Here is a 55,320-nt window from a genome sequence, read left to right on the forward strand (position 1 = left end):
TCCAGTGCTTGTGCACTCCAGTTCCTGCCTTGTTTGCCTGTGCACTCCCTCCCAGGAGGAGTTGAGAATGGCAGGCTGAGTAAACAAGGCACCCCTGTCTTGAGTCCTGTGAAGGGGTCAGGGAAATATCCTGCTTCAAATGTACCATCATTTAACTGAATGAGTGCTCAAAATACCATCTGAACACATTTCGTTTAAAAACAAAAATCAAATATACAAAAAAATCAAGTTTTTATTTCAAATATTTGAATCTAATAGATTATTTAGGTTTATACTCTGTGAATATATATATGATATTGTATTTAATTAATATCTGAGTAATCTCAATTACCATTTTCTAGGAAGGATAGAGTGTAAGAGCTAAACATTTCATGTAGCAATATTAACTTTCAAAAGTTATAATACCAGAGTTTTAGAGTGAAGGAGTATTTAAAATGTGTCTTTCTTTGGGAGAGAATCATTTTGTTCTTTACTAACAATAATTTGAAAATTGGTAATTTAATATCTTGTGAATATGAAAATATTATGGTATAGATTAGCTTCTAGGAGAAGTTAAGTGTAGCATGATTTCTTGAAGATTAAAAAAAATTTAACTTTTTAAAGATAATATGCATATTGAATATTATTTGAACATAATAGTAAAGAAAATTATCTTTGAGCTTTTTTGAATATATGGCATTTGCAAAATAACATTAGCTCTTATGCATGAAATAAATTGTAACTAGATTTAATAGGACAAGATATAATTTATATAAAAATTAATAAGGCCTTAGTTAATATTTGGTAGTAAAATGGACAATGAATCAGAGATCATAATTCAAAGCAGTTTTTCAAAGGAAGTTTCATTAATAAATGCAAAAACTCATATGTCCTTTTTCTCAAATTGACAATGAGTATTAAAAAATGTACAAAAACCTTTATAAATCAGTTATACAGAAGATAAACTATAATTTGAAAAGCAAAAGTATACAACCAGAGCTACAGGCCTTACAGCTTAATTCATACAGGTATGAGTTTAGATAGTCTCAATCAATATACAGACTTCAGATTTCCTGAGGAGACTTTCACTAATCCACTACCACACTCCTGATTTTTGTTCCTGGCTGCCAGTGCTTTCAAAAAACATGAAGTCCTAGATAAAAACAAAAGTATACAAATGAATTTTCAACAACAAAACAGAGATCAATTATCAGATGCAGAAATACTAAGGGATCTAGTGAAACACAGTAACATATCTGTTAAAAAAATTAAATGTAATAAGTAAATATACAAAAGCTCTATAATTATATAAGTTCTACCTTTGGCTTTCCATTTTAATAATAAATTCTATAATTCTATTCATTTATTGATACCTGTATGAATTTAATTAATCTTCCAGTCATTTTCTCTAAATGTTACTTTTTCTCTATCCCCATAATTCTCATCTTTGGCTGCATACTGGAATCACCTGGAACACTATATGAACTTTGAAGTTTCTGATTTAGTTGAACTGAGGTATGGACTAGTCCTTGGGGTTTTTAAAGGTCCCTAGGTGGTTCTAATGTGAAGGCAATTTCAGAATCACTGGTATATCCAATTATTTCCTGTAATTTGGTAGTTAGGTCTACACACTTGAGTGAATGTACACTCTTATTGTACTTCATACTCCTATATTAGATGGTTTAATTTAATTACTATGAGTCATGGTAAAGTTTCCTTGTTTCACTAAATTTTTTCCACATATGCCTACTTTCAACTTCTTCCTCAAAGCATCTAGGAGATGCCTGATTTAAGGGGAGACTAAAATCTCTCCTTAGTACATCTCCTTAGTCCCCCTCTTGCCATGTGAATATTCATAGACTCTTAAGGTAGAAACTAGTCACCTGTGACCCCAGAGTGTCAGGATCAAATAGAATTTCAGAGCTAGGATTAAATGGGAATCCTGATTTAAAATCTATAAATTTTAAAATGTCATTTTGAAATATACACTTTACTGAATCATTTCAGAATGAACCTAGAGAAAGCATCTATAATCAAGATTAATAAGAACAGACTTACAATGAGGAAACAGGCACCAATCATTACAGCTTTCATTTTAACATCAAGGTCTAAAGGGAACTGGATTCCAAAGTTATCAGCGTCTGTAAATGCCTCTCTCAACATTCCAGTCCAGTGCTTGGAAATTTTGCCAACCACACACTGTTCATCAAGAGATTTAATCTAAATTGAAAAAAAAAGTATTAAATACTTTTAGGAAACTTATAGCAAAAGTACTTTCAAATTTGAAGTAAGATGAAACAAATATGGTATTAAAATTATGCACCATATGTAACCCTCATTAGATAACTGGAGGCTCCTGTATCTACTTATAGATATATAAAAAAACTGTTTCATTGTATGGAGAAATTATATGTCAGAAAGTTTTTCTGAAATATTTAACAATTTCTATTTTATATTAATATAGACATTAATAAATTATTTGAATTGACCCAAAAGAAAATTTAAGCAAAAAAGGATATAAATATGAAATGTTTCTTTGATGACATTTCTAGAAGCCATCAGGAAGTTAATGAACAAGACTTAGACTTCTGCTTTAGGAGAAGCACAGTTTACACAGACTGAAAGATTAAATATGATGAAAAGGCTTATTACCACCCACTGTGAGTTGCCAAACATGAAATGCTAAGCACCTAGAAAAGATTAGCAGTTTGGAGTAAAGGCAAATACCAATAAGTAACTTGATGAAATGCCCCACGCCAAGGGTTGAGGTTAAGAGTGGATAACTAGCGGGGTGTGAATAATAAAAGATGAAGAGTGTATGGACAGATGAGCTCCAAAGTAGAAGTTTCCTAATTTTACAATTATGCCTGAGGAAAGCCCAGGGCCATTATATAGGGTTGAATGGACTTTGCTCAGACTAAGGCAACTCCTCTAGGAGGGCAGGTGGGGACTGAATGTAGCTGAAATTCACAAAACTATGTACACATATAGTTGTATTAACAGAGGAGTGTCCTTTTCAGCTAAATAAATGTGGGGAATCTAAAAATACTTGACTCATTTTATTTGAGTACAAGTGGATAGTTTGTAAAATACTAGAAATAAACATCTAATATGAAACTGATAGCATAATACTGTTCATCAAATATTCATTTCATTCCCTCTCCTTCTGTAGGGCCAGTATACTTCCTGTTCCTTCATAATTAGGCTTGGCCATGTTACTTGTTTGAACAATGGGTGTTAGCAGATATGACATGAGTAGTGTCCTTAAACTTGGCTAAGTGCTTTGGCCTGGCTTATGATCTTCAGTGACAAGCCACTAGAAAAGCATGACTCAGGTAGCTGCTGCTGCTACAGCCATAGAACAAATCTACCTGGAGCAGATTGAGGTTAACATGCAGCCTAAGTCAGTGCTTAAATACATCCACTGAAACACAGTTGACCTACACACCCATAAGCATGAGCATAAACACTTACTGCAAGCTGCTGAGTTTTAGGGATTATGTGTAATGAAATACTACTGTGGTGAAATAAACTAATACAAATCCTTTCTTGTACATGTTAGTATTTTTCTGCTAATAGCTGTCATTGAAGCCTTTGAAGCTAGTAATGAAAACTCTTATGTTTTATTTTTTAATTCTGAAATTTAAAAAAATGAAAAATGCAGCTGACAACTTACTAGCCACCGTAAACTCAACACTATACAGATAAAGATATTAACATTTGCCCTTTTTGATTACTACAGCAAGAAATTTAACAAAGTAGAGAATACATTTTTTATGGCAAGGATAAGAAATGCAAATAATAATCTTCAACCAATAAATTAGCAGGACTAGATAATTTTTAGCTGAATTGTAGACATTTTGGAATAGAAAATCACTATAATAAAATGTCAACATTTGGAAATAATAAATTGGTATTGTATAATGTTAAACTTTTAAATCCATGAGTGTAATACTAATTGGTAAAAGCATTCTAAAAAGAAACCATAGATTCATCTCAGAATGCAAATATAAATGCAAAATACTGAAATATAACGACAGCATATAGGATCTAGGTATGTAGCAAAGAAATATAAAAAGTGTATCATGATTATATTAATAGTTGCTGGTAAGCTATTTTATTTACTTACTAATGATTTATTTATTTACTGTTATTACACCCAATTTTCATGTAAAAAAACTAAAGCAAAGAGAAGAGAAAGAATTTGTTAAAGTCACACAGATAAGTGTTGTGAAGATGGGTTTCAAACCTGGGCATCTGGCTCCAGTGTCTATACTCTTGACCATTAGGATTGTCTGCTTTTAAAAAACATATTTATTGAATACTAACGAAAATCTAGTTGAGAGGGCAGGAAAAAAATCTGTGGGCTATAGTTGACCATATAAAATTTATCGTTACTCAGGATCAATTTCTGTGTTTTGAGGTTCCTGAAACACAACAGTGGCAGGAATTCAGATTTCAAGCTCATAGACAGAACTGACTTGGTATGTCAGTTTCATGTGGCCATATTTTTCCCCCTACCAAGAGTCCTTGAAGGAGACAGACTCTCTTATCATCTATATCGGATAAAAGGTCTACTAGGCTCTCTCTTACTCACCATTAAGATAACCTTCTTAGAGATTCAATTACCATCTGTTTGCTGAAAACTCTCCATTCTTTTCCTCTACATAACTAAAATCCAACATGACCTTAATTCAAGTCATTAACTTCCCATATATATTTTATATAATCAACTACAGCTCATTGATTATATTTTGCTGATCCCTGACCTAGATGTGTATTAGTATTTGATACCTTACTTTTTAAAAAGCAGACTATCATAATGGTCAAGAGGACACAAATTAAGTGTTTTTCCTTCAAGATTCTTAACTTGGCCAATGTAATATCAGAACAATAACACATCAAGTTTATCTCCAAAATTTTTTTCATCCTCAATTGATATCAAATCCATGAATTAGTTCCACATAGTACACCTATGAAATGCCTCTTGAGTTATTCTCTGTTTTAGAATGACTCCTGCCCCTGCTGTGGAACAGGCTTTTATCTCTTTTATTACTTCAAGTTTCCATGCCCAGTGACACCCTGGTGGATTTCATGATCCTTAGTGGTCCCTCATACTGATAATTTCTGTTTTGAGGTGTCAAAGTTTCCATTGTCAACTCTATGGAAAATTCTTCAAGTGACTATTTCTCAGTTCTTTCCATGAGAGTACCTTGATATCATCATTCTGGATAAATAGAAGAAAAGTTAATTTATTACATGGAATGGATGCTTTAAGGTATCCATCAAGAAAGGCTGCCAGATGAAACATAAATTCTTTAGTATCAAATACAAGGATTACACAATGTTTTTCCAGTGTTTTCATTTATTTACTAAAAATAAAATATATGCCAGCCAAACTTCTGTTAATATTGTTCCTTGAATAAGAAATTACTTTTCACTTCTCTGGATGTAGGACAGAGATTCCATCCCTTACATGAAGAACTGCTATTATGCATACCCCTATATAAAATTTTTATACATGCATATTATGCACACATATACATACACACATTATATAATCCCCTTATAAGAGCCTTTTTAAAGTTTCTATATCACATCCTCCTTAGAACTGCAAATCTCAGTCATTAGATTATGAAGTCAATGGGGGAAAGGATTCATCTTTATATAGCTAAGGTCTGATGGAGGAATAAAATACCATGTGATTAAAGAAGGCAGGCAGATCACATAAATGAATGACACTGGATATTGAAAAACCTCAGTAAGGGGTGGAGACAGTGGTAGAGTTCCCATGTCATTATTACAAGGGGCAGCCCCACACATCTTTAGTAGATTTTTACCCTTTTGTTGGAAAGGTGCGCCCAGTTAACCCAATTTTCTGATTTTCCAAGAGAAATAAGAAATCAAGATTAAGTTATAAAACCTTCTGATTTTTAAACATTTGCAATGAAAAAATTTGGATTGTAAAAGTAGACCATCTGTTGTTGAAGAGCTACTCTAATGAAATTCTACAATGTATTACAGTAAATATACAAATATTAATATGTTGCAGCTTCTAGTGACCTAATTTAATATAGGGAAAAGGAGAGACCACAGAGAAGCATAATTGGGTAGTACATATTATACTAATTTTCTCAAAACTATCTTTGCATAATTAGGCTTCTTGTAGGAATTCAAAGATGTCAGACATTCTGAACATGGCCTTGAGCATTGGCAGATGATATTTCAGATTTAAGAAGGATCCATATGCTTTGGCAATCAGACTTAGATGGCAAGGTTAACGTTCTGTTTAAAATGGATAATATACAGTGTCATCACATAGAAACCACCACGTTTAAGTGAGGGATGATTTGCTTATTTTTATTTGACTACATAGGTCTGCTGCTTTTTTTTCCATTTCTCATGACCAACAGTGACCTTTAAGCAGAGTGATAACTACCACTCTGCCCAAAGTTAAATAAATGAGAAAATCATCTTGCTATTGAGACATTGGCACACAATACTTATTTAATGCATTTATAACGTCCTGCAAAATTACATTCTTCTTATATTAGGAAAGCAAATCTTATAAACATTATGACATCTCTTACCTCAAAATCAACATCTCCACAACAGCTGCACACAACGCATGGACCACTTATTTTTAGTACATCCTCTCTTTTCTCATTTTGAATTGTAAACTTTGGTAGACATGGGTGCCAAGTCTGAATAACATAACCTATTGGTACACCAGGAGGAGCTTGGATTTCTATCTACAAAGGCAAAATAATATATGTAAATGTAATAATCATAATGCCTAGGTTCGATGAAAGGTTCAATGACAGGGCAGAAATTCTTGCTGAACTATTTTACAAAGTGCCCTGGTAATTGATCACAGACCTCCTGAAGGCAGCAGGGACAACAACAGCTGCTACATCTTAGTGGTCTCTCCAGAGTTATGACTTCTTGACCCATATTATCAATAATCCTCAAGGTAAAAGGTCTAGATGGCCCACAGCAATTTCGGGTACAGCAATCAGTATCTTCCGCTGCAAAGTAAACCCTCTGTCCAAAGCTGTTCTTAATTTCATATTTGTTATTAGTTTCAAAACCTGTTAAAACTAAAAACATAAAAGACGAAATCATAATCACCTCTATGTTAAAAATATTGAATTTATCCAGATATTATAATATCTAGCTATGCCAGTTTTTGATGATACCCCAAGTGGCATAAGGAGGAGAAGAAATGATGTTTAGAGATGATCCAGACAGAGAAAAATGGCAAAAAAAAGGAGAGATTACCAATGTATAGAGAAATTAAGTCCTTATGCCGTGGGGAAAAGAGAGATCAGATTGTTACCATGTCTGTGTAGAAAGAAGTAGACATAAGAGACTCCATTTTGTTCTGTACTAAGAAAAATTTTTCTGCCTTGAGATGCTGTTAATCTGTAACCGTACCCCCCACCCTGTGCTCCCTGAAACATGTGCTGTGTCAATTTAGGGTTAAATGGATTAAGGGCTGTGCAGGATGTGCTTTGTTAAACAAATGCTTGAAGGCAGCATGCTTGTTAAGAGTCATCACCACTCCCTAATCTCAAGTACCCAGGGACACAAAACACTGCGGAAGGCCACAGGGACCTCTGCCTAGGAAAGCCAGGTATCGTCCAAGGTTTCTCCCCATGTGATAGTCTGAAATATGGCCTCCTGGGAAGGGAAAGACCTGACCGTCCACCAGTCCGACACCCGTAAAGGGTCTGCGCTGAGGGGGATTAGTAAAAGAGGAAGGAACGCGTCTTTGCAGTTGAGATAAGAGGAAGGTATCTGTCTCCTGCTCGTCCCTGGGCAATGGAACGTCTAGGTGTAAAGCCCAATTGTATATTCCATCTACTGAGATAGGGGAAAACCGCCTTAGGGCTGGAGGTGGGACGTGCTGGCAGCAATACTGCTCTTTAAGGCATTGAGATGTTTATCTATATGCACATCAAAAGCACAGCACTTTTTTCTTTACCTTGTTTATGATGCAGAGACATTTGTTCACGTGTTTACATGCTGACCTTCTCCCCACTATTATCCTATTGTCCTGCCACATCCCCCTCTCCGGGAAACGCCCGATAATGATCAATAAATACTAAGGGAACTCAGAGGCCGGTGCTGGCGCGGGTCCTCCGTGTGCTGAATGCCAGTCCCCTGGGCCCATTTTTCTTTCTCTATACTTTGTCTCTGTGTCTCTTTCTTTTCCAAGTCTCTAGTTCCGCCTAACAAGAAACACCCACAAGTGTGGAGGGGCAACCCATCCCTTCATTATGTGAGACACTGGAAACAAGTTATATTTTCCTAATTCCATAAATGTCTGTCAGAAGAGATACTTTTCTGCTGAGAGTTGGGGCAATGCTGTGGGTGGGCACGGTGGTGCTAGGTGTATAGATAAAATGTCCACTAATGCAGGATAGTTTATGTGTAATGTGGAGGGGAATATAAGAGGATTGCTGTTTATGTGCTATGAAATTTTATATTAAATCAATTGGTTTGAGACTGTCTTATAAACCTTACTTATGTCTTATTTTTTTGCAATGCTTTTGAAAGAAGGCAATGTACACACATAAAAACCGAGGGAGTAAAAATGAAAGATGAATTAGAATGTCACATTGGACCCAAGGCATCCTTATTCAACTCAACAGTAGTTGTTCAGAAGTGGGAGGTGGGTATTAGACAAAGGTGTTCGGCAACCAAGGCTTCAACTCACAGAATATCTAGACCATGGGAATCCTAAGTGAACTCTGCACCTTTGCTGGGCTAATCTATCTTCATGAGGGAAACAGATGGCTGCAAAATGCTGACACTCACATGCTTTGTATCAAGGGCTTTCCATATCTAACCATACATTGGAAACCTCTCCATATTTAAAGCCAGAAAGGAGCAATAACTGTCCCATTTGTACATAGTCCTCAGTAACTGGGGTCATAGATGTCAGAAGCCTGGCTAAAATAATGAGTGATTAAAATAAATATATGGAGGAAAAGTCACTCTATAATGCCTATGTGGAAAGACTTCACAAGTCTTACCACCATGAACTCCTTTAAGTGTCCTTGGTGGGACACAGACAGACAGACCCTGTACTCTGCATTTATAGGAACAACGTCTGATTTCAACATCTGAAATAGTCAAATGTTTGATGAGAAAAAAGTTAAGCTGATTTTGAGAGGACATTCATTATCTAATTAATTGTTACATTAAGTAGCTTAATCTCAAAAATCTCCAGCTTATTTGTAAAACAACATTGGTTTACATAACCTTTAAGTTTCTTTTCATTTACTTTAAAAATGTAAACAAATTGTTTATATTTTTATTGTCTTCTGTGTTTTGAATTGAGAAAAAAAAGTAAGTGCCTAGTTTATGCTCAGATTCTAAAAAACTGAGTAATCTTCATCTTTTTTATACCACTCATGAAAAAATAACATAGACTTTCAATTTTGGAGAAAAAGAAACAAAAAAAAAACTGGAGACATTTCTTTTTTGAAAAATAAGCATAATTAAAAACTGTTAGATTTGGAACTTTCTATTTCATAATTAACACATATTTAACAAATATTTATAAAGCCTATAAATCTACAAAAAAAGATAAATAGTGTGCTGTGTAATGTTTGGTTATACGTCTGTTTGGATTTTATAGCCTTACTAATATATACTATAAAACATTAAAAAATTCAGAATACAAAGCTCTCTTCCAGAGAAAGCTTTGTTTAGATACACTAAAAAAAAAAATCAAGTAAATTATAAATAATAATGTGCTTTACAAATAACTTCAATGTAATAGATGACAATTGTATATTTTAGCCAAATCCATTATTCTGCTTATACAATTCATCTTCTAATTTTTACCAGTGGAAAGAAATTTTGGAGACAGGTGAAAATGAATTTAGCAGACATATTCCTAAAAACTGGAGAGTTTTATTTTTTATTAAACCTTTTTTATCTAGAAGGAAAACACTATGGTTCATAAATCTATCCAGGGTCTTCTTCCCCTGGCAGCCATTATAAAACATTAATTGGCTTCCTAGGTTTATTTTTGCACCTAAGGAGCCCTGGACCCAAGGAAATGTCAGGCCATTCAGCAGGAGCAGGAGTGCTCTTCTATGAAGCCAAGCCTGCAGGCTAGTTGGTCAGCATCCTCCAACACTGCAGTGGCCTGCATCTGACCTCGTATACAAAGGTTTTATAGGGTTCATCTTAACTCCCAAGAGAAACTGTGGGCACAAATGATAATTTTCCCAAACTTCCTCATCCAAATAAAAAAGATAACTTACTTTGGAATGTGGCTCTGTGCCATTCTTAAGCTGATCACAATTACGGAGAAAATAGCTTAAGTGGTAGAAGTCAGAAAAAAAGTGATGTATGAAGAGAGGAGCAAAATAAGGGTTTTGATTATTTTCCTTCTAAGTTAGTGTCAATATCCCGAGGGCAGGTGCCCAACATAACAGCATTTTACCTTTTGATTCCTAAATTTTAGAAATGAATTGCTGATAACGTTTATTATTGTAAATAACTGGTTTAACTGTCCTATATAAGTGAGAGTGTTATATTTGTGGAGGTCAATGTGCCTTTATCTGCATAAACTTCTACTCTTTATAGAAACAGGATTAAAACAATGAATACATACCTTCCAGAAGTTCAATTTGCTGATGAATCAGTATCTGATCTATCTATAGCAGGAAAAAAAAAATAAGTGGTATGTATATGTCAAATGAAGGTTTTTATAAGCTAACCAAATTAAAATTCATATATTTATATTTTTTAAAGTACATGTAATCAATTATCAATATTTAACAGCTTATATTACTTTTTAGTGTAAAACTGAAGTTAATATTTTTAATTAATAAAATATTTATTGTGTTCATTAATGTGGAAAAATTTAGGTCAAATAAAATTGATTTATACTGGAGTACCTTTAAAAATTAGAAAATTGAGGTGGCTCATGCCTGTAATCACAGCACTTTGGGAGGCCAAAGTGGGCAGATCACGAGGTCAGGAGATCGAGACCATCCTGGCTGACATGGTGAAACCCTGTCTCTACTAAAAATACAAAAAATGAGCTGGGTGTGGTGGCAGGTGCCTGTAGTCCCAGCTACTTGGGAGGCTCAGGCAGGAGAATCGCCTGAACCCAGGAGGCAGATGTTGCAGTGAGCCGAGATCGCACTACTGCACTCCAGCCTGGGCAACAAGCGTGAGACTCCATCTCAAAAAAAAAAAAAAAAAAAAAAAAGAAAGAAAAAAAAAAGAAAAGAAAATTGATACAAAATGGCCAGTAAGTTTATGAAAAAATGCTCAACATCACTAATCACCAGGGAAATGAAATCCAAACCACAATGAGATATTATCTTTGTACAGTTAAGAATTTTTATCAAAAAGACAAAAAATAACAAATAACGGTAAAAATGTGGAGAAGGGGAAATCTGTTGGTGGGAAAGTAAATTAGAGCAGCCATTATGGAGAACAGTGTAGCGGTTCCTCAAAAATTAAAATTACAGCCACCATATGATTCAGCAATCCCACTACTGTTTTTTTTGAAACAGTATTTTTTCAAAATTTTCAAAATTTTCAAAACAAAAATTTTAAAGGAAAGGAAATCAATATGTCAGAGGTATCTGCAATCTCATGCTTATTGCAGCACTAACAGTCAATATATAGAATCAACCTAAGTATTCATCAATAGATAAATGAATAAAGAAAAATTCATTCTTAATACACACAATGGAATAAAAATCAGCCATAAAAATGAATGAAATCCTGTCATTGGCAGCAACATGGATGAGCCTAAGGGACATTATGTTAAGTGAAATAAGCCAGGCACAGAAAGAAAAATACTGAATGTTCTCACTCATACGTGGAAGCTTTAAAAAATTGATTTCTTAGAAGTAGAGAGTAGAGGCCAGGCACAGTGGTTCACGACTGTAATCCCAGCATTTTGGGAGGCCAAGGCAGGCGGATCACAAGTTCAGGAGTTCAAGACCAGCCTGGCCAGTATGGTGAAACCGTCTCTACTAAAAATACAAAAATGAGCTGGGTGTGGTGGCAGGAGTCTGTAGCCCAGCTACTTGGGAGGCTGAGGCAAGAGAATAGCTTGAACCCGGGAGGCGGAGGTGCAGTGAGCCGAGATCGTGCCACTGCACTCCAGCCTGGGTGACAGGATGAGACTCCATCTAAAAAAAAAAGTAGATACTAGAATAGTGGTTACTAGAAACTGTGAAGGGTAGGGAGGAGAGGTATAAAGAGAAGTTGGTTAATGAATACAAAATTACAGCTAGATAGGAGGAATAAATTCTAGTGTTCTATAGCTATGTAGGCTGACTATAATTAACAATAATTTATTGTATATTTTCAAATAGCTAGAAGAGAGGATTTGGAATGTTCTCAACACTAAGAAATGATAAATATTAAAAGTGACAGATATGCTAATTATCCTTATTTTTCATTACACATAGTACATGTGCATTAAAATGCCAGACTGTACTCCATAAATATGCACAATTATTATGTGTCAAAAACAATTCAAAAGGTAGAAAACAATCTTCCTTCTAGAACAGGCTGAAGAAATATTGGTAACTTTTTTAGCCATCAAAGAGATTTTTTTTTACAAGTTTCAGATTTGTATTAAGCATACTTAATATCAACCTTTGTCATATGTGATAACATCCTTTATGTATTTTATGAGACTCTGATTTTTAAAATATCTATTTCTATGTATTTCTTGCATAATATAATAATGACCAAAAATTCCTATGATTGTGCCACTTAAGCGCATTGTGGGAAATTAAGTTACTAAAGAGAGTGCAAGAAAGAAATGATTTATGCAATGAAAACTGGTTGAATATCACAAGAATATTTGTATGTGTATAGACTGGACACACAGAGTTTCTTATTTCCATTTGACCTACCTGATTTCTAACACCAATTAAATGTTAAACCTCTTATTGCTGAGATTAATTATAATTTAGTGCAACAAAATCCAGGACTTTTTACTCCTTTATTAATGGCATTTATAAAATTAGGTCTTCCAAAGAACAAAAGCAGCATCATAAAAATGCAGTTTTATTAGTTACAATAAAAAGGTGAGTCATATTACACATAAAATATTAACCCCTTGTTTGGGCCACTTATTGAAACTCAACAATAAACTTTATTTAAATTTTCTTCCAAATTATAAGGCAATTATTCAGTATTGAGACTAAAGAGCACTTCGCTCAGTACCAAAGTTTCGGGATTAAAAAAACAGTCTTGACTCTTTAGGTTCTCACCCCAGAGTGAGCTATATAACCTCTCTGGACCTCAGTTTCTTCTTTTGAAAAATGTAGCACCTATACATCACAGACTTTCAATAAGGATTAAATGAGTTAATACATGTATCAGGCATACAACAAAGGCAGGAAACAGTGCTAATTAAATGTTTGCTATTGGCCATTATCATAGATTGTATTTAAGATAATAGAAAATACAATTTTCTAAGGCATTTGTATTTTGCTTTAAAATTGAACCAGACCTAGAAGAATTAGAGTAATCTGTTAGCAGGAAATATAGTTTTGCTATTTCAGACTTTGGTGAATTATTCATTTGCTAATCTGGTTAAGCAAGCTGGAAGCACAGTTCTGTTTTTTATGAGTATTTTGTGTCTTTGAAATTACCTGACTTAAATATTCTAATCCAGGTGGACAGTTTAATGGAGGCTGTGGCGCTGGCATCCACGGTACCCCTGCAGCTCCAACTGGCTGATTATATACTGGCTGATTATACACTGGCTGATTTGGGACAGGAAAGCCAGCTGGGCCAGGACCTGAATGGCCGGCTGGTGGGGGTGGGTAGCTGACCTGGGGCCCAGGGTAGCCACTATATCCTGGAGGTCCTGAAATACAAACAAGTGAAATGATTTATAACTGCACCAAAAATGGAATCGTCAACCTTTTTAGGGTTATGCCATCTATCTATAAGTTGACATTTCAGCGTAGACATCTGTATCTGTGATGTTTAATATGCTTTTCTCTTTCTGAGATTTTTCAATGAAATATCTGTGGTTGCACATCCACTTCTATTTGGATGATAGTATGCGGTGAATAGCCTCACCCTTACCATTCAAAACTCAGAAGGAAAATACGCTTTAATATCTGAGAAAATGAAAGTAAATAACCATGATCTAGAGTCACCTACATAAAGATTCTGGCAAGCCTTCAAGGGAAACAAACACGTCATTGGTAGAAGGCCCAAAATAATGGCTTTGAGTCAGCATTTCTAGGGCCAAAGTATCTTGTGAAAAATGATAATTCTGAAATTCTAGCAAATGACTTATAATATATGTATAGAACTGGGGGTAGTTTTGCCCCCTCTCTGCCAGGGATATTTGACAAGATCTGCAGACTTTTTTTGGTCACAACTGGAGGGGAAGATAATACTGCCTCTGGTGGGTAGAGGCCAGGGCTGCTGCTACACATCTTAAAAGAGCCAGAACAGCTCCCTAAAAATGAAGAATTGTCCAGCCCAAAATATTATAGTGCCACTGTTGAAGGTGAAAGCACATCATTTCTTTCTTTCCATTTTTTTTTTTTTTTTGAGACAGAGTCTCGCTCTGTCGCCCAGGCTGGAGTGCGGTGGCATCATCTCTGCTCACTGCAAGCTCCACCTCCTGGGTTCACGCCATTCTCCTGCCTCAGCCTCCTAAGTAGCTGGAACTACAGGCACCCACCACCACGCCCAGCTAATTTTTTGTATTTTTTAGTAGAGACGGGGTTTCAGTGTGTTAGCCAGGATGGTCTCGATCTCCTGACCTCGTGATCTGCCCACCTCAGCTTCCCAAAGTGCTGGGATTACAGGCGTGAGCCACCGTGCCCATTCGTTTAGTACACGTCATTTCTTTTAGTACATTCCAGATGCCTGCTTGGGTTAATCCTTTGCCTTATGTTTTAATCCATAATGTATTGCTTTCCTAAGTCCTTCTTCATTAAAATAAAATTCTATTATAATATTTAGGTTAGAAATTTAAATTTCACACTTTAACATCCTTTGGTCTCTGGAAAATATAATTTGAGAAACAAGGATGGCAAAAAATTGTAAGAGGCAGAAATTTAATAACAGTAAATGTACTTCATATTCTCTGCGAATGTGTGATTACAATGAAGATTTATATACCTGTTTGTATGGTCCACAGCGTAGCAATTCCATAGCAGTGGAATACAATTTCAAAGGACTGTGTTTCTCAATATTTTAACATTAAAGCCTATGCAAAATGTAATACTTAGAATAGGAAATTTACAAATTCTTTTAAATGGATCATTTATGATAAAATTCATTTGCCCTTCAAAAATAAGGCTTAGAAAAACAGAATAAACCTCACAATAATGCATCATAAATATAGCTTTTATAATTTATTCCTTTATGATGAATGAATATTTACAAATGATCATAATGTGACTGGCTGTGTTGTAGAATATGAGGATACAATGCTCAAGGAGGCAGCCTGCTGTCAGAGAGCTTACAGTCACCTTCTGGGAGAAAGAAAACACATTTAAAACAAAAAAAATTCATATGGATGTGATGGAGACAATGTATGCGGGCGAGGGCAGGGTATGAGGCAGTTACTTTGTGTAAATATTATATCAAGGTCTAAAAGATGAGAAGAGAAAAGCTTTATATGAAGATTAGTGATAAATGCTTCAGGAGGAAAGAAAGGCAAATAGAATACCTCTGACTTTGTTATGAATTTGACAGGCATAGAAGAGAGAGGAATGTCATAAGAAAGAAGACGACTAGGAAAGGCTGTTAGCAAAGCAACAGGAAGCTGTTCATCAAAGGAGGCCTTAGTAAGGAGTCTGGATTTGGTTCCAATTATGATTGGCAAGTACTGGAGGAATTTAAGCAGAAGAATGAGTTCCATGGTCTTATCTATATCTTACAAAATTTTCAGGAGTGGAAAAGCATTAGAATTTACAATGGAAAACACAGATGCAATCCCTGCCCATCATTGTTTAATGAGAGAGACAACTTTATATCCCCACTTATTCTAGGGAGCTATAATACCAGTGTAATTAATTGATTAATTAGAATTGGAGATAAATGCTTTCAAGTAAGAGACCACGGTTTTATGACTAGAGATGCCAAAGGTCGCTATTGAGATGGGAAGAGAAAAAGGGAAGGAGCAGGAACAGCTGCCCTGAGGGGTCACCTTTATGCTGAGATCTGAAGGATGCACAGGAGTTCAGGAGGCCAGAGTCACAGAAAGAACATTTCAGAGCAACGTCCTGGGACAGTAACTAACATAGGCCTTTAAAAATCTGAAAAATAGCCAGTCTAGCTGAATAACAGCAAGCCAGGCTCAAGAGGAAGTTAAAGAGAGAGCATGGAAAAGGCCATCCTGAGTTTAGTGTTAGCCTTTATCCTAAAAGTAATAGGCCACTAATAAAATAGGGGCTATACACTCTCTGTAATATGAGCAGATTTACATTTTTAAAGATCACTGGGGTCAGCACAGAAACCAGACCATAGGCAGACCAGTGGGGATATGGAGATGTGAGTTAATTTCTTACATTTTTAACATCATCATAATTTTCCCCAGACTCTGAAAGTATGATTGATTACTCCTCAAATCAATGAATTAAGCATAAAGAATTACCTGAAATTTGAATACTAGTATCATTTATGTAAAGACTAATTGATTTAAAATATTTTAAATATGTTAGCAAATACTTGTCATTTATTATTTGCAAGCATCGTGCTCAGTGTTTTACATATACTCTCATTTACTCTACAAAGCAACCTACATTGAAAATATCACCCTTATTTATAGATAGGAACTCTGAGGCTTTGAGGTACTGCAACTTGTTTAAACTACCACATAACTATTAGTACAGAAGGCAGAACCTGGTTTACCAGCACATTTACCTATACGAATTTTTTTTAAAAGTAGGCAGAACTTGAAGCCTGATACAAACTTCCTATGCCTCAGCTTTCCCACATACATAATGGGGATAACTGACAGTATTTACCTCATAAGAGTATTCTAAGAATTAAAAGTGTTAGTCCACATTAACTCCACATTTAAAACAATGACTAAAGCATGGTAAGATCTCAATTTTAAATTATCCTTACTCTTAGCATCGTTATCTTAAGACTTGTGCTATATGTAATCTTGGACTTGAGAAACAAAATCAAGCTGTAGAGCCATATATATCTATATATATAAACAAACTCTCAAGTCTGATTATATCTGAACTGTATTATTTATGTATATCTACTTTTAATTAGTGATAGGGTGGATTAAATCATTCTCTTAAGTGCCTTGGATGAATATTATAGACTTACTAATGATTTTTCAAACACCAACCCTATAAGAATTTAGAGCAGATGTTCTCAACCCTGGCTTCACCTTAGAATCACTTGGGGTGTTAAAAGATTACTATTCCTTGAGTCCCACCACTGGAAGCTATGATTTCATTTTTCTGGAATAGTGCCTTTGCACTACTATTTTTAAGTGCTTCTGGGTGATGATACTTCAGTGCAGACAAGGTTGCCATGAGTCACCACTTGAGAGTCTGAGCTTATCTAGCTCATATTCTTTCAGTTGCAAACATCTGGATGAGATCTGGGACCCGCAGGGAGGTTTCTTGCTAGGCAATTAAACATGACATTCAGCTCCTAAGCACATTTGTTTACTCAGAGAAGAAAACACAGTGGGTACATCCTTCTATCCAAACCACATTCCCTTTGATCCTAAATCCTCAGGATGCTCTTTCAAGACGTGGGTAGCCTATCTGCTTGTAAATCTGGACATGCCATGGACTTTGCTATTTTTAAAGTTCTAGTAGTTTTGATAACTGCATTTGCCTAAATGAAAATCTCTGAATTCTTTCAGGCATTGGTTGAAAAGAAAAAATGTACTCAATTATGTATGTAGTCAAATGACTCAATTACTTTTCTTAGAAATACAGGGTGGAATCAGCATATATATAAAAATAAAGCTTTCATATACATTATAAAATTAAAATGAGAATTATTCCCAGGTAACTGAATTTCTATTACTTTCAGTTTTAAGCAGTCTTACTATTTTGATGTGACTCTCACTGAACACATGCCAAGCTACTACATGACTCAGTTTATCAGAAATAAATTTCCTAAATGTGATTAAATGATCATAATTTTCAGAACAGATGGAGGATCAATAAAATATTTTACTTAACATTTGTATTTTAGGATGTACAGTCTCGTATTTCATTTGCTAAATGTAAACCTAATGTTGTTTTTACTAGCTTTCTTTATACCTTTACTGTCCTCTATAAATAAAAATTACTTCTGTGGAAAATGATAGCCAAATAAAAATAATCAAGAACAACTAGGCTGCCAAAATTTCATTAATATAATTTTTAAAAAAGAACTACTAAAATAAAAACAAATGCAAAATTCTCTCTCTCTCTTACTCTCTCTCTCTCACTCTCACTCTCTCTCTCTGTCTCTCAATTAATTTTACTTTTTCTTCTTTCAGCAACTACTTTACCTTGGAATGCTGTCGGTGGATACTGAGGAGGATACCCAACTGGCAAGTTTGTTTCCGGGTGAGAAGCATTCATCTGTGGGTCTGCAGTTCAAGGAGAGGTAAATAGATGTCTGATTAAATAAAATATATATTAGAAAGAAACAATGTATTGTACTTAGATAATTGTCACTTGTGTGGTCTTATGCTGTATTGAAATAGGGAAAGCAAAATTTTCACTTAACATAAGCTGTGCCTGTTATCAGAGCTAATTTGCAACTAGCAAATTTGTTTCAAACAAATTCTCCTTTAGATAAAATGAGACAGTTAAGTTACTGGGGCTGAATTACCAGTTTTTGAAACATCCCTGATGAATGTTCAGTTCCATGTTTTGTTGATAATAAAACAAAGATAGCTTTAAAATTACATACAGACTACGAAGAAAGAGATAAATGAAATTAATGGGATGTGAAGATGGTAGAATTATGGATGATTTTAAAGATATCTATCATCATTGCTGTAAGAATTATTATTTTAAATATTTAAAATAATGAACATACTTCAGTATTTATATATGTTATGCTTACTCTGGAACTACACCAATGAAGTTGAACCACATGAAATTCCCCAAATATGACTGTTTTTGACCCACAAAAGCCATGTTTAATTACAATACACTAGCATATTAAACTTTGTTATTTGCTAGTAAGGCTTGAGTAACCTTAATATATGCACAAATGGTTCAACCTCCTAAATATTAATATTCATGTCTATCTAGTCATTCGGTTACCTACCGCAGCCAGTCTCTAAATATTTACTGAGCATGTCCTGTGTCACCCTTGAATTAGGCTCTGTGGCTACAATGGCTCTTCTTTCATACAGCTTAAGGTGTAGTAGACACTACACCTATCTCCTTATCTGTTTCCTTATGAATTACTAACTGTAAATTCAAAGTCTTTTATTTTAGAATCATGGAGACATGGCATCAATATAGAAGAACATATAGGTCAAACTTTCACTGTAACACATTTTTCTGTATGTGTCTCTATTATGAACTTTCAAACACCACTCAACTTGTGAATCGTGTGGTTTTATCAGGAAGATTGGATTGTTTCCCCCGCCCCCTGCCCCGGCCTTTCTCCTTCATAAATAGCTTCATCATGACTTCAGCGGAATCCAGTCCATGGTGATTGTGTAAAATCAGGCAAAAAAACTGCTCTCCTACTCGTTCAAGACTAGCCTGGCCAACAAAATGAAACCCCATCTCTACTAAAAATACAAAAATTAGCCAGGCATGGTGGCACGCGCCTGTAGTCCCAGCAACTCAGGAGGCTGAGGCAGGAGAATCACTTAAACCCGGGAGGCGGAGGTTGCAGTGAGCCGAGATCGTGCCACTGCACTCCAGCCTGGGCGACAGAGCGAGACTCCATCTCAAATAAATAAATAAATAAATAAATAACACAAAACAACAACAAAAAACAAATGAGGACTTTTCCTTGGACAAACATTGCAACATACCCTGTGATTTCTGAATCATCACAAATCTCTGAAACTCCCCATCATTCTTTCCCATCCATTGTCTTCTATTTCTCAGCATCAAGTGACTGACCTAACTCCCTAGTTCTCTAGCTAATAAGGCCCTGCCTGCAGCCCCTACTCCCAAATTAAGTTGGAAACACAGCATCAGACTCAGAATAGATTTCAAGAAAATATTTTGCAAGTCTGAAGTAAAGATCTACCCTTGACAGGTATGTCACATTGTGATACCTCTTAATAAGCAACATTGTTTGAATACTATAACATAGAACACACACACACACACACATATACAGGAACAGACAGACTCAAGAAATCACGAGCTCATAATCTCTGGGCTTTTGGTACCAAAGCAATGATTCTGATTTCAGGCATTCCAGGGGGAATTCATACAAGGAGAATGAGTGAATGGGCAGGTGTTCAAGCAGAACAAAGAGCATGTTAATTATGGTTTGATTACTGCGTTTTTGAAATGCAACTTAAAATGGCTTATAAGAAGTACAAGTCTATCACATTGTCTTAAAGGTACTTTTTTATGTCTACATGTATGTATATATACATATTTACACATTTATTCACACACATATACACATTTTATTTCTATTTATGCAAATACATTCATACATACATACAATTATATATACAAAACTGAAGAGTTAAAAGTTGCCTATGACCGTCACCAGATACATTTTTGTAAATTGAGTGGAATCAACTTAAAGCCTGTGGCAAATAAACCAGTATAATTCTATATAAATTTACATTTAAAAAGCTTTGAGTTTTGTAAGTAAAAAGAAAATCATAAAACTTCACATGGGAAAAGCAAGGAGTCTAGTCCTGGAGATTATTTCATATATCTAATAAGGGTGACACTGTAGTGACAGATAAATATTTTTTTGTTACCTCAACAAAGATGAAAGAGAGAATAAAGAAAAGCATTTCAGAAAAACAGGATTTAATTTTTGAATTTAATTTTCCCTATGTAGTGGGAATTTTGAACATAATTTTCCCTCCGTTCTTCAGAACCTTGATATCTTAATAAGACAGTCTTTTATTACTTGCTTGATAAATATCCATCTTACTTAGAATTTTCTTGAGAGAAAAAAAGCCAGAACATAATGACTGGTATTTACTTAAAATACAAACATGTGTCTGTGATGAAATATACATTGAGGTGTATCTGAGGAGTTTATTACAATGAACTCAAATCTTATTATCTGTTAATTAGTATGACTTGAATAATCTTTATACATATAAAATACACAAAGAGAATATTGTTGTGGTTTAAATATATGTTACAGAACATATTTCCCAATAAATCTAGCATTTCTTAGCTTTCCAAAAGGCTTTCTTATTTTTAATGAAGAACCTAGTGGTAGTGCTATTTTTGTACATCTTCTCTATAGTCAAAATACTGAACTAGACATTGTATTCTGGAGCATAAACAACAGAAAGCAAATTATACACTTTCAGACACTGAATAAAACATTATGACAAATAACAAGTTACCAACAGATTAACATTATAAGGAGGAAAGTAAACATTTAAAATAAATTACTTACTTTGTTTGTCCATGATTAAAACAGTTCTGAAAAAGAAGATCTGACATTAACACACTGTCTACAAGGCCACAAGTCAAATATAACAGTTGAATCGGGATACTCTGAAACTACACAGTCACATTCATAGGATATTCCTCTTTATTCATCCAGCCCAGCCTTATCTGGTCATTTAAGCCCTTTGTGCTTGACTGCATTCCCCTTGCTGTGTTTCTGAGTAGGAATTTAGAAATTGTTGGTCAGCTCATGATGGTGAACACATTCTAAAGCCTTTTGGGAAGAGGGTCCAGTGAGGCAGAAAGCCATAAAGACACACTATGAGCTAAGACTCCAAGTAGTAACCAAGCTAATAACATCAACCTTCACAACTTGAACAATCTAAAGGAAATGCTTGGTTCAGTTCCCAGTCTTTGGACTGGAAATGCTTGGCCCAGTCTCTGGGCCCCAGGAATGTTCCAGCAGGAAAGCAAAAAATGTTAATTATCAGGTCACACTACTGCAATTATCTTGGGAAATGTAGGTCTTGTGGACCTGTTCATTGCAAATTTGAGAAGGCCTGAGACGACTCCGTGCATTCAGAGATTTTTTTTTTTTTACCAGAAAACCCACTCTCAGGAGTTGTCACAGCCATAGCACCTTGACCACCCAAGTGAAACTTTGTACTCGGTATTTATACAGAAACATAAATTGCAGCAAACATTCTACTCAATATTTCTGCCTTCCAGTGCCTTGATCCGATCCTAGTTTTTCCCACTACTATCCTGTCACTACTTTTTCCATCTCCTGTAGATCCCGATGCCCTTCATCCCTTTTAGCGACAATGCATTAGGCAAAACTCTGCTACCCAACATTTTTATCCTGGACCCACGCACACTAACACAAACTGCCCTTCCCCTTCCCAGGCCCACTCCAGTGCTGGCTACCCTTTAAATTATCTTACTGCGCAATCCTAAGTGGTTAATAAGTCAAGTGATCCCTCTACATGCTCAACTAAAATCTAGACTTCCCAAGAAGAAACCGCCTTCCTCCTTGCTGTTTCAGAATTATTTTTTGGCCAGGGATGGTGGCTTATGCCTATAATGCCAGTATTTTGGGAAGCTGAGGCAGGAGGATCACTTGAGTCCAGAAGTTTGAGACCAGCCTGGGCAACATGGACAGACACTGTCTCTACTAAAAAAAAATTAGCCAAGCATGGTGGCATGCGCTTGTAGTCCCAACTACTCGGGAGGTTGAGGTGGGAGGATTGCTTGAGCCTGGAATATTGACGCTCTAATGAAGTATGATGTCATCACTGCATTCCAGCCTGGGTGACAGAGCAAGACTGTGTTTCAAAATAAAGGTTTTTTTTATTTGTTTGTTTTGTTTTGATTATTGCCAACTTTAAGCACAAAATTTTATAATCAACTTAAAGTCTTAAGAACATTCCAATTATAGTCAGCTCTTAATTATACATACTCAAGAAGTTCAGCAATGGTTGAATAATTCAAAATGGGTTTATGTGGTCCTGAAATAAATCAAAAGATGTGTTTGTGTTACTAACTTCCCAGATTTTCTTAGGACAATAGGAATCTCAGTTTGCATTAACTGGTCAGAAATTAATGCTGTAGACCTCATCAAGCCACAAAGGTAGAAATATTAAAATTTATACTTTTCTGCTGTTAATCTATAAGGTGAGCAATAATAAACACATGTAACCAAAGTAGACTAAAAGTTTTCAAGACTACATTTGTTTTAGATTCCATCATATGAAGAACTGTGTAAGACTAAATTCATACATAAGAGGACATGATTTTTGTCAATCTCACATTTCTACCATCAAAGACTATACTTTAAAATGCCAATTTTCTTAAAATATGCGAAGAGTACTTTAACAGATATATCAGAAAAGATTAATACATACCGAATTAGAAGTAGGTAGTATCCTTTAATTAACACACTGGACTATACATCTCTAAAGTCTTTACCTGCCCCTTGCTTCTTATAGGATACCTCTCTATAACATGCTTAGCTTAAAAAAAAAATTCTATGGCCTTTAACCAATTTTAACAGAAATTTTAAGAAACTAGTGTTTCAATTATTCTCACCTTCCCTACAGGGTCAGAAAAGCACTAAATAATGTCTAAGGGCAAATCCTAAATAAAATGTAAGAGAAGAAACTTAGGCAAGTTTTTATTTATTTTTTTTTTTTATTTTTTGGCAAACAGACTACTCAACTGAAAAAAATTCATAGTTTCTGGATTGCAGATCTGTACATCTGAAATAGAAAATATTTTTGTCATAATTTTAAAAATAATTTTTCTTAGCATTTAGTTGTTTTAGGCTTTCAAGTCCCATGCAAGCCAGAAATAAAGGATGTGCTGCAAAGATAGGGAATTCATAAACCCAAGCTATGCATCCTGGTAAACAGTGGTCTCCAACCTTTTTGGCACCAGGGACCGGTTTTGTGGAAGACATGGACCAGTGAAGCAGGGGATGGTTTTGGGATGATTCAAGTGCATTACATTTATTGTGCACTTTATTTCTATTATTATTACATTGTAATATATAACAAAAGAATTATACAATTCATTATAAGGTAGAATCAGTGGGAGCCCTGAGCTTGTTTTCCCGCAACTAGACAGTCCCATGTGGGGGTGATGGGAGACAGTGACCGATCATCAGGCATTAGATTCTCATAAGGAGTGCGCAACCTAGATCCCTCACACATGCAGTTCACAATAGGGTTCTTGCTCCTATGAGAATCTAATGCCACTGCTGATCTGACAGGAGGTTGAGCTCAGGTGGTAATGTATGTGAGCGATGGGGAGCAGCTGTCAATACAGATGACACTTTGCTCACTCTCCAGCTGCTCAGCTCCTGCTGTACAAGCCCAATTCCTAACAGGCCACAGACTGGTACCGGTTGGTGATCCAGGAGCTGGGGAGCCTAGCTGTTAAGAATAGGTGGAGGATCTTCAGCAGGGAGTGTCATGAGTTTCAAGTCCTTGCCAAATGAATAACAACCATGAATACACATGGTATTTGCCTTTCACAAGGTCAGAGATCATTCTCTCCTTGCACAGAAATACCGGAAAGGAAAAGAAGCAGATTCTAAAACAATGACAATTTGTTCATATTTGCTCTTTTTCTTCCCACTTGGTTACATTATTTTTAATCTTAAAAGATAAGTTAGTGAGGATGAGACTTACTGGCAAAACTACTGCAGTATAAAATCTGGGTCTTTGCTTTACTATAGGTTTTAGAATTTTAGCATTTATATAATATCTCAAGCATTGAAAATGGTATGTAATAAGCTCTGGTGCAAAATGTTAAGTGTTCCTCGTACCTGTACATGTGCCAAGTAGATAAGGCACTGTGTGCCAGGTCACTAAAGTCATCCACTATGTGGATGCCTACATTCCTGTTTGCTGTTATAATGATCCTTTGGGTTTTCTCAAGCTTAATAAGTCTATTCCCAGAAATATATCACTCAGTTTGGGGAATAACTGGGTGTGCCCTGAATGAATTAATGAGTTAATTAATTTAGCATGATAATTCATAAATAATGGCTTCTACCACACTTATTTCATTTTTAATTTCAGAAATACTCAGAGAAAGGGAAAATCATCTTTATGCTGTACCAAACAATGTAATAAAGTTATGTTGTATATTGTACCATTGGAATAATAATTACTCCGGTATGAACACAGAACTTCAAATATAATCTGATTTTTTCTAACTCTGTTAACTAAGACTTTGGAGGAAACTGAGGCATCATATATTATTTGCATACAAGTACATCTCTGTTAAAATTTTTCTATCAGAAATCATAAGTTCCCATTGCTTCTCTGGACTATTTGATAACTGTAACCTCTACTACCACGAAGAGGAAGACACAGCACAGGGGATTTCCAGTTCTGGCTTCAAAATTCATATTACAGTGAAACTCTTTTGACCCATCTCTTGAGGTCCTGAAATTTTTATCTTACTGCTTTCAAAAAGTATTACTGTAAAATCTGGAACCCAAAGGGGAAGCATACTTAATTTTGAAAGTTCCTAAAACTAAAATTTGTTTACCCACACCAGATTTGGATTATTTATTTAAATTTACTTGTTAATTGCCTAAGAACAAGCTCCTTCCCTCATTCCCTCAAAACAGAGGATAAAGCATTTCACATTCTCTTCAAGCACCAAGATAGGGATAAATGTTTTGAATTATGTTAGCAAAATTCTACTGCTCTGAAAACAAGAATTCTAGGTCCCTAACTTCCTCCAAATAACTGAGAGTAAGATACTAGACTAGAGGGAAGGTAGGAATTTCAAGTAGGCCAGGGGAACATTACAGAGGTAAGTCACAAATCAAGTAACTTCCATGTCATTTGGGTTACGTTTGTACGTAAATTTTGTACCTTTAAAAATGTTTAGTTAACATCTAAGAAGGAAAAATATTCACCTGTTGAACTCCAGTTTTGGTAAAAGTTAAGCTTAGAAAAAATTGATACATTTAAGCAAATGGGTGGGGCAAGCAGGTGGTGAGGCTTTGAGTATACAGCACATCATACTTGTAAGATACGGGATGAAACTGAGGTGACTGTGGCTGATTATAAATGCAAAGTACCTTGTAACAAGGAGTCATTCCATAAAAATCCTCTTGTGTATTTTATGCTGAACAAACAAAACAAATATGCTTAAAACCAGTTTAGCATAAAAATATGCCTTTTATAGCATTTTATATTAAACCTTGAATAAAAATGTAGATGATACATCAACTAGGACCAAGTGAGATGGTAGTGATCAAGTGTTCTACAAAACTAAAAAGTAAACCAAAGAGACAAAGGAAACAAATACTGAATCAGTTATTCTCATTTGATTGCTTTACTACTCTGAAAAGCCTTTCCTGACAATCCAGAGCTCCCTCACAAATTTGCTTCCTTTCCTCCTAATAAATGGTGAAACTAAACCCATAGAAATAAAAGTGATTTTAATAAATGTGATACAGCTTGCTAACTAGCTGAATTAAGATGATTAATAATTCATATTCTTTGCACCGATGTCTCTAATTCACTGAAAAAAGGAAGACGGACATCCTTCAGTGAAATTTGTTAAAAGACTCTTAAGGTTATCTTTCTTATGTAAGACAGAAAAGGCTTGAATTTCAATTTACTCTTGTGCCACTTAGCTTTAACTAGGCCAGGTGCTATGGTTAGAATGTGTGAGCTAAGTTCATGTGTTGGAAACTTAATTTCCAATGCAACAGTGTTGGGAGGTGGAGCCTAATAAAATATGATTAGTTTATAAGCACTCTACCTTCATGAATAGATTAATGTCGTTATCTTGGGAGTGGGTTTGTTATTGCCAGAGTAGGCTTGTAAGGAAATCAAGTTCCACTCTCTCTTGCTGTCTTGCCCTTCCACTTTCCACCATGGGATGATGCAGTAAGAAGACCCTCAGAAGATGCTGGTGCCTCCATACAGTCATGCACCACAACAAGAGATCACATATATGATGGTGGTCCCATAAGATTATTTTTACTGTACCCTTTCTATGTTTAGATACATACATACTTGACATTGTATTATACTTGCCTACAGTATTCAGTACAGTAACATGCTATACAGGTTTCTAGCCTGGGAGCAACACCTTATTCCACACAGTCTAGGTCTAGTAGCTATCTGCCACCTCACTGGTCATTCCTTTTCTTGAATGAGCCAAGTTCCCTCCAGCCCAGGACTTCTACCTGTGAGGTTCCCTCTGTCTATAATGCCCTCCACCAACCCACTCACCCACACATCTATAGACTAGTTGATTTGAGACTTCCCTCAGCTCTCAATCTGACTCTCCTCAACACCCCCAACCCCACCACCCCAGCCTAAATAGTAGGCTGGCTATAGTATCCAGGACTGTGTAAGTAAATTCAATGACGTTCTCACAACCACAAAATTGCCTCATGATGCATTTCTCAGAATGTATTCCTGTATTTAAGCAACACATGATTATGTTGGACTTCCTAGCCTCCAGAACTGTAAGAAATAAATTTCTGTCCTTTATAAATTACCAAGTCTCGGGTATTCTTTTACAGCAGCAGACAACATATGGAGACACCATTTTTTTCTAATCACTTCTTAAAAGAACATATGGAAAATTGAAGAGTGCAACTATTAAGCTCTGATTAAAAAGTGTTTTGGTTTTTTAATTTAGCACTATTCAGGGCAGTGCAATACAGTGTGTATATACACAGATACACATATATACATATAGAAATTCTTCCTATATAAATATTCACTAAATATAAAGCTTGTGTGGTTTTTAAGGAATTAATTGAAGGCATAGAGCATGCAAGGCAGTATACCAGGCACTAGAGCACAATACCTAGACACTAGGGGAGACAGACAATTAAGAATTAAATATATTATTAAAAATACTCAGTGCTATAAATAAAATTAATGTTGCTATAAGAAAGGGTTATGGGGCACTAACTTAGATGGTGGTAGGGGGTTTAAGAAAAGTCAGACTAGGAGATGAAGGAAGTCTCAAATCAACTAGTCTATGGAGGTATGGTGGGTGGGGTGTTGGAGGGCATCATAGATAGAGGGAACTTCATAGGTAGAATTCCTGAGCTGGAGGAACTTCCCTCATTCAAGTAAAGGAAGACGAGTGAGGTTACAGAGCAAAAGAGGGAGACATTCTTAGAGATGAAGATGGAGAAGTACATAAGGGTCTGCTCACACACATTTGATGTCTCTCCACCTGTATGTACTCTAAGCTCCTTTACAGATCTAAAGGCAGTTTGATCTATAAACCAGCTATTTTACATGCCACTTTTCTATCCAATTGCATAAATCCACTCTTTCCCTTTATATGTCTTTTTCATTTCCCCGCATTTTCTCGTTGTTCAAAGCCCTACTATTGTTGTAAACAGGGTGGCATTAAGAGAAAGGTTTGCTCTTAGAAAAAGTTCAAGAAGGGAGCCCCCAAACTGCCTGACACGTTTAAGTGTCACTTGTAGTAACCATGTATCTCAATGTCATAAGCCAGAAAAAACAACGACTGACTGTTTCTGGAACTGGGAAGTGGCCATGCCAAGACTTCCAGGAATAACAGTGCATGAATGAAACCACCTGGGAACCAGAGAATCAGCTTGGAGAAGCAGGAACTTTGTCAAATATTTAAAACAATAAGAGCTAACTTTCACTGAGTACTTTCTGTAGTGCCAGGCGCTGCTCTAAGAACTTTACATTAATACTCTGTAGCTCATTTAATAGTTACACAATTTCAGAGATGAGGCAATGGAAAGAACATATATAAGAAGAAAGTGGCTGACAGTCCACAGACGTGAAGCAGTAGAGGCCGAATTTAAAGTCGGGGAGCCTGACTGGAGCTAATGGTCTTAGGAACCGTGCTAGATACCGCCACTATCTTTCCTAAGCTGGTATTGTAGAGGGCCTAGCATAGACGTGGGCTCCTGGCGGACTTCATTGAATACTTACTGATAAATGACAGCTTGCAGGCTGTATTAACCGTCCCTTCTAATAGCCCCACTACGCTGGCACATGCTCCTGAGCCCAGACTCTACCCAGGATTCAGGGTCGCTCTCTACCTGTAAAGCAGTGTAGCTAAGGGGAAGCTGAGCCCCGCAAGGCGTTTTCAGGCAGGGCACCCCTTATCATTCGAATGGTTCTGGGGTGAGCCCGGGTGCCGCTGGGCCGCCTGGGGCCCCTTGCCGTGTACCTGCTCCACTTCCAGGGTCCCTTTCAGAGGCCTCTTGCATTTCTGGCCCCAACCTTCACCCCACATCCTCCACCCCCAGAGCAGCAAACACAACCTGCGGGCCCTCGCGCCGGTTCCCCTCAAGTTGTCCTCCACACCTGACCCCGGCCCTGGCCCCAGCGCAGGCTCCGCGCAGTTCCCGCGCCCAAGTCCCCAGGAGGCGGCAAAGAAAGCCGCCCGCGCACCTCTGGCTGCCGCTGTTTGCGCTCCCGAGCGAGACAAGGTCCAGAGAGCCGGGGCCAGGCGATGGCTTCCTCTTCTGCGCCTCTAGACTGCCGGGCACAGCTGCTGCGCAACCTTCTCAGAAGTCAGCCGGAAGAGGGTCTGGGAGTAACCTTTGCGCCAACACCCGCGGCTCCTGGTTTCGCTTCCTGGATCTTACGTACACAACGCGGTTTCCTTTTCCCGGTTCCCGCGCTGGCGCCCGGGGACCCACGGGACTACTGGAGGGTGAAGGAGCTGGAGGAGGGACTGCGCCCACCACCTGGTGTGAGGCCCCTCCCCTACCCCCGACTTGCTTTCTTGCTCATTGGAGAGACTCCAGAGACGTTTGTCCGGTGGTTAAGGAGAGGAACCGGGACTCCGACACTAACTGGAACTGGAAAGTCATCAGCTGGGGAGTGGCCTCCCCCGGGAACTTTCTTTACTCTGGCTTTGACCTCCATCCCTCGGAAGCCCGTGGCTTTTCAAGGCGAGGGAGTAGAGGCAGCTTAAGACTACAAATGAGGAGGGGCCAAAATTGTTTTTCTTTATGGTGCCTTTTCTTTCTTGCTGTCTTGCTCTTTCTTTCCTTCTATTAAATTATGTGATATTATTTTTTAATTTTTAAGCAGTTATTTGAATGTTTTCGAGCTCACTTTATTTTTTTATAAATATGGTTCCTTTTTAAACTAAAATAGTTTTTATTCTGTGTATTTAAGTTATTTGTATGACATATCCATCAACTCCTATAATTACACATTTCTCCCCTTGGGGCAAGAGCAGCTATAATCTACTTATTTAGCATAAATCCTGAATACCACTATCATTAACTATAGCCCTCATGTTGTACATTAGGTCTTCCCATTTGTTCATCCTACGTGTTTGTAACTTTGTATACTTTGACCTAAATTTCCCCATTTCTCCTGACCCCACTCCAACCTGGATGACCCCGGATAAACCAGTGGTCCCCAACCTTTTTGGCACCAGGGACCAGTTTCACGGAAGAGGATTTTTCCATGGACCAGGGCCGGGTGGCAGACGGTTTCAGGATGATTCAAGCACATTACCTGTATTGCGCACTTTATTTCTATTATTATTACATTGTAATATATAATGAAATAATTATACAACTCACCATAATGTGGAATCAGTGGGAGCCCTGACCTTGTTTTCCTGCAATTAGAAGGTCCCATCTGGGAACGGTGGGAGACAGTGACACCGGAAGTGTGTTGCTTATGTCCAGTCTACTCCGTAATCTTGTTTTGGTTGCTGTCACTGCAGAAAATCCTGCTTCACAAAGATAGGATGTTGGAAATGGAAGCAGACCCTTCAGTGCTTTTGTGGCAATCTCAGGATATCCCACCTTGGGTTTAATCCAGAACATGGGATTTGAAGCTGTCTCAAACATACTTTTAAGGCCACCATCATTTGTGATCTCAAGCAATTGATCCTCTTCTAGTACGGACAAAATCGATTCACCTGACTTACTCACAAATGGGTCATGGATACATTCATTCCCAGTTCAGGGTTCTTTTGTGGTTGGGAAGTAATGCTCCAACTCTTTTGAAAGCTAAGATAGGTGATCATGCATCAGCTGAGAGAAAGAAGCTGCTGGCTCAGTCTTCTTCAAAATCTCTTCTAATGTTTGAAACATGTCAAAAATCTCAATGTTCATTCGTTGCCCCCATAATTCCAGTTTGGCTTGCAATGCAACCAGTTTATCTGCTTCCTTGAACACAGTTGTCCTTCTCTCCTGAAGCGACAAGTTGAGTTCATAGATCGAGTTGAATACATCACACAAGTAAGCAAGTTTTGCAACCCTTTCTGTGTCACTGAAATGTGCCGCCAATGGTGACTGATTTTCTAAAAAAGATCTCTGGAGCAGCTCTCATAATTCAAAAATTTCAGCCAGTTATCTACTTTTAGAAAGCCATCTCATTTCTGTGTATAAGAGAAGACATGCATGCCCAGTGTCCATCTCCTCACAGAGCTGCACAAACAGATGTGAGTTAAGAGAATGTACTTTAATGTGGTTGATTATTTTTGTCACATCCTGCAAAACATTGTTAAGTTCAGGTAACATTTTTCAGCTAGCCAGCATTTTTCTGTGGATGACACAGTGCATAGACTCACAGTCTGGTCTCTTTGACCAGAGTAGTGAGACCAGAAAGCCATCCAGTCATGGCAGCCACTCCTTCCATGCATATACCTACACAAAATAACCAATTCAGTTTTCTTGATATGTAATCATTCAAAGACAAATAGTTCTGTGGTTTTGATTGGCAACAAAAATTCACACAATATATCCTTGTGCACATCTTCCTGAAAAATATATCACACACAAAAAAGCATTGTTGCTTTGTTGTCAATATCTGTAGACTCATCAACCTGGATTGCATACCAATTGCTAGAGAGGATTAATGGTGACTCATTAATCCTCTCTAACAATTGTACCTCGATATTCTCTGCTATTTCATCAATTCGTCTAGTTATGGTGCTAGCCGAAAGAGGAATATGTGCTATTTTTTGAACTGCAGCCTCTCCTAAAAGTTCCCAACAAATGTCCTTAGCAGCAGGCAGGATCAATTCTTCACCAATAGTAAAGGGCTTCTTAGCTTTAGCAATGCAGTTAGCCACTATGAATGATGCTCTCAGTGCAGACACATTTGATGACATGGTGGCCTTCAATAATTGCTTCTATGTGTTCTTTGTGTTCATGGTTTCATGGTTTCTGTTTTTTTTTTTTTAAACAAAACAAAACGAAAAACTCCAAAGGCTTGTCTTTTAATGCAGAGTGCTTGGTCTCCATGTGGCAAAGTAGTTTTGCAGGTTTCATGGCTTCATTGGGCAGTTGGTCACCACATATTATACAAAGCAGGATTGGAGAATGTGAACCACCTGTTGCAATGAACCTGTAATTTAAGTAGGACTCTTGGCATTTTCCTTTAAGTGCAGCTTTCTTTTTGTTAGCAGTCTTAGAGTCTTCTGTTATCTCACCTTTGGGTTTTTCCCCATTTTCAAAGAAGCTGTCCAGTGATGTTTGTTTTTCACTCACTTTGATGTTTTTAACAAAAACATTTTTTTTTAACAAAAACCCTTGTTTTTCACAAGGGTTAGCTTGTGGGCTTAGCAAAACTGTGACTAAGACAAGTGCACAGTGTGGAAAAGAGGTGCAGGTGGAAGTGGTAAAATAATGGGTGGGCCATGCACAGACTAAAATAAGTGTTGGATTCTGACTTAAAGCCTGCCACCAGTTGCAACTGTACAATCGAAGTACATCAATTTTCCACTATAAAGCCTGCCTCCAGACACAGCTTAATTGTCACTTGTCATTTGCCCCTCACTGATAGGGTTTTGATATGAGTCTGCAATCAATGTATTTATTATGGTCTCTGTGCAGTCAAAACTCTCTGCTAATGTTAATCTGTATTTGCCGCTGCTGCCCGATGCTAGCATCACTGCCTGAGCTCCACCTCAGATAATCAGGCATTAGATTCTCCTAAGGAATATGCACCTAGATCCCTCACATGTGCAGGTCCGTGGCCTGGGGCTTGGGGACCCCTGCTATAAACCACTATTGTATATATTTGACCTTTTCTTAATTTCATGTAAGTGAGATTGTGCAAAAGTTTTCTTTCTGTGTCTGGCTTATTTCATTTAGCATAATGCCTTCCAGGTCCATCCATGAGATAGCACCTGGCAGAATTTCCTTCTTTTATAAGGCTGAGTAATATTCTATTTTGTGTGTATCTGTGTGTGTGTATACACACAACATGGAATATATGTATCTTTATTTATACAGTTGTCTATTGATGGACACCTAGATTATTTCTATTATCTTGGCTATTCTGAATAATGCTGCAATGAACATGGGAGTGCGGCTATCTTCAGGAGACGGTGATTTCATTTGCTTTTGGTATATACCCAGAAGAGGGATTTCTGGGTCATATGGTAGTTCTACTTTTAATTTCTGTAGGAACCTCCGTACTGTTTTCCATAACGGCTGCACCAGCCTACATTCCCACCTACAGTGTACAAGGATTCTCTTTTCTCTACACCCTTGCCGACACTTGTTATCTCTTGTCTTTTTGATAATACCAATCCTAACAGGTATGACGTAGTATCTCATAGTGATTTTGATTTGCATTTTTCTGATGAATAGTGATGCTGGGCACATTTTCATATACCTGTTGGCTATTTTTATGTCATTTTTGAAGAAGTGTCTATTCAAGTCCATTTCCCATTTTTAAATTGGGTTATATGTTTTCTTGCTATTGAGTTGTATAAGTTCTTTATAAATCTTGGAAACTCAACCCTTTTCTGATAACATGATATGCAGATATATATTTTTCCAATCTATAGGTTGCCATTTCATTTCGTTGATTGTTTCCTTTGCCATGCAGAAGTTTTTGGTTTGATGTAGAAATAATATTGTTAAAATTTTCATACTACCCAAAGTAATATATAGATTCAATGCAAATTTGTATGAAACCACAAAAGACCTCAAATAGCAAAAGCAATTCTGAGAAAAAAATTGAAGTTGGAGAAATAACACTTCCTAATTAAAAATTATATTACAAATTTATATAAAACAGAATGGCACTGACATAAAAACAGATATGTAGACCAATGGAACAAAATAGCTCAGAAATAAATCCAAACATACACGGTCAACTAATTTTTCACAAGGGCCCCAAGAGAACACAATGAGGAAAGGATGGTCTCTTGAATAAATGGTGCTGGGAAGACTGGATTTTCACATACAAAAGAATGAAATTAACTGTTGTCTTACACCACACAAACAAATCAAAAACAAAATGGATAAAAGACCTACATGTAAGACCTCAAACCATTAAACTTCTGGAAGAAAATATAAGAGAAAAGCTCCTTGACATTTACCTTGGCAAAGATTTCTTGACTATCACACCAAAAGCTCAGGCTACAAAAACAAAAATAAATAAATGGGACTATACCAAATGATATTTTAAATATGTTTTGAAATCAAACCAACCAGATTTGTTTAGAATGTTTATTTTTCCAGCCCTGCAGCTGGCATAGAGACATGTAATACATAAATATTTATTGAACTGAAGGAATAATTATTTTCCTTTAAAATTTGTTATTTACAAAAGTAACGTGATTTTTTTCAAACAATAAAGCTGCAAATGCAGAAAAGAAGTGAAATCTTGTCCTTTTCACTCCCTAGTTTTATTCCCATTATCTTGCTAACCAAGGTTAACACATGTTTGAAGATTTACTAAGAGAAGTGAGAGGAGAGAACAGGAAGGCGGAAAAAGAAATTGAGAAAATATGGTGAAAAAAGGAAGAGGGAAAACTGAACCACCTAGGTTTGATCTCTTTCTCTTCAACTTACCATCCCTGTGACCTCGTGAAAGTTACCTGACAGCCTCCGTGCCTCTTTTTGAAATCTATAAATGAGGGTAGTAATAGTATCTACTTCATAACATTTTTTGAAACTTCAGAAAGTTAAAATACATAAAAGGTTTAGGGTGGTGCCTGCCACAGGGTAAGCATTTGCTTTGGGTTTACCCTCCTGACTAATGGACTTCTGCTGCAAAAGGGCAGGAGGCTGTAGAAATCCAGTAGCTTTCATTTTCTATATTTTTCAACCTCTCCTTCCCTGATGAATAGTGTATTTTGAATCCCAAAACTTTTCTGCCAATTTTAGACAGAAGAAATCTATCCTTTGCTTAGGGTGGTACCACATTCTCTTTGTGGAGGTAGTAAGTTAGGCTGGGTGAATTGGCTTGTGAATAGACCTTCAAGCATCCTCGATTTACTTGCTAATTTATAACTTTGTCTTTTTATTTGACACCACTAAGTCCTCAGCCTCTTTGGATTTCTGTGGAGTTAAGGTGGATCTCCTGAATCTTATTTTCCTTTTTACACACTTTAGGTTGTGACTTTCTGAGTCTTGCAAAATCAGTTTCACTTTTGCCTCTTCCTTCCATTTTCTCAAATTTGTTGAAATCTCACTTGCTACAGTAAATTCTCATCTTTTCATAGTCTGTGTGGTGTTTACAGCTTTTGGGTTTTTTATTTTGTTTTAATTGTCTTCATTTTCATTTTATTATAGTCTCTGATGAAAGGTACCATCTTTAATTAGAAAACATCCAGATACCGTATAAATTATTGTTTGCCTAAATAAAACTCAGTGTTTGCTTTGACATAGTAAAATAGTGCTTCCCATATTTTAACATGCATAAGTATCACTTGGAAATCTAATTAGAACTAAATTTGCAGAGTCCCGCCTTTAGTGTTTCTGATTCAGTAAGTCTGGGATGTGCTTTGAGAATTTGCTTTTCTAACAATTTTCCGTAGGATGCTGATGATTCTTTTCAACAGACCACATTTTAAGAAGCATTTGCTGAAAGAACTCTATTTTTTCAGGTATTGTGTAACAGTGCATCATAAGAGGAGGGTCATAGCACAAAGGATTAATTTTGAGTAGTAGACAATCATAGTGATTCTATTCTCCTTTGACTGACTTGTATAATTGAGGGCATACACAAATGTAAGCAGTAAACCCTTTCCTAGAAGCCCTCAAGAAGAGGGCTTTTGTGTATGTGTGTGTGTGTGTGTATATATATATATATATATGCATGCATACACACATAAATACACATGCAAGTATATAATATGCCTCTTTCTGTCTTGTATAAGGCAGTGATATATGGAATTATGACAGTTATCTTCAGATCACAGAATATGGGAGAACAAGTCTTAAGGATGGTGGATCCAAAATGTTCTACTTATCTTTCCAAGGGCACGTGAGGCACTGATGACCTGCTACACTCATGCAGGACTCACATAGCTTCAGATGACTCATTACGTGAAAGCTGGCTTGTGGTTATAAACTCTATAGATATTTCTCTTTGCTCTTGACCTGATTTCATATTCAAGCAAGCTTCTTTATTGCTCTTCTCTTCTGCATGGTGGGGTTTCTTTTTAATTTTATACTATGGTTGTAGTTCTTTATGATAATGGCTTTTTGTTTGAGCTATCAAAGTTTATTTGTAGTCAAAAATCATTGTACTACTGAGGTTTTATTTGTATTCCTTCTAAAATCTTTATTGCACTTAACTCTCTTTTCTGGCTTAGAATCAATAACTCTATGACTCCCACAGCTCCAAGGAAGAATTGATATAACAGAGCTTTATGGGAAACAGCAGAAGAAGGAAATATTCACTTTGAATCACTAGTCCTGACAACTGGGTGCCTGAATGTCACCTAAATTACAAAAATCTTCCTTTTTTTTTTTTTTTTGACAGAGTCTTGCTCTGTCGCCTGGCTGGAGTGCAGTGGTGCTATCTCAGCTCACAACAACCTCCACCTCCTGGGTTCAAGTGATTCTCTTGCCTCAGCCTCCTGACTAGCTGGGTTTACAGGCATGCACCACCATGCCCAGCTAATTTTTGTGTTTTTAGTAGCAATAGGGTTTCACCATGTTGGCCAGGATGGTCTCCATCTCCTAACCTCGTGGTCCGCCCGTCTCGGCCTCTCAATTTTTTATTAATCAACATTGGGCCAATTATATTGGGTAATGCTGGGGACATTACCATCAACTCCAAGACTTTAATAACAAATAAAATTTTAAAATTAGGCTATAAAACAATTACATGGAAATGTTCCTCTTTGTAACTGGAGGACTCTGCTTCACAGCATCATTTAGGAACCCAGGTTAATGGAAGCTCTGGTATCTTTAATATATGGCTTCCCAGGTGGTTCTGGGCTTTGACATTGAGTCTGCAGTCAAGATGGGACAAAAAGGATTGTATATGGGCAATTTTTATGAGCCACACATGAAATTGACACATATTTCTTCTGGTTCCATTGTATTGGTCTGAACTCAGTTGGATAGCAGCCACACTTAATGGAGAAGGAGGCTGGAGGATGCTGTCTAGTGTCTGCCCAGAAATACAAGGAAATGTGTTTGTGATTAATTAAGAAATATTTACACCATCTTCTGAAGATTTTCACTAAAGATTAAGGCCAAAATAAAAGTCCCTCTTTAACAAACTGTAGCCGGATATATGATCACAAGTATTTATAAAATCTTAAATCCTAGTGCTGTAACAAAAACACTTCCAGAAGTTTGTAATAACAATCATTTTTAGTAAGCCAGATTTTCAATACCCATGTTTTTTAGTCCCACTGAGAAAGAGAAAATGGACATTTTAGAGTAATAATGCATAGAAATTAGAACTGAACCTATCAAGATTTTCCAAGCACCATATTGCAAGAGAAAAATATAGAATACATAAGGAGGGTATTAATCCAGAAATAACGTTTCTGTGCTGACTTTGTGAAGGACAAGCCTTCTCAACTAAGTTTTGAAAGAAGAGTAGAAGATATTCAAAAGCAAAAGACAGCAACACAAGCAAAGGAAGGCCATGGTGTATTTTAAGAATACAAGCAGTTAAGTATAACTATAGTGCAAGATGGAGCAAAGTATGGAATTTACGGAGACTCTGGATCTTGAGGAAGAGACAATTAACTGTGGATCAGAATTATTGTTCTCTCTTTCATGGAATACAATTCTTGCTGAGAAGTGGCTGTCTAGCCTGGGACTGTATTTCCTTGCATAGAGGTGTGGTCACATGACTGAATTCTAGCCAGTTAGAATGTGAGAAGAAACAAATGTTTAAGTTCTAAGCAAGAATTTTTAATAGGTGAGCCTTCACTGCTATTTTCCATCCATTGGTTTGATGCAGAAGATGATGAGCTCTTAAGGGATGGCTGAACTACAAAACAAAGAATCTCTCCAATCTGAAATTCCACATGAATAAAAGCCGTCCATTAGTCAAAACTCTCACCTTGATAGTCATATCAGGGAGAAATAAATTCTGTTGGAAAATTTGTTATAGCAACTAGCACTATCCAAACTAATAATCCCTGGAAAGATTGGGAAGGAGTCACTGGTGTAAGGCCATATACCATGGAGAGGACATTGGCTTTCATCTTGGAGGATAGATTGAAAAATGATATAATTTTAAGTATCAGAAAGACATTATCAAGCTCTTGTTTTAGAAAGACTAAATTAGTGACATTGTGAGGAATGATTTGTATGATAGGAAAAACAAGCTGCTAGATCACTTTAGTTGCAATTCAAAATCAAAATAATGTAATCCTGAACTAAAATAGTGAGGTGATGTTAAGTAAAATTAAAAAGGAGGGAGGTCTCTAAGGGATTTTAGAAAAAGAATAGACCATGCTTGGCCACTCAATCAATGTAAGGGAGAGGAAGGAAGAGAATTGTCTTAAGAATATTTCCACGTTGGGCAATTGATAGTACACACACACACACACACACACACACACACACATATATGTATATATGAGGGAATGCAGAAGAAGATTTGGGGGGAGGGTCTGGTTACATTAATTTAGTTTGAGAGGCTTATGGGACATCAAAGTGGGAAAAACTGATAGCTTGTTAAGATAATCTTGCCTACCTCTTAGGAGTGAAACAGCTGTATGCACAGTAATTGAACCCATGGTTTAGACAGAGCAACACTGCTGAAATGTTATTGCATGAAGAGGAGGTTCAAGTATGGGAAATTGGGACACCTGTGTTTAAAGACCATGGGTTTGTTAACCTTTCCTAAAGCAAACTGAAAGGGAAGACCAAGAAAGATGTGTAAGAGAGCAGTGTGGTTTTTCTGAAACTAAGATGTGACAGACTTACATAAGGAAGTGATGAATGGTGTCACAAATTGTAAGGAAATAAAAGAAATTGTAGCTGTGGTGGTCAAGTCCTGCCTCACAGTTCACATAGTATCATGTCCTTTTGTTTGCACCTAATGACAGTGAAAGCATGCTTACATATACCTTGTGGTCAAACACAGTGTCTAATTGACTATGCTCCCCATCGCCCAGTTCCATAAAGAAAAAAAGTCAATAATCGGAAGATATATCCCACAATGTTATGCCACAATCTGAAGCCTACTGTGCCGATGCTATCTGGATGGAAAGAAAGTAGGATCTCACAGTGTAGTTTCTGGATTTACTAAAGTAGTTATCATTTTTTCTTCAGGCAGGGGAGAGAAAGAGAGAGCATTCTTTTAGCCAGCAGGAAGGGAGTGAGCATGCTGTTGCATCAGGTTTCTCTGGGAGGAGGCACAGGCTGAATCTATCTATGAGGCTAGCCAGTTGCAGCTATGGTTTTATCAGGCACCACCTGATGAACTTGACGCCTTCATTTATTCACTTTGCAAACAATTATCACTTACTACAAATCCAAACCTCCCAAACCAAACAGTTAGATTTGGGGCCTAAAGGTTTCTACTTATTTAGCCAATTGTTGAATGACCACCTTAAGAGACAAATATTATTAGGTTTAAAAGAAAAAAAGCCAGAAATCGAAGCAAAAAAAAAGAATTTTGATAGATTTCTTCTCACTTTTAGTTCAATATTTAAAAGTTTCTATGGGCTCTAACAATTAAAAGGCCACTACCAATTACAGAAAGGTCAATTTTATTTAAATAGTGGGGGTAGAAACTATATTTCAGTGGTTTGCAGAATAAAAGGGAAGATAATGAAATACAAACAAAAAATTTAGAATTTTTTTAAAGTTACTTCAATTACTATTAACCAAGCTTACTCAAAAGACATTATAGGCAAATATCATGATCACTAACCATAATAGGTAATGAAAACCTAAAAGGGGGATCACTTCACCACGAATCCAGTGAACTCAACATTTATTAATTGGAAACATAAATTTTCCTGGAGGTATCACAAGCAAAAAGAAGGGAAGAGGCATTTTAATATAAAATTCTGAGACCACTTTGAAACCCTATTAACTGAAGATCCTAAGATTCAGATATGAGATGTATTTGTCAGGGTTCTTCAGAAAATCAGGACCAACAGGAACCATACAGATGATACAAAGGATTTATTGTGAAAGATTGGCTACTGGGATTTTGGAGGCTGAGAAGCTCCATAATTTGCCATCTGCAAGCTGGAGACACAAAAAAGCTAGTTGTGTAGTTCCGATCCAAGCCTGAAGGCCTAAGAATCAAGGAAGCCAATGGTGTGGGTCCCAGAGTCTAAATGCCTGAGAACCACAAATGCTGATATCTGAGGGCAGGGGAAGATGGATGCCCTAGCAGAGGAAGAGAGGGCAAAATCACCTCTTCCTTTGCCTTTTTGTTCGACTTAGTCTATCCTTCAATGGATTGGATGTTGCCCACTCACTTTGGTGAGAGAGACCTTTACTCAGTCTACTAAATGCAAACAATAATCTCTTCGGGGAATACCCTCACAGTCTGTAAGAGATAGAAAAAACAATTTGTTTTTCCTATTCTCACACACTACTCAGCACTCAATTTCCGACAATGGATGTTTATGGGTTTTTCTTCACATGCCAAAAGGACACCAACTGGGTGTCCTGTAATTCAATTCAATTCTTACACTGTCCACCTGGAGTTAGAGTCAGATCCTGCAAGTTAAGGGATCAGTCCCCAAAAAATGCCACCCCCACTTCTGATGCCAATCATGAGGAATAGGTTGTCACTTATACTTCTTACCAACAGGCTGTAAATCAGGTTCTCATGACCCACTCCTAGGTTTGACTAATTTGCTAGGATGACTCACAAAACTCAGGGAAATACTGGCATTTACTGATTTATTACATAAATGAAGGATATGATAAAGGATACAGATGAACATATGAAGAGATGCACAGGGTGAGGTCTAGGGTAGGGAGAATGGAGTTCCCATAACCTCTCTGAGTGTGTTACCCTCTAGGTTCCTACATGAATTCAGCAGTCCTGAAGCTCCCCAAACCCAGTCCTTTTTTTGGTGGCTTCATTATGTAGGCATGATTCACTAAATCATAGGTCATTGCTTATCTACTCAACTTTCAGCCTCTCTCCCTGTGTTCCCAGAGGTTAGAGGTTGGGACTTTAAAGTTCCAACCTTCTAATCACATGGTTGTCTCTCTTGGTAACCAGCCTTCTCCTGAGGCTATCTGGGAGCTCACCAACAGTTATCTCTTTAGAACAAGAAATATTCCTATCATACAGTAAATTCCAAGGGATTAATGAGGGTCTCTGCATCAAGAACCTGGGTCAAAGACCAAGAATCTAGCAAGAGATGCACCTAACACTCCTATTGTTCAAGAAATTAAGAGAGTTTTAGGAACTCTGTGCTGGGATCCAGGGGCAGAAATCAAATATGTACTTCTTATTACCTCACAATATCACAAATCACACCCAGAAAGAATTTTACCAAATTTGCTTTTACGTGAACATTGATTTATATATCTACTTCTAGGATAAAATACATGAAAAATAAGATGTTTTTATTCATGAAAGCTGATATGTACTTAGATTATTAAGCTTCAAATTAGATGGCTAAAATGATTTTGAAGAAGTAAAGTAGTTTTGATAAATATAGTCTCTATGTATTTGTAAGCACATCTATATAATTTTTAAAATAATGAACTTAATTTAAAACTCTTCCTTACAAACATGAGGGCAAGGAACACCTGGCCCACGCAGGGCAGAAAACAACTTAAGGCATTCTTTTTTTTTTCTTTCTTTCTTTTTTTTTTTTATTATACTTTAAGTTTTAGGGTACATGTGCACATTGTGCAGGTTAGTTACATACGTATACATGTGCCATGCTGGTGCGCTGCACCCACTAACTCATCATCTAGCATTAGGTATATCTCCCAATGCTATCCCTCCCCCCTCCCCCCACCCCACAACAGTTCCCAGAGTGTGATATTCCCCTTCCTGTGTCCATGTGATCTCACTGTTCAATTCCCACCTATGAGTGAGAATATGCGGTGTTTGGTTTTTTGTTCTTGTGATAGTTTACTGAGAATGATGATTTCCAATTTCATCCATGTCCCTACAAAGGACATGAACTCATCATTTTTTACGGCTGCATAAGGAAGCGCTAAACATGGAAAGGAACAACCGGTACCAGCCGCTGCAAAATCATGCCAAAATGTAAAGACCATCAAGACTAGGAAGAAACTGCATCAACTAATGAGCAAAATAACCAGCTAACATCATAATGACAGGATCAAATTCACACATAACAATATTAACTTTAAATGTAAATGGACTAAATGCTCCAATTAAAAGACACAGACTGGCAAATTGGATAAAGAGTCAAGACCCATCAGTGTGCTGTATTCAGGAAACCCATCTCATGTGCAGAGACACACATAGGCTCAAAATAAAAGGATGGAGGAAGATCTACCAAGCAAATAGAAAACAAAAAAAGGCAGGGGTTGCAATCCTAGTCTCTGATAAAACAGACTTTAAACCAACAAAGATCAAAAGAGACAAAGAATGCCATTACATAATGGTAAAGGGATCAATTCAACAAGAAGAGCTAACTATCCTAAATATATATGAACCCAATACAGGAGCACCCAGATTCATAAAGCAAGTCCTGAGTGACCTACAAAGAGACTTAGACTCCCACACATTAATAATGGGAGACTTTAACACCCCACTGTCAACATTAAGGCATTCTTAAACCACAAACAGTAGCGTGAGCTATCTGTGCCTTAAGGACATGCTCCTGCTGCAGATAACTAGCCAGAGCCCATCCCTTTATTTCCTGTAAGGAATACTTTTAGTAAATCTTATGACTGGCTTGCTGTCAATAAATATATGGGTAAATCTCTGTTTGAGGCTGTCAGCTGTGAAGGCTGTGAGACTCCTGATTTCCCACTCCACCCTCTATATTTCTGTGTGTGTGTCTTTAGTTCCTCTAGCACTGCTGGGTTAGGGTCTCCACAACCGAGCTGGTCTCGGTACACGAATATTATTTTCATATGTATAATATTAATACAAGGAAATAATAATAGCATGAAGAATTTGAAAAGGAAAATCACAAATAAACTATTCTATATAGATGTCATTTACATAAGATGTTACTTAAAGTGAGAAATTAAGATAGCAATTTTCCAATGATTTGCCTTCTAGTTTGTACTGTCTTAACATGTTCAAAAATTATGAAGTAGTAGGATGAAAAATAAAAAAGACTTTATTTATTGTGACTTAATAGAAGACTCATGTTCAGTGTTCAGAATATGTTAATGCTCATAAGGGACTAGTGCAATAGTGACATGAAGAACAGAAACGGCAAACTGCCAAATCGAGGTGATGATTCTAGGGCAATATATCATATACCTAAGCTTTTCTTGAAGCTGCTTGCTATAGTTTGGATGTTTTTCCCCCAAACCTCATGTTGAAATTTAATCTCTAATGTTGGAGATGGGGCCAAAAGGAGGTGCTCGGGTCATGGGGGTTGATCCTACGTGAATGGGCTTTGTGCCATCCTTGTAGTAATGAGTGAATTCTCACTCTGCACTTCCCTCCTCTCTCTCTTGCTTCTTCTCTCATCATGTGATCTCTAGAAACACTGGCTCCCCTTCCCCTTCTGCCACGAGTGGCAGCAGCCTATAGCCCTCACCAGAAACAGATGCTGGCACCATGCTTCTTTTGCAACCTGCAGAACAGTGAGCCAAATAAACATTTTTTAAAATATATAAATTATTCAGTCTCAAGTATTCTTTCAGAGTGATGCAGTGGACTAAGTAATTTCTAAATTCAGATATTTCTAAAATGTTTGTGTTCAAACCAATGCTAGGCCCTTTAGGTCAATTTTATTTTTAAAGTGCAAAATTGTTAATTTGGCAAGGAAGTATGTAGAGTTAGACATATATATAAATAGAAGGCTAATTCTACAGATTTCTTAATTACCTTTTTATTTTATAAAAGCTCTATATATTACAAAGTAATAATAAATAGAACTTTTGTAAAATATGCAAATAATAAGAATTCCTAAAACCTTACCACATATTAATAACCTCTCAAACATAATGTGCTTCTTTCCAGTCTTCTCTGTGTGTGCAGTCTATTTGTATTTTTTTTTTTTTTTTCTTTTTTATTGATCATTCTTGGGTGTTTCTCGCAGAGGGGGATTTGGCAGGGTCACAGGACAATAGTGGAGGGAAGGTCAGCAGATAAACAAGTGAACAAAGTTCTCTGGTTTTCCTAGGCAGAGGACCCTGCGGCCTTCCGCAGTGTTTGTGTCCCTGGGTACTTGAGATTAAGGAGTGGTGATGACTCTTAACGAACATGCTGCCTTCAAGCATCTGTTTAACAAAGCACATCTTGCACCGCCCTTAATCCATTCAACCCTGAGTGGATACAGCACATGTTTCAGAGAGCACAGGTTTGGGGGTAAGGTCACAGATCAACAGGATCCCAAGGCAGAAGAATTTTCTTAGTACAGAACAAAATGAAAAGTCTCCCATGTCTACCTCTTTCTACACAGACACAGCAACCATCCGATTTCTCAATCTTTTCCCCACCTTTCCCCCCTTTCTATTCCACAAAACCGCCATTGTCTTCATGGCCCGTTCTCAATGAGCTGTTGAGTACACCTCCCAGATGGGGTGGTGGCCGGGCAGAGGAGCTCCTCACTTCCCAGTAGGGGTGGCCGGGCAGAGGCGCCCCTCACCTCCCGGACAGGGCGGCTGGCCGGGCGGGGGGCTGACCCCCCCACCTCCCTCCCGGACGGGGCGGCTGGCCGGGCGGGGGGCTGACCCCCCACCTCCCTCCCGGACAGGGCGGCTGGCCGGGCAGAGGGGCTCCTCACTTCCCAGTAGGGGCGGCCGGGCAGAGGTGCCCCTCACTTCCCCGAAGGGGCGGCTGGCCGGGCGGGGGGCTGATCCCCCCACCTCCCTCCCGGACGAGGCGGCTGGCCCGGCGGGGGGCTGATCCCCCCACCTCCCTCCCGGACGGGGCGGCTGGCCGGGCGGGGGGCTGACCCCCCCACCTCCCTCCCGGATGGGGCGGCTGGCCGGGAGGGGGGCTGACCCCCCCACCTCCCTCCCGGACGGGGCGGCTGGCCGGGCAGAGGGGCTCCTCACTTCCCAGTAGGGGCGGCCGGGCAGAGGCACCCCTCGCCTCCCGGACGGGGCGGCTGGCCAGGCGGGGGGCTGACCCCCCCACCTCCCTCCCGGACGGGGCGGCTGGCCGGGCAGAGGGGCTCCTCACTTCCCGGTAGGGGCGGCCGGGCAGAGGTGCCCCTCACCTCCCGGACGGGGCGGCTGGCCGGGCGGGGGGCTGACCACCCCACCTCCCTCCCAGACGAGGAGGGAGGACGCTCCTCACTTCTCAGACGGGGTGGCTGCCGGGCGGAGGGGCTCCTCACTTCTCAGGCGGGGCGGTTGCTAGGCAGAGGGTCTCCTCACTGCTCAGACAGGGCGGCCGGGCAGAGACACTCCTCACATCCCGGACGGGGTGGCAGGGCAGAGGTGCTCCCCACATCTCAGACGATGGGCGGCCGGGCAGAGACGCTCCTCACTTCCCAGATGTGATGGTGGCCGGGAAGAGGCGCTCCTCACTTCCTAGATGGGATGGCGGCCGGGCAGAGACGCTCCTCACTTTCCAGACTGGGCAGCCAGGTAGAGGGGCTCCTCACATCCCAGACGATGGGCAGTCAGGCGGAGACGCTCCTCACTTCCCAGACGGGGTGGCTGCCAGGCAGAGGCTGCAATCTCGGCACTTAGGGAGGCCAAGGCAGGCGGCTGGGAGGTGGTTGTAGCGAGCCGAGATCACGCCACTGCACTCCAGCCTGGGCGCCATTGAGCACTGAGTTAACGAGACTCCGTCTGCAATCCCGGCACCTCGGGAGGCCGAGGCTGGATCACTTGCGGTTAGGAGCTGGAGACCAGCCCAGCCGACACATCGAAACCCCGTCTCCACCAAAAAAATACAAAAACCAGTCAGGCGTGGCGGCGCACGCCTGCAATCGCAGGCACTCGGCAGGCTGAGGCAGGAGAATCGGGCAGGGAGGTTGCAGTGAGCTGAGATGGCAGCAGTACCGTCCAGCTTCGGCTCGGCATCAGAGGGAGACTGTGGAAAGAGGGGAGAGGGGAGAGGGGGGAGGGGGGAGGGGAGAGGGGGGAGGGGAGAGGGGGAGAGGGGAGGGGAGAGGGGAGAGGGAGCTCTATCTACCACACAGTCCTTCTCTGAATCCCTATTTGTATTTTTAATAAAATCGCCTCAGACTGTTGATACAATTTACTTTCCTACTTTCCAATTATACATGACAATTGGATCCCTACAAATCTATTTCAAGGTTTGCATATTATTTCTTCTAATAATTATACCATAATATATTTAAGCATTATTATGATATATAACATGGTGAGCAACCTTATACATCAAACATATGAGCATCTAGAATTATTTGTGTGAGTTAGAATCCTAGGAATAAAATTACTAGGTAATCAGTCCTGTAGTGAAACAAAATGGAACTAGTGTACAAGGACAATGAAGAGTCTGGTATCTATTTTATCCATATAGGCTTGCAGATAGAGTGCAGAAATAAATATGCAACAAACAAGCTTTCTATATTTCAGCAGTTAGCTTGGTGGTATGAAAGTTGTCAGAATCAAAATGGAATCACTAATGACTCCATTGGGAAAATCCTGACAAATAAAGTCTGGAAAGGCCATGAAGAGAAGGTTCTCGTGCTTACATGCCTGATAGCAAAAAAAGACTCTACAAAACCACAACCTTGCACAAAGGCCACCACAACCTTACACAAAAAGTACTTCTGCAAAAAAGTCTGCCCAGCAACTGCCTGTCCAACCTCAGAATGGTGTTACCCTTCTTATTGATCTTTGTAGCCAAGGATAATTATTTAAAAATATTTATGTCACCCTCATTTTTTTCCATTAAAAATTGTAATCCTCACTTTTTTTCCATTAAAAACCTTTGTCTTTCTTTACCTTCCTGAATATGAGCATGGTTTACTACAGCAGGCATATTCTAATTGCAATGTTGTATTCTCAAATAAACATCTTGTCTTTTAGAGAGCCTCTCTCTTTGCTATTTATGTTGACAGCAGTGCTACTAGTTTTAGGTAAAACATTTTATGGCATAGTCTGGGCTGATATTTAGCAGTTATGTGCCTGCATGCAAGTTATACAAATTTGTTGACACTTTTTTAGTGGTTTTTTTTTTTGTCATTGTTATTGCTGTTCTAACAAATTACCACAGATTCAGCAGCATGTAACAACACAAATTTGTTGCCTCACACTTCTGTATGTCAGAAATCTGGGTAGGCTTGAGTGGTGTTATTAGTCAGGGTTCTCTAGAGGGACAGACCTAATAGGATATATGTACATATATGAGAGGGACTTTATTGAGGTGAATTGACTCACACGATAACAAGGTAATTGAGGTGAATTGACTCACACGATAGGCCGTCTGCAAGTTAAGGAGTAAGGAAGCCATTGGTGGATCAGTCCGAGTCCTAAAATCTCAAACATAAGGAAGCTGATAGTGTAGCCTTCAGTCCTTGACCAACGACCCGAGAGCTCCTGGAAAACTATTGGTGTAAGCCCAAGAGTCCAAAAGCTGAAGAATTTGGAGCCTGATGCTCGAGGAAGTCTGATGCATCCAGCACAGGAGAAAGATGAAAGCTGGAAGACTCAGCAAGTCTGCTCTTCCATCTTCTCCTTCCTGCTTTATTCTGGTTGTGCTGGCAGCTGATTAGATGGTGCTCACCCAGATTGAGGGTGGATCTGCCTCTCCCAGTCCACTGACTCAAAAGTTAATCTCCTTTGGCAACATGCTCAGAGACACACTCAGGAACAATACTTTGCATCCTTCAATACAATGAAGTTGACCATCAATATTAACCATCATAAGCGGGTTCTCTGATCCGGGTCACATGAGATTGAAAGCAGGTCTTGGTCAATTGGGTTCTTACTAGTGGGAAGCCCTGGAAAGAATCCACTTCCAAACTCCTTTAGGTTGTTGGCAGAATCCATTACCTTGAGTATGTAGAACTGAGGTCCTGGCTTCCTTGCTGGTTGTCAGCTGGGGAACCATCCTTAGCGCCATAGGGACCCCTGCATCTCAGGGCCAGCAATTTGTCTGACCTCCATCTCTGATGCAACTTTTTGACTGCCTCATCTGCTATTTAGGCCTCATGTGATTACATTGAATCCCCCCTGGATAATCCAGAATGCTATTCCCATCTTAAGGTCAACTGATTGGTAGCCTTAGTTAAATCTAGACTAGTGTTTGATCAAATAACCAGGGTAAGGAAAACTTGGAATGAAATCTTTAGAATTCCATCAATCACAGCATCTATTCTAATTGCTTGGCTCCCATGCCATCCCAGTGATAATTTTGGTTATCATTCCTGAAAATAATCTAATCCTGATAGCAGTAAGATATGTCAGAACCTTGGTTGTCAGCACTATTCCTCTACTCAGCATTCATGCTTGAGGGAGAACAAGTTATAATCCTGGTATGACTAGGTATGGAACTCCATTGCAATTGCAGCTGTTTTATCATATGGATGGTTCTGAGTCGCCCTCAGCATTCTATCAGAAGTTCCGCAAGCTAACTCCTTATCTGGGAGGGCAGGTCCTTAAGAATCAATCAAGATAAACTTTACCATCTGTCTTGCCTATAAAAATGCTTGTTTGAAGTCCTGAGATTTGGAAAAATGGTGCCTTTTTCGTGCTTAACCTAGTTCTCACAGGTAATAATTTGGTACAGGTCTGCAGTAGCTCCAAATGACCCCAAAAGCTGTCAGTGTCATATGCTGTGGAAATACTTATTTTGGATTAGAGTTTGTGAAAATTCAGAATCCATTTTTTGGAGAAGACTTGAGACCTTAAAAACATCTCATTTACCCCATAAATATACCTACTATGTACCCCACACACACACACAAAAAACCCTTGAGACCTGGAATAACCATAGAATATGAGTTACAAAGGGACCTCCCAAAAGAAGTGCATTATCTCCCATTATGATAGAGCTGAGTCACCTTTGCAAAGTACTTTGAGAACTCTGTATTAGTCCATTTTCAAAATGCTATAAAGAACTTCCCAAGACAGAGTGATTTATAAAGGAAAGAGGTTTAATTGACTCACAGTTCTGCAGGTGGGGGAGGCCTCAGGAAACTTACAACCATGGTGGAAGGTAAAGGGGAAGCAAGGCATGTTCTTCACAAGGTGTCAGGAAGGAAAATGAATGCAGGAGGAACTACCAAATACTTATAACACCATCAGATTTTGTTGAACTCACTCATTATCATGAGAACAGTATGGAGGAAACTGCACCCATGATACAATTACCTCCACCTGGTCTTTCCCTTGTCATGTGGGGATTATGTGGTTTACAGAGATTACAATTCAAGATGAGGTTTTGGCTGAGGACACAGCTAAACCATATCATTCTACCCCTGATTCTACCCCTAGCCCCTCTCAAATCTCATGTCCTCACATTTCAAAACACAATCATGCCTTTCCAACAGTCCCCCAAAGTCTTAACTCATTCCAGCATTAACCAAAAGATCCAAGTCCAAAGTTTCATCTGAGACAGGGCAAATTCCTTCTACCTATGAGCCTGTAAAATCAAAAGCAAGTTAGTTACTTCTTAGATACAATGGGGATACAGGCATTGGGTAAATACACCCTTTTCAAATGGGAGCAATTGGCCAAAATAAAGGGGCTACAGACCTCATGAAAGTCCCAAATCCAGAGAGGCAGTCAAATCTTATAGCTCCAAAATCTCACATCCAGGTCATGCTGATGCAAGAAGGAGACATTCGCAGCCTTGGGCAGCTACACACTTGTGGTTTTGCTGGGTACAGCCCCCCTCACAGCTACTTTCACAGGCTGGCATTGACTGCCTGTGGCTTTTCCAGGTGAACAGTACAAGCTGTCAGTAGATCTACCATTCTGGGTTCTGGAGGACAGTGGCCCTCTTTTCACAGCTCCACTAGGCAGTGCCCCAGTGGGGGCTCTGTGCAGGGGTTCCAACCCCCAATTATTTTTTTCACACTGCCCTAGCAGAGGTTCTCCATGAGGGCTCCACCCCTGCAGCAAACTTTTGCCTGGATATCCAGGTGTTTCCATACATCATCAGAAATCCAGGTGGAGGTTCCCAAACCTCAATTCTTGACTTCTGTGTACCTGCAGGGCCAATACCAAATGCAAGCCTCCAAGGCTTGGGGCTTGTACCCTCTGAAGCAATGGCTTCAACTGTATGTTGGCCCCTTTTAGCCACAGCTGGGACACATGGAACCAGCTTTTGAGACTCCACAAAGCAGTAAGGTTCTGGGCCCAGCCCGTGAAACAACTTTTTCCTCCTATGCCTCCAGACCTATGAAGGGAGGGGCTGCCATGAAGACCCCTAACATGCCCTGGAGACATTTTTCCCATTGTCTTGGTGATTAACATTTGGCTTCTTGTTACTCATGCAAACTTCTGCAGTCCGCTTAAATTTCTTCCCAGAATTTGGGTTTTTCTTTTCTATTGTATGATTGGTCTGCAAATTTTCCAGACTTTTATGCTCTGCTTCTTTTTTAAACATAAGTTCAATTCCAAACCATCTTTTTGTGAATGCTTAAAACTGAATGTTTTTAACAGCACCCATGTCACATCTCAAACCCTTTGCTGCTTAGAATTTTCTTCTGCCAGATACCCTATATCATTTCTTTCAAATTCAAAGTACCACAGATCTCTAGGGCAGAAGAAAAATGCCACCAATCTCTTTGCTAAAGCATAGCAAGAATCACCTTTATTCTAGTTCCCAACAAGTTCCTCATCTCCATCTGAGGGCACATCAGTCTGGACTTCATTTTCCATAGCACTATCAGCATTTTGGTCAAAGCCATTCCACAATTCTCTAGGAAGTTCCAAAGTTTTCCACATCTTTCTGTCTTCTGAGCCCTCCAAACTGTTTCAACCTCTGCCTGTTACCCAGTTCCAAAGTCGCTTCCACATTTTTGGGTATCTTTTAAGCAGCACCCCACTCTCTGTGGGTACCAATTTACTGTGTTTGCACATATTTCACACATAAAGAACTGTCCATGACTGAGTAATTTAAAAAAGAAAGAGGTTTAATGGACTTACAGTTCTGTATAGCTTGGGAGGCCTCAAGAAACTTACAGTCATGGCAGAAGGGTGAAGGAGAAGCAAGACACCTTTATCACAAGGCAGTGGAAAGGAGAACGAACCCAGGAGGAACTACTAAACACTTATAAAATCATCAGATCTCATGAGATCAGGAAAACAGCATAAGGGAAACTTATTCTACCAGAGAAACAGCATAAGGAAAACTGCCTTCATGATTTAATTACCTCCACCTGGTCGCTCCCTTGACATGTGGGAATTATGGGGATTACAATTCAAGATGAGATTTTGGGTGGGGACACAGCCAAACCATATGGAACTCTTTTACAAATTTTATATAGTTTTGTTTTGTTTTGACAAAATCTCACTCTGTTGCCCAGGCTAGAGTGCAGTGGCATGATCATGGCTCACTACAGACTCAACTTCCCAGGCTAACTGATCCTTCCAGCTCAGGCTACCAATACCTGGGACTAAAGATATGGTCCATCATGCCCATCTAATTTTTATATTTTTGGTAGAGATGGGGTTTCATCATGTTGCCCAGGCTGCTCTTGATCTGCTGGGCTCAAGAGTTCTGCTCACCTTGGCTTCTCAAAGTGCTGGGATTACAGGCATGTGTCTACCATACCCAGTGTATAATTCTTTTTCATAGAAGAAATTAAATATTTTATTTTTGAAAAGAGTCCAATTGTCTCTTGGAATCCTTGGGGGAGTGGTTCCAGAACCTCCCTCAGGTATCCCAATTTGTGGTTGCTTAAGTCCCTTATTATGAAATGGTCTTGTATTTGCATGTGATCTACAAATTTTTTCCTCTACATTTTAAATAATCTCTAGATTATTTACAATATCTATTAAAATCCATACATTTTACTTCATTTGTATGGATTCAACATAGGACTTGGCAAAGCAAATTCAAGTTTTGGTTTTTGAAGTTCTATTACATTATTTTTTTCTGAATATTTTTGATCTGCACTTGGTTGAATCCACAGTTGCAAAACCCAGGAATCCAGCGGGAAAATCGCCTTCATGAAATATGAAACAGAGCATAAAAGCTACTGAGATTAGCTTCTTCTGAATCAGAGTAGCATGGTCAGCTCATGGCTGTAATCCCAGCACTCTGGGAGGCAGAAGCGGGTGGATCACGAGGTCAGGAGATCGAGACCATCCTGGCTAACATGGTGAAACCCTGTCTCTACTAAAAAATACAAAAAATTACCCGGGTGTGGTAGCGGGCGCCTGTAGTCCCAACTAGTCAGGAGGCTGAGGCAGGAGAATGGCGTGAACCCAGGAGGCGGAGCTTGCAGTGAGCTGAGATCACGCCACTGCGCTCCAGCCTGGGCAACTGAGCCAGACTCTGCCTCAAAACAAACAAACAAACAAACAAAAAACCAAAGAAACAGTGCAGCTTTGCTTGCAATGGTTATTTCTCTTTTTACTGGCCAAGGTAAACTCATGGCCATCTCACAATAGGATATTTAAATTTAATTTTCTCTTTTATTCTCTTTCTTTCTCTCTTCCTCCCTCCCCCTTTCATTTCTTTTCTTCCTTATTTTTCTCCTGTTTATTTATTTATTTTAATTAAACTTCTGGCAGGTTTTCTCAATTTATCTTTCTGACCCTAAATTAATTTTAAATTTTAGTATCCTATTTTCAACTCCCCCTGCCTCCCCCAAATATCCTTTTAAAAAATAGTTTTGGCCAGGCGCAGTGGCTCACGCCTGTAATCTCAGCACTTTGGGAGGCTGAGGTGGGCAGATCATGAGGTCAAGAGATCCAGATCATCCTGGCCAACATGGTGAAACCCTGTTCTCTAATAAAAATACAAAAATTAGCTGGGCATGGTGGCGTGTACCTGTAGTCCTAGCTACTTGGGAGGCTGAGGCAGGAGAATGGCTTGAACCCAGGAGTTGGAGGTTGCAGTGAGCCAAGATTGTGACACTGCACTCCAGCCTGGCAACAGAGTGAGACTCTGTCTCAAAAAAACAAAAAAAAGTTTCTTATCCTTGTTAGGTAGATTTTTTTTATATTCCACAAGGTATTAATTATCTTATTAATTGGGATTTTTCCCCAATTTTTTTTCTTGCTACTTGCAATGTCTCTGTTTATTTTATGTTTTGATTTTTGTTTTTCTGAGGTCTTTCTTAAATGTCTGGGGATTTTCAGATAGTATATTTATATTTATGCCAGAGGAAGTAAAATAGCAGATCTCAGCAGCAGGGCTTGTCCATCAATTTTCCACACTGTATGGTGATTTGTTTAAAATATGATTTTTTGAGGTATTTCCAAAATTTATAGAGGTTTCTTTTTGTTCTTTAACTACTTAATTTCTCCACAGAACATTTTTTATGTTCTATTACCAGTTTTTTTTGGTCTCCTAGAAATATCATCAGAATAGTGAATATGTATTATTTAGTCCTCCCAGGTGTCAGCCAATGAATAACCTGTTTATCTATTGAGTAGACATAAAATTTGGAAGTTAATACAACTTAAGATTTTGTTTTTAAGTTACTGAATGACACTCATATTTTGATATTGCCCAAACCCATTTTATGTTTTATAATATGTTATATTTATGTGTTCAAATTCTAAAACTACAGTTTAGATATTTTACTACTGAAGTAAAAATAATAATAGTGTTTGTAACATCCAAGATGTAATATCACTGTATTAGTCTGTTCTCACACTGTAAATAAAGGCCTAACTGAGACTAGGTAATTTATAAAGGGAAGAGGTTTGATGACCTCACAATTCCACATGGCTGGGGAGGCCTCACAATTATGGTAGAAGACAAAGGAAGAGCAAAGACACATCTTACATGGTGGTAGGCAAGATACCTTGTGCAGGGGAACTTTTGTTTATAAAACCATCAGATCTCATGAGACTTATTCACTACTATGAGAACAATATGGGGGAAACCACCCCTGTGATTCAATTATCTCCACCTGGCCCCACCCTTGACACCTGGAGATTAGTACAATTCAAGATGAGATTTGGGTGGGAACACAGCCAAACCATATCATTCCACCCCTGCCCTTCCAACATCTCATGTTCTCACATTTCAAAACCAATCATGCTTCCCAACAGTCACCCAACTTCTTGACTTATTACAGCATTAACTCAAAAGTCCACAGTCCAGAGTCTCATCTGAGACAAGGCAGATGTCTCAGAGCCTGCCCTCTGCCTATGAGCCTGTAAAATCAAAAGCAAGTTAGCTACTTCCTAGATACAATGGGGGTACAGGCATTGGGTAAATACATGCATTTCAAATGGCAGAAATTGGCCAAAATGAAGAGGTTACAGGCCCCACACAAATCTGAAATCCAGTGAGGCAGTAAAATCTGAAAGCTCTAAAATGATCCCCTTTGACTCCATGTCTCACATCCAGGTTATAGTGATGCAAGAGGTGGGTTCCCACGGTCTTGGGAACTCTGCCCTTGTGGTTTTGCAGGGTAAAGCCCGCCTCCCGGCTGCTTTCCTGGGCTGGCTTTGACTGACTGCAGCTTTTCCAGGTGTATGGTGCAATGTGTCAGTGGATCTACCGTTCTGGGGTCTGGAGGACAGTGGCCCTCTTCTCACAGCTCCACTAGGCAGTGCCCCAGTGGGGACACTGTGTGGGGGCTCCCACCCCACATTTCCCTTCCACATTGCCCTAGCAGTGAGGGCTCCACTCTCGCAGCTAACTTCCACCTCAACATCCAGGCATTTATATACATCCTCTGAAATCTAAATGGAGGTTCCCAAACCTCAATTCTTGATTTCCATGTACCTGCAGGCCCAACACTGCATGTAAGCCACCAAGACTTGGGGCTTGCACCCTCTGAAGCAACGGCCTGAGCTGTACGTTGGCCCCTTTTAGCCACAGCTGGGATG

The 55,320-nt window shown here is 38.6% G+C and overlaps 1 protein-coding gene across 2 annotated transcripts; it reads right to left on the bottom strand.

Moving 5' to 3' along the window:
* Positions 1–214: 214 nt before the first annotated feature.
* PLSCR1 (phospholipid scramblase 1) lies at positions 215–29,626 on the bottom strand. 2 transcript variants are annotated; one of them, XM_003826497.5, is made up of 9 exons: positions 29,486–29,626; positions 21,559–21,584; positions 18,488–18,568; positions 13,635–13,852; positions 10,616–10,658; positions 6,859–7,079; positions 6,570–6,731; positions 2,038–2,199; positions 215–1,132 (listed from the first exon to the last, which is right to left on the bottom strand). In XM_003826497.5, exons 2-9 carry the CDS (start codon positions 21,569–21,571, stop codon positions 1,076–1,078), a joined length of 957 nt encoding a protein of 318 aa, XP_003826545.1. In that variant the 5' UTR covers positions 21,572–21,584; positions 29,486–29,626; the 3' UTR covers positions 215–1,075. The 2 variants fall into 2 exon arrangements, with proteins under 2 accessions (XP_003826545.1, XP_034813457.1); XM_034957566.3 differs by lacking the exon at positions 13,635–13,852 and having other exon boundaries at positions 29,486–29,528.
* Positions 29,627–55,320: the final 25,694 nt, after the last annotated feature.

The sequence above is a fragment of the Pan paniscus genome, chromosome 2 (assembly GCF_029289425.2).
Source record: "Pan paniscus chromosome 2, NHGRI_mPanPan1-v2.0_pri, whole genome shotgun sequence".
NCBI classification, from domain to species: domain Eukaryota; kingdom Metazoa; phylum Chordata; class Mammalia; order Primates; family Hominidae; genus Pan; species Pan paniscus.

Bases quoted from the DNA above. Each gene is read 5' to 3' on its own strand.
- PLSCR1 (XM_003826497.5), bottom strand. The intron at 13,853-18,487 runs GTAAAGTAGTTG...TTTGTATTTCAG, and splicing joins TCCACCGACAGCATTCCAAG to GACCTCCAGGATATAGTGGC. The intron at 7,080-10,615 runs GTATGTATTCAT...TTATGTTTTTAG, and splicing joins GCAAATTGAACTTCTGGAAG to TTTTAACAGGTTTTGAAACT.